Raw genomic sequence first — 72,089 nt, 5'->3', positions numbered from 1 at the left:
AAAAATGATATTTATATTCAAAGATACAGGCTTTTGCTATAATATGTCTGTTGGTATAACTCTCTTTCAGAACATACTTAAGCACACTGAAACTGTTATAGGCTGATATCATCCATGTTTCCCTGGTAGATCATTGGCTCCAGTGCTCCATGCTAACACTTTAAGTATACACTATGATAGTAAGCTCCATGCTAACACTTTAGCATACACTATGTTGATAGTAGGCTCCATGCTAACACTTTAGCATACACTATGTTGATAGTAAGCGCCATGCTAACACTTTAAACATACACTATGTTGATAGTAGGCTCTATGCTAACACTTTAGCATAGACTATGTTGATAGTAGGCTCCATGCTAACACTTTAGCATACACTATGTTGATAGTAGGCTCCATGCTAACACTTTAGCATACACTATGTTGATAGTAGGGTCCATGCTAACACTTTAGCATACACTATGGTGATAGTAAGCTCCATGCTAACACTTTAAACATACACTATGATAGTAGGCTCCATGCTAACACTTTAGCATACACTATGTTCAGTGATACTAGCTCCATGCTAACACTTTAGCATACATGTGGGGTAAATAGACTTCAGTGCAAATGCTTTTGTTGAGCCTTTCTCCACATGCACACATACACTACCACTTTCTCCATCACATAGAAATTAGCCAACATATCTCTCAGAGATGACAATTGCAATTGCAAAAGTGTCACTATGGAGAGGCTCACTGCACCACCTCTCATACTACAAACATTAACCCCTGGTCAGCACCACGGACAGCAGTCCTATGCTCTCTAAATCAAACAAACGTCGGTAACACTTTACAATAAGGTTAGTTAATGCTTATTAAGCATTAACTAACCCTTATTAAGCATTATCTAACCCTTAACTTAGTGTACCCTTATTGTAAAGTGTTACCCAAACGTCCCTCATATAGCCTACAGCTTTAACTGAATAATGGCCAACAAGTAATATTGGTTGACAATGACAACAAACACATTGTTATTGCTTGCAACTACAGGCATTATACATGTGGAGAATGGAGGATATTTATAGAGCCTGTAGATCTGTGTAGTTAGCGTGGGTGATTCTGAACAATCACTATAGCTGCTGATTTCACTACTTTAGGCAACCACCTCTATATGGCATTGCACCCACCATAGTCAGAGTCCTCTGCAACCCACTTCTGTGCAGGCCAGAAGTATGGGGTCTGGAAAGGTTGGGTTTAGAAAGACAATATTAGTGATATTATTTCACTGTATATAGATCTGTGAACAACAGTGTCCATAACACTGACAAGTTTCAGAAGAGTATAATCCAGTCCATAAAAAGGACTAAAAAGTATTTCCTGTTTTTTTTTTTTTTTCTTTAAAGGTGCTACATATTTTAAACATCAATATATCATTGTCAAATTAATTGTGATATGTTGGTAGAATTACTGTAAACAAATGGGACCATGGAGACAATGGGAGCGTATCTATGCTCCCAGAGTCCTATGTTCCCAATGTCCTATGTTCCCCAGTATTCTGTTAACACACATTAACCCTCCTTGTGTTCGGGTCAAATTTGACCCAAGTTAAAATATTTCATAAATATTATATATTTATATTATTATTATATATTATTATTATTTTTTTTTTTATTGGAACAAGGCTTCAAAACAGCTATATAAACACAACAAAACCAATGGTTATCATTTTATTTGATTTTGAAGGTCTCTAACCCTAACTCTGCATAGGACCCTGGGAACATAGGAATGACTCTGAGGCGATTGGTAGCCTCTATCACACCAGTGGCTACTGTTTCTCAAAATTAAGACCACACTTCCCATAAACCCTGTTGCTTCCTGACGCAAAGAGGATGTCCCTACCTGGCGTTGTTTGTTTTGAGGAACAAGAAGAAAGATAGCAAATAACAGCCCTTGATAACAGCGAATATGTATTCAGACCAGGTAGAGTTCAAGTTAGAACTCTGCAGAATAGTGGAACTGGAATAAAGCTGTGGATGACTTGCAAAGTAAAAACAGCTCCTGTTTTGTGCTGTAAAGCAATCCAGCAGATTTCCCGCCAAATGTGACCCAGTGGCACACAATGTAAAATGCAGTAGAGGCTGGTAGAGGCAGCCCATCTTCTCGGTGATGGTCTCATTTGTTTACAGTCAGGGGTGTCGTAGTGGGGGGAAAAGTGGGACTGACTGCCCAGGGCCCCAATGCGGGGAGGGCCCTTGAAAAGCCTGGAATGAAAAGTTTGTTTTTGTTTGCAATTTTTTATTTCTAAGTAATTAGCGTCATAACTAAATTAAAATTGGCTGAATAAATCGGTTGAGAGACTGAACTTTGTATAAAAAAAAAATTGTGGAGGCTCTCTGAGGCCCCTCTCACCCCTTACAAAAGGCGCAAAATGGTTTAGTCCGGCGCTAGGATTCGTCTCTAAATGCAGCTAATCTGTGATAGAGTCATTTCTTTCCCCAAGAAAGGGAAATCGTGGGGACCAAAAAAGAAAAGAAAGAAAGGAAAGAGAAAGAAAGCAAACTAAGGGAAAACAACTGCTAACTAATTTCTTTCAAAAGAAAGGTGAGCACTACAGATTCATGTGTGCAGTTGTTGGTTCAATTATTTGTAAAAAAAAAAATTCAAAAGATGCGTGAGAGACATGGATCAAGAGAGGAAGGGGGGGCCCACAGAGACTGCTTATGTATAGGGCCCAGAATGTTGTGCTACACCCCTGTTTACAGTAATTATACTAATGTGTCAAAATGAATGTCATGATTTATGGATGTTAAAATATTACACATAGCACCTTTAAACAGAGGGGCACAAGCATGAACTCCAGGAATCAGGCTAACTTAGGACACGTGTTATGACTTGGAGACTGTTAATTGCAATACCTCGTTTGTAGCAAAGAAAAGGGGGATTTTGTTTTACCTGGAAGCGGTAGAGAGTGGCATCGTTGCACATCACCAGCTTCTTGTGGTTCTGCAGAGGGTAGATGTAGCCATAGGCCACCAGCATGGTGGCAAAGGCCTGAGCCTCTGTAAAACAGAAGAGGAGGGAGGACACGAGTTAGGCGAAGGGAGAAAAAGTCATGAGGATGATCAGACAGATACGTATTCTCTTTTCAGTAACTGACGTGTATATGATCATTAATAATCTTATTTCATAGCTAACAAACACAACACTTTTTACCTTCTTGAGTGATCTTCAGCTTGTTGAGAATCCATGCGATGACGTCCTTACCTGCGTGGGAACAGGTGAATATTTGACATTCAGTCCATCACAGGGAGCTGGATACTGGATACTCTGGGGGTTAATGCTAATACGAATCCAAACCCCTTAATTTTATCCCAGAAATGTCCTTATTTTCTCAATCACATCAACATTAATTATCCATTAAAAATAACATAGCTTTAAAAAAAAAAAGTAAGGTTAGTATCATGGGTTTATAAGGGATTTATTCATGGGTTGATTCATGGAGACACTAGAAATTAAGGGATTTTCCATGGCTTTTGTGCAGGTTTACAGGTTATTAATTTGTTTATTTGTTTATTTGTTTATCTAAGGATCCCCATTAGCTGATGCCGTGGCAAACAGCTAATCTTCCTGGGGTCCACATCTGACATACTGTACATAACACATTACATGACATGAATATACACTAAATTACATCAATATACATTAATATAAAAAAAAAAATGCAAAAAATACATTCATATACAATTCAAAGCCAGTCAACACTGAAACATACATTTAGGTGGAATACTAATTAAAAATCAATATATAGATAATATAAAAATAAAAAAAAGAGAATAATACAGCCCATATGAAGCGGAACACAAATATTGAAAACTGGTACAGAGTTATACCTCCTACTATTCAGTCTGTCATCTGCATGCCAATAAATGCCTCTTCATAATCTTTTTGAAGGATGATTTATTTTTTTATTAGCCGGATATTAAAAAGTAAATTATTCCAGTTTGTTATGGCTCTGTAAATGAGTTAATTAATTAATGGGAAGTTCCTGTCTCCCTGAATTTTACATTCAATTAGAAGGTAAGGAGTCAAAACTTAAGGGGTATTTAAGGTGGTTTTGATGGGATCTCCTCCATTAATAACTCCCTTAATTAATTTTACGGGTATTCTGCATGAATTAAGGGGTGAAGGTTAAGGTTATTTTAAGGGATTGCTGGTTCATTTTGAAAATTTGTACCCGCATGTAGAACTGGAGGTGCTTATCTGAAGCCTTGACCACATGGACTCACATCACATGGTGGGTTTGGCCCAGGCGGCCCGCACTGATCTTTCTCTCGCTGCTTTGGACCGGATTAAAGAGCCACTTTGGCCCCTAAAGCACCACCCAGATCTCATCCAATTGTGGGATGCCTTATTTAGCCTGTGTTAGCAGCTTAGATGGCCGAGGCAGCCTGTCACAGTGTCTATACGCTCTGGGGTTTAACAAATGCAATTAAGAAAAGGTTTCACTGCTTTGGCTGCCATTATGTTTTCCTCTATCCACCGATTCCCATAAGTGATAATTGAGGGAATGCAGGCTATCTGCAGGTTCCAGAGAGCCAGAAGTAAGACTTTTAAAGGAATAGTTCACCCAAAAATGAAAATTCTCTCATCATCTACTCCCCCTCATGCCAGTTGAAACACAGGTGAAGTTTGTCCATATAGCACACAGGGAGGCTGCAGCACAACTCCATAGCAGCCTTCTCCAAAACAACTGAAGTCAGTGGGGACCAGTTCTTCAGAGTTCCAAAAAGACCTACAGTATATTTACACCATCATTTAGTGCAAATCTTAACTACAGCTGATTGATTTGCAACAAATAATGGTGTATAGGTCTTTCTATTCACAGTGTGATTGTTTGGCTGTTTTTGTATTGGAACTCTAAAGAACTGGTCCCCATTGACTTCAGTTGTTTTGGAGAAGGCTGCTACCAAGTTGTGCTGGCAACCTCCCTGTGTGTTATATGGACTAACAAATTTCACCTGTGTTTCATTTGGCATGAGGGTGAGTAGCTGATGACAGAATTTTCATTTTTGGGTGAACTATTCCTTTAAGATTTACCTGGACTGAATTGGATTTAATTTCCAAACCCGAATAAAGAAATAAAGCTGGACAACCAGCCTATTTCTGACTGAACATAGATAATGAAAATTGTGAAACTATAAATGGGCAGAATAAGAAAACAGACAGCGGCAAATGAATTGTTACGGGACATGAAGCAGATAGGATATACTTATTGTACCGCTAACCCTGTTCTGGATCCATCTAAGAGTGAAGAAGAAACCATTACATGAAGACATTTGAATACTTTTAAGGCCTTAAGACTTTTTCAGACTTGGTGTGTGTGTATTGTGTGTGTGTGTGTGTGTGTGTGTGTGTGTGTGCGTGTGTGTCTCACCAGCGATGACGTGGGGGATGGTGGTGACGCTGAGTTTCTGCTCCGAGCCTTTAACCCCGCCGCTCGGGTTCTGCATCTCCACCACAAAGGTCTCCAGCTGGAACCAAGAGAGGAGGAACCAGGATTCACTCGTATGATCAAACACACACTGAGGACCGACTGTTCAAATTGTGGAAAAAGTGGCTTGCGAATTTTAGAATGCAACACTCACTGCATTGTGGAAGCAAAAAAAAAGTTCATGTCCTGCACTGTATTAAAGCTGCACTAGGCATCTTTGCATGTTGTCGACTCAAACTAGCAGCAAGAGGTAACTGTCTGAAAAGTTTGAACTTCAATACCCAGAAACCAAAGATACCAAAGATACCAAAGAGACGAGAGAGGACAAGATCTAATGTTGGTGGGTCCAGCTTTCTCTGGACAGAGTGCTGCTCACTGCTGTTTAGAAGACAGTTTGGATTTCACTCTTAAATTTTGATTCATCGCTTCCTGTACGGAGCAGATTTCCCACCAGTGACCGACACCAGAATTTAATTTGGCCAAACAGGGGGAATCTCTGGCATCTCAATCAGTGGGAATGGGACGTTCTTCCCAGGCCCACTTTTTTTGTTTTTTTGTTATTAAAGTTTTAATTTATTTAAATATACACAGACAGACAGTATTATTACCTTTAGTTATAAAACATCCAAAGGCCCATGGTAAATGCACATATTTAGAACAGCAGATATAAACATTTAGCAATTATAGCAATACAACCAGATCATCACAGTGTCCCAGTAACATGAGTGAAAAAGCAGTCCCATGACCTCTTAAAGTTCTCACTTTCATCATTGACTCTAGCTAACATGTGTTCATATGATACTATTTCTAACATAGATTCTATCCATTTTTTAAGATCTGGAGAGGATGTACTTTTCCATAACCTGAGGATCATTCGGGCTGCCGTGACAACCCCTGCATTTATCACTGCAAAGTCATATTTTGACATATTGGACAATTCTGTTTGGTCCCCCAGTAGGCATAGTCTTGGCGATACAGGTCCCGTCGAACCCAACCACTTCCCTATGTATTCTAGTACTTTTTCCCAAAATGGGTTAACAAGTTTACACTCTCAAATTGCATGTAAAAATGTTCCTGTTTCTCCCAGGGCCAATTTTAAAATTTTGCTTAGTGAAGCTTTAGGTCCTCCATAGACGCCAACTCCTCAGTGCCCAGTCTGTGGGAAATTCTGTCATTTCCTCTATATTGCTGGTAACTGCACTGTACAGGCAACTTGCAAAATAAAGGAAAACACCAACATGATGTGTGTGTAGGGCTGTATGGGCCACCAGGAGGTGCCAGGACAGCTTCATATTCCACAGGACCTCTACTGGAGGGATGTGACATAATTTCTGACATCACCTGGTGTTTTGCTGAAGGTGAGGTGGGTTGACATCTGATGAATGAGACGGCCATGGAACATCGTTTACATTGTTTTCATCATTCATCATTGATTTCTCATGTGATCTGTAGATAGGTTTGCTGTCAGCCTCCAGGACACCACACTCACCAGAAAATCACTTACTCAGGTGTTTCCTTTATTTTTGCATGAATGAATGACTGAATGAATGAATTAGATTTTCTTTTTTGTCATGTCACACTGGTAGCCCACACAGTCCATTCAAGAGAGAAAGAAGCAGAGGTGAGTCAATTTTGCTCGAGTCCCAAGTCAGTCTCAAGTCTTGAAGCACAAGTCTCAAGTCAAGTCCCAAGTCTAAATGTAGATTACCAAATCAAGTCCAAGTCAAGTCCATGTCATTAATGTCAAGTCTCAAGTCAAGTCCCAGGTCAAAATGTAGAACAGTCAAGTCAGAACATATCTAGGACTTTTCAAGGCAATATCGTTCATAGGATAAAAACTCATGATAAGAGCATCATGAGTTTGATTTCTATAATCAGTTTCAACTTCAATAAATTCAATCATTCCATACAAATTCAGAAAACAGAATATAAATTCAGTCGTCTGCTGGAGCAAATCTCATCACTTTCAATCTAAGTCATTTACACAAACACAAGATCTCAAGTCAAGACTTTAGAAACCTTTTCAAGTCATCAGAGTACAAGTCAGAGTCAAGTCCCAAGTCACCAGAACCCAAGTCAAGTCAAGTCTCAAGTCTTCTCTTCATGCAGCAAGTCAAGTCTCAATCAATTAAAACTGAGACTCGAGTCCAAGTCATGTGACTTGTGTCCCCACCTCTGGAAAGAAGGAAAGCATGGGTGCAAAAACTTTAAGCATGTGCAAAACCAATGACACAACCCCTGATTGGTCAAGCAAATTGTCTTGCACCCATCACAAGTCTTAGTGCTGACTAAAGGCTTTAGTAAGTCTGGCATCATAGGCGTCTACATGTAGTCATACATGTATACAGTTAGATATAGATGAATACAAAAGAAAACACCAACTATTATTCCAATACTCCTTTCTTCATTTCCAAAGCGTTCTCCAAATAGTCTGCTAGCCCAAACTTCTCAGTTCAAACAACCAACTTTAAATTTCAAATTCCGTGCATGAGTTGGGCACACAGTGATATTTTCTTCAGGTTGTATAGAACATAGTTGTCAGTCATATGTTAAAGATTAATCTCACTAGCTCTAGGGATGGGACGATATATCGAAATTCAATATATCGCGATACAGAAATGTGACGATACGTATCGTGGGGCAGAAATATTAATCACGATATTAGCTCTGTTTTATTCTGCTGTAGTAATCACAAATGAGACGGCTTGGCCATCACAGTTTCACAAGCTCTCCATCCAAATTATATTATTGTCACAGTCAGACTTTGTTGTCATTGAACTTTTATTTATTACATTGTATCCTGGTTGTATGGAATCGTGAACCCCGTACACTGTAAACCAGTGGTTCTCAACGTGGGGTCCGAGGACCACCAGGGGTCCTTGAGGGGGTTCCAAGGGCTCCCCAGCAAATTGATGCATTTTTAAACTTCACCATTATTTGATTTACAATGAGTTAACACAATTAGAAAATGTAGAAGAATAACTATTTTGATCATAGTTTCACTGTTATCTCTCTACCTACAATACAGATAGTCATGGAATTCTGGACAAAATATTATCTAACAATAAAAATATTGTTGAGAGACAAAATCTCATCAAATGGGGGTCCGTGGCCCTAATGTGGACTAAATTAGGGGTCCTTGATATGAAAAAGGTTGAGAATCACTGCTGTAAACTGTGACTTTCTACTGCAGTGACTCCCAGCAGCAGAGAAGCAAAGCTAATTGGCTTTCAGGTGGAATTAGACGGAATCTTTGACAAGCCTCTGCTCTTCTGGCGATAAACAAATTACCTATAAAGCTCATGAAAATATCATGTGCTGAAGATAGACACAATGGAGAGGGAAAGAATAAAACAGAATTTAAAATGTATTAATATTGAGAGCAGGGACACTATGCTCTTGAACCTGGAAATAGTTCTTGTTGTTGTCACTGTTTTTGGTAGATAATAGAATATACTTTCATGCCCCGTGTTTTTTTTTCAATGCAATAAAAGCAAATGGCAGTTTAGCACAGATATGGTAAGTCACCCATAACTTTCACAATTAATGCATCTATAATGTTTAAAACGTGTCCACATTAGGCTGGTTAAATTAAGAATAATCACCATATATTACAAATAAAATAGCATCAGTTAATGTCACAGGTGCAGCAAAAAACAGTGACAATATTTAAAGCTGACAAATAATAACAATATTTATATCCACTCACCTTTTTGAGGCAGTGCATACGGGGCCGGTAATGCTGCCCCCGGTCTGGACGGACCGTTCTTATTGTCATATTTGCGGAGGAATGAAGACCAAATCAGACTTGAAGAGGAAAATCCTGGTGTAAAATATCCCAAATATGCTGTATAGTTGTTGACAGAGAAGTGTGTGTGTGTGTGTGTGTGTATGTATGTGTGTGTGCGGTGGATGGGAACACACTCCTCCTGTCTGGGGATTGTAAGACAGGATGGGAGGGATGGATTTATCCTCAATTAGCTGTAGGAAGCTTCTCCTCCGACCCCCAGCAGTTAAAGAGAAAAGCCTATGTGGGTGGCTCTTTAAGTCTATCTTTTGTTTAGACGTTGACAATCCTTGACAGTATATACTTTTTTTCTTCTCTCTCTGTGTAATGTATTTTTATTGCTTTTAAACTGTGTTTTACAATGGAATTCTATTATTTTCATTATTTATTTATTTTTTAGATTTATTTTTACATTTTATGTTTGGATGTTTTACATTGTAATTATAAACTGTATATATATTATATATAATATATACTGTATATATAATATTATTATAAAAATATATCTATATATTTACAGTCAGGGTGGAGGCCATGTCTCTTTAAAAAAAAAAAAAAAATATATATATATATATATATATATATAAATATAAATATAAATATAAATATAAATATAAATATAAATATATACATTACTGTGCAAAAGTCTTAGGCACCAAAGAGTTTTTATATAAATTGTGTCTTAGATGTTTATTCACTTTTTTCTGCATTAGTGTGTCAGTAGACTGCTCTTATACTACATTTTTTGATATTTAGAAACTTTTCTTTTACATGTGCCTAAGACTTTTGCACAATACTGTATATATATATATATATATATATATTTATTTTTGATCATTTGATCATTATTACACTGGTTGTCTATGGGAAGACCTTTACCTAGTATGCATGAATAGCCTATAATGATATTAATAGTACTACTAGGCCTACTACTGCTACAACTACTACAACTACTACTACTACTAATAATAATAATAATAATAATAATAATAATACTAGGCTAATAGTAATAATATGATATATAAAGATATGTTTTTGTTATGTATGGTTGACAATATAGGAGCAACAATTTATTTAAAATACCCAGATAAAACAGAAAGCATAGCTCCCCCACTGAATACTTATAGGCTACAAGAATATGTGTTGGCTGACAAAACTATAGAATTTAATAGACATAGGCTATGATTGTTTTTTTCCCAATAAATAAAAATACATTTAAAAAACACATGCCCTTTAAAACATTGTGATTATTTTTTCCAAAGTCATTCCAATAACCATCGGTAGGAACGAATGTAACAGTACTTCCACAGGAATACAGTGACTTGGTTGTTCACACTGGGACTGATGATGTTAGACAAAGACAGTCTGAGATCACCAAGAACAGCATTGTTGCAGTGTGCAGCCTGGCATGACCAGTCGCCTCCAGCAGAATCGTCCTCTCAGGGCCTCTACCAGTCAGACGGAAGCAAGAACATCGTCAGCAAACTCTTACTCATTACTTGGCTGACTGGAGCTCCACTGGTCCAGCTTCTGCTAAAGAGACATGGCCTCCACCCTGACTGGATGGGGTTTTCCCATATATCCGATAGCACATGAATGCACAAACTGACACCAAAGTCATCCATGTGTTGTCACTTTAGCATACACTATGTTGAGTGATAGTAGCTCCATTCTAACACTTTAGCATACACTATGTTGAGTGATAGTAGATGTTAACACTTTAGCATACACTATGTTGAGTGAGAGTAGCTCCATACTAACACTTTAGCATACACTATGTTGAGTGATATTAGGCTCAATGCTAACACTTTAGCATACACTATGTTGAGTGATAGTAGATGCTAACACTTTAGCATACACTATTTTGAGTGATAGTAGATGCTAACACTTTAGCATACACTATGTTGAGTGATATTAGGCTCAATGCTAACACTTTAGCATACACTATGTTGAGTGAGCTCCATTCTAACACTTCAGCATACACTATGTTGAGTGATATTAGGCTCAATGCTAACACTTTAGCATAAACGATGTTGAGTGATAGTAGATGTTAACACTTTAGCATTCACTATGTTGAGTGAGAGTAGCTCCATTCGAACACTTCAACACGTTGAATGATAGTAGGCTCCATGCTAACACTTTAGCATACACTATGTTGAGTGATATTAGGCTCAATGCTAACACCTTAGCATACACTACATTGAATGATAGTAGGCTCCATGCTAACACTTTAGCATACACTATGTTGAGTGACAGCTAGGCTCCATGCTAACACTTTAGCATACACTATGTTGAGTGACAGCTAGGCTCCATGCTAACACTTTAGCATACATTATGTTGTGACAGTAGGCTCAATGCTAACACTTTAGCATACATTATGTTGTGTGATAGTAGGCTCAATGCTAACACTTTAGCATAAACTTGGAATTTAAAAATAAATAAATCCACAAGTGACTTCAATTCCACGATTGCATTGCATTTTCTGCAAATAGACAATTATATCATTACAGCAAAAGACAATTGTCTGTATGAGAATTATCTGTGTAAGAGAAGAGCGGCAGTCATGCAGATCCATTACAGTCCTTATTTATTGTACATCATATCTTAACATTCCATGAACATTCTTAAATTGCTATTTCTTTGACAAAACTGGGTCATTCAATTCACTCACTATCACTTTGTTAAAAGGAAATAGTGCTCCTTACAACACACACACACACACACACACACACACACACACACACACACACACACACACACACACACATTTTTACTGACAGGAGTTTATGTAGATATGGTTTGGATTCATTCATATGAAATGAAGCCAGGTACAAACATTATATTTTTGTGGTGGAGGTCTATGATGTTTGATATAGAATCAGTCTAGAGGCAGGCTTTAAGCTCTATGGTGATATCAGTGAGCACAATACTCAGCGTTGTTCCCTCAGTGACATCTCAGGAATGAATGCTGCTCTGATCTCTAGTCAGCGGCAGAGTGTTTGTGTTGAGTGTGACTGTCAACCACTGCCAAAATGTGGCAAAGCTGTATGTTTCTGTGTTTTTGATTCCCTTCTAATCAATACAACTGAATGTAAGACTTGTAGAATGTCAACTGAGAACATTTTTCTCTTGTGTTATGTACTGTAAGCCTAAGTATGTCTATCAATAGAGGGTTGAACACACTGAAAATTCCTATTAGCCTACTTTTGTATTTTTGAATCAAGTCCTCAGCATACCAAAAATTCTTGCTTCTAACTTGGTCATTTGGTCTCACTGGGTGTAGTCTATTACGCAACTGTTTTTCCTGTAACAGGAACTTTTCTCTTTTAAATCTGGATGGCTTGATAAATTGAAATATAGAATCACATGCCTATTTCATTTCAACCCAACAGTATGCTACATTAATCAAAGGTGGATGGAATGAATCAGAATTAGCCTTTATACTTTGGTGGTATACTTTATACTCAAGTCAGTAATTTTACTTTTAGTTATGTTTTGACTTAAGCATCATAATTCGCTACATTTTTTTTAACAACTCTTTTTATTGGCTTTTTCAGAGACATACGGTGTGAAATAGGTAAAAGAATTTTCAATGCAGATATAGAGAAAACATGAAAAATAAAAAAAATAAAAATAAAGAAAAAACGCATATACATGAGAACAGAGATAAAATAAATCAATTTTTACAGGTAAGTTATGTACACATTATGAGGAAAAAAAGGAGTATTGCAAAATAGTTTGCAATTTGCACTTAAATTTTTTGATACTTTGCTATATTTTAAATCACATCCACACAGTCAAATTCTGTAGGCTTTACATTAAGAACTGTATGTTAAGATTTATCTATGCTAGTTTAGTTAGCATTAGCCAAAAAGCCAAAAAGCGTTAGCCATAAATCACACAACAAGTTGTTGTACTGGTTCATGCTTTACTTTGTTTAGACACTTTTTTATTTTTTTTATTTTTCAATAAAGAGAACCTAATTTGAACTGTCTGTCATCTTGTTCCTTTTACATTACATAGGAAAGATAATATATGTTGTTGCTTTGTTGTAACTGAGTAACTTTTAGTAGGCTACATTTTAGTTCATTTTCACTTAAGTAGATTTTTACACCAGTAATTTTACTTCTGCTGCAAAGAAACAGCACTTCTGCTTGAGTAGGTTATTTTTGTACTATTTCCACCCCTGAAATTAGGTTAGATATCTGAAATGGGAGTTTTCTCCTAGTAAGAATTCTATTGCAGATATTCTGGATATCAAAAATGCAATTGTGGATATCTGAAATTGAAAGCCCAATACACATGAATGGCAAACGTGACGTCATTTGTCCTAGGAAGCATGACGTTGTGGACATCTGAAATGACAATTGTGGATAGGAAGAATGTCATTGTGGATAACTGAAATGTTCTTTCTGACTAGGAAGAATTGAATTACAGATATCTGCAATACATATCCAGTAAATGTTAAAACGGCCACCTACTTTTTAAGGATTTTTAGATATCTTAAATTTAGTTTTGCCTAGTACAATCAAAGTTGTAGATATCTTGAAATACAATTTCTACTAGTAAGAATGTTATTGTGGATATCTTTGATTACCATTCTAACTAGTGAGAACACAATTTTGACTGGGAGAAATGCTATTATGGATATCTAATATGTAATTACAGATAGGAGTGTGGTTCGATTAAATGTTAAAACGGCTTGCCTAGCTTTGAAAGGAACAGACTACTAGAAATGTGTCTCTGACTGCTGAGACCCGCCCAAACATTTCTTCACATTGTTGAAGCCCGTGCGCGCTCGTGTACTCCATCGTGAGCACGCCTCGCCCGCGACTTGTGCTGCGTTCAGGCCCCATGGGAAAAGTCGTCGGAACTTCCTCACGGTTCAAAGCAACGACTTCGAAATGCTCACGCGTTCAAACTCGTTTGAAGCCGTCAAGATGCTATGACTGAAATTTTCTGTAGACCTTGGTTGCACCTAATATGCTTTTTTACATGTTCTTAGTGAGTGACACGACTGAGTTCATGTTGTATAGCCAACCAAACAGTGCAGTGTCAAACGTAAATGGAAAAGTCCAGCAAATAGCCCAGTTGTGTCCTGCTATGGTATTTTAAGAGTTCATTTTGTTGGTTATATTTTAAAGTAATATATCACCAGACATGACGACGGGCATTTCTGTGTCCTGATGTCAGAATTCAGTAAGTTGGAGAAATCAAGATCCATCGCCAAACCCCCAGTTCCCAAGTAGTGTTTGCCAGCTGGAAGCTAAGGTGAATAGTAGTTATAGCAGAATTTACCACCTGAAAACCGAGGTAAACTGTTTTTTTTTCTCGTATACAACCTAAAAGCCGAGGTAAACTTTACATCCAAGTAGGATGTTCTTATCCATCATCTTTCCCATAGGCCGTGAACGCAGCATCAGACTGGGGTGAGCTCAGCCCTCCCTGCTGTCTGTATCGATGAAGTTGTTTCAAAGATGGCGGATTTCCTGCCGTCCCGCTCCGTTTTATCTGTATGTTTTCCTAACTGTCTCCTCACAAGCGGCGAGGCAGAACAGTTGCGGAAATCTAAAGAGATAGATAAGTGTCTTAATCGGGATAAGACGTATGTAAAACGGCTAGTAAAGATCCTATTACTTGGAGCAGGCGAGAGCGGCAAGTCCACTTTCCTCAAGCAGATGCGCATCATCCATGGGCAGGACTTCGATCAGAGGGCCAAAGAAGAATTCAGAGCCACGATTTTTAGTAATGTTATAAAAGGTAAGGCTACACAGAACAGTCATTGTCTTTTATATGGTGGTGTTGGCTTGTTTTGACCACCTTTGGTCACTTATTTTGGTGTCTGGAGTAGTGAGTGGGAAGTTGGACACAGCTATGCATGCTAACTGTAACTGAACATATCCTAGCAGCGACTGGAGGGGCACTTTCTCTGCCTCACAAAGCTAGCTTGACTAGCTAGCGAAGCTACCAAGAAACGCCCATGTTATTTGTGTTTGTCTACGGTGGGACTGAGGGCAGTTGTGCGTACACACGAGGGTGATCTTTTGTGTTAATTCAAGGCTGTATTCCAGTTATCTTAGTTAGTGTTTATTATTAAAGTTTATCAGTGCAAAGTTTAACACAACATAAACCAAATAGATATTGTCCTGATGTTTTTCTCGTGGCCAGCGTTAGCCCCGGCGCGTGCCGTTCTACTATGGGGAGAACATCACGCCAAATCCATTCAAAAATGTGACAGTTGCCTCGCATATCAGGAAACCTATCATAGTGGTACCTGGCAGAACATGACTTAAGACCTTCTGATTCGTTATGAGTCGCTCTTCACTTCGGCATACATCAAATACACCTAGCAGCGCATATTCAATCTAACTTTTTGGATTTAGTCGCCTGTTACTCCAGCAGTCTTCTTCCACCAAATACACCAAGGTGAGCGGCAGTGTGACCCAATTCTAAAAGATGAGATTTTGTTGAAATAAAGTGGATCATCTCTATACCGGATTCACCAGAAGAGTCGAACATTTCGCACGTCGCCTTCAGTCGGTTTGTACAGTTTCAGTTTGTGCGTTTGCCATACCCAAGGCGGAGTGCTGAATTGTTTGAATGGAGTTTTGCGTGACTTTCTCCCAACAATAGAGCGTCACGTTACGGTGCTAAACAATGCAAGTTATCAATATCAGCTTATGAAAATGGCGGAGTGTGAAATTGTGTGTCAGTTCGAGCTACAGCACAGATGGGAGAGCTTGGTCAGTAGTTTCAGTAGTCAGCTTTGATTTGGTCCAGCTTTAAGCTTGCTGGATAGATGCAAGTGCTTTGTGAGAACTGAAAATGGATATGTGGAATTACTTGCTAAGCCAAAAGCCTTGGTAGGACCTTACACCAACATTTAGCAGTCTGCTGGTGCTGATTAGAAAAGTACTTTGGTATTTGACTACTAAAAGGCCAGCTAAGTATCTTCTGCGTTTTAATGTGTGGTTGTGAAATTGTAGGACACACTGCAGTTTTGTAATATGTAGTTGAGCTTAGTCCTTAATATTACTAATCGCATAAACATGCCTATTTGAAAACCTAAGAGGTCATTTGAGGCCTTAGGGGGTGGCCACACTGATCTGTTGTGTCTGTCTGTATATGTCATTTTCAATTAATTTTCAATGAGAGGTGTCCATTACCCGGACAGGACTGATGACCAGAAAATGGACGTAATTTTTTGACTGATAGACTTCTGTCCGACGGGTTGTTTCGGAGCGTCAGTGTGGTGGGTGTGGCAGGGGAACAGTAAGGAGAAAACCTGCCAAGAAGGCTTTGCTCACAGTGGCGCTACTTCATAGAAAAAAAGACTATACAGTATAAATGAACAAAGAAACTGGCCTGGAAAGCCTACAGCCATCCCGACACTATACCAGGCGTTCTCTGTTTTCTCTTTGTTTTTGTGATCCAGTGATGATGCAGTCACACAACAACGGGATGCATTGCCTCAGCGTTTTCGCCGCCACTTGTCCCAAAGTCAAACTTAGGGACGCCTCTGATCGGCTATACGGATAGCGACAAATCTGTCCGTCCAGAAAAAGAGGGAAGAAAGAAAGTTCTGGCCGCCGAAACGGAGGGAAATCTGGCAGGGACAACGGACAGCTCTCATCGAAAGCTAAATGAAATGAACGTACAGGATCAGACACAACAAATCGGTATGACTCATCATCAAAGGATTATCTTGAAGCTCGAATCTTAAACGCTTCAAAGTGATTCACAGTAGCTATCGTGGGCAACTAAGCCTATACCAGTCGCATGAGAGGGGTGCTTTCTCACACTTCTTTCGGTATCGTTTCAGCAGGATGTCCCTGACCGGCTGTGTTGTTTTGGCTGTGGGTGGGTACTACTGGGGAACCCCGGCGGAGACACTGACGCTGATATCCTCCATTACGCTGTCGCTGATACACGGGCAGGTGGGGACCGTAGCGTACGTCTGGTTTAGCGGTTACGTTACATCAGCCGTCTCCAACCATGGTCCACCAAGAGCCATGGTGCTGATTTCAGTCATTAGGACACTGTCAACCGGAGAGGAAGTAATCGGTGAAATTAGCTTCTGTAGTGTTTGGTTGGAATGAAAACCTGCCATACACGTGGCTCTGGATGGCACCAACCAACTGATCTACACAGTTCTGAGACACAACCGAGTCTGCCGCACTGGCAAAGGGCTTATTTTTAGATATTGTTGGCTCATCTTGGTGATGTTAATAGATGAATAGCTCTATTTTCAGCTCCTGGCCCTCTGATGTATTTCGTGCCGTGTCGTTTGAGTCAGCTACATGCCGGGAACTCTTTAGATGGGAACATATTGAAATATTAGAAGTTATTGCTCAGGTTTTGTGCCCATGTGGAATTAACGTCACCAGTCACATGGACGTCTTCATCATAGTGTGTTGTTGTGCAACGCAGCACATCACTGACCACCTACTGTGCACCAGTTGTCACTGACCATGCTCTTATATTACAAGTAGCCCAGATTTGAGTAGTTTAATTCAAGTCAGCGTCTGAAATGAACTCATTGGCTCACCTGCCAAGGGCTGGTAAACTAAAAACTGTTTGATTACAGGGCCATTGTCTTGCCTCGATTTGATTGGCTCATGGTCAGAGAGAGTGACCAAAAAAAGTTAAACGAATCAAAACTATCATATATTTTAGATTCTTTAAAGTAGCCGCCCTTTGCCTTGATGGAAAGGCAAAGGCTTTGGAAAGAAATTCATAAGCATCAACTTCACTATTTATATTTGCCTAACAAATTTCAAGCATTTAAGCAGAAGCGTTTAGACCAAACCGGCTTTAAGATAATGAGAAACATAGTGCATTCAATCAGTGGGTCAAAACATTTGACTGGTAGTGTATATGGTGCAGCGACATCTGACCCTGGCATTTGCTTAAGTTCTCAATTGACAGTTCCTCACGCTCTCGGCCTTCCCATCTAACCGTTTGGCGGCAGCCGCGGTATTCAAATGTCCTCCGGAAACTTCCCCTGTCGGCTATTTGCATTCTACAGGAACGGCCTGTTTTTCAGGCTCTGCTCTCTGTCGCCCTGCCATAGCCTTTTTTGGCATCTCGGGGCTTCAGAGTGTGACCATTTGGTCATATTTTGCAACTCCTTCACTGCATTTTTTTTCCCCTCCCGTGTTTGCACCAGCGCTAGAGGCAAAGCCAAGTCTCTGAAATTTGGACTGTGAGATTCCCTGTGAAAAAGAAATACTGAAGCAGCGTTTTCTAAAGATGTTAGTAAAGGCTAGTGCAGAGCTGGTAGACGCTGCCCTCCATAAAACCCATCGGTCTCTCTAGATTATCTAGTTTTTTATAAACTCTCTGATGAATGCAATTTGGCCAGATCACACATCGCTATCAAGTTAAAATTGCAGTGAGCCAATGTATTAGCCTACACCACCCAAAGCAAAAAAAAAAAATCATTGCGTCAGCTGTGTTTCAGTTTGGTGTGGTTCAAACGGTAGCCTGTATGCAGATGGCCCAAATGCATTAAACACAAAGTAGGAGGCTGTCGTGGGTTAATAATCATCTTTGACTTAGCTTGACCTAGCAGGTAGGTTAAGGTATCTATGACCAGTAGCATTTGATTTTGTTTTGCACTCAAATATTTCAGATCACGCGTGTATTGGCCTGCTGATTTATGAAATAAAAAGATTTATAAAACATAAAAAAGTGCTTTTCAACAATGTCAGTGTTGACAGACAGGACAGTAAGTTGATCACTGATGTAAAATGGCCAGTTACTCATTCAGGTTAGGGCTGCAACTAACGATTATTTTCATTGTCGATTAATCTGTCGATTATTTTCTCGATTAATCGATTCGTTGTTTGGTCTATAAAATGTCAGAAAATGGTGAAAAATGTGGATCAGTGTTTCCCAAAGCCCAAGACAACGTCCTCAAATGTCTTGTTTTGTCCACAACCCAAAGATATTCAGTTTACTGTCATAGAGGAGGAAAGAAACCAGAAAATATTCACATTTAAGAAGCTGGAATCAGAGAATTTTGACTTATTTTTCTTAAAAAATTACTCAAACCGATTAATCCATTATCAAAATAGTTGGCGATTAATTTAATAGTTGACAACTAATCGATTAATCAATTAATCGTTGCAGCTCTAATTCAGGTAGTGTTTGATGTTCATCTTCATCCCGTTGTATAGTTTGAACACATTTCCGATGGTCCAGCAACCATTTACTGAAGTCTTGACCTAGGCTGTGACCTAGGCTTAAAAACGTTGATGGTCCCACCGGTGACACCAGTGGAAAAGTTGGTCTGCTGGGAGGCCCCTGCGGCCCAGCAGGCCTGTGCTCATTCAAAGGGAGATGGCTATAAGTGTACAGTGTGAAGCGAATGACAATGACCCAGTGACTCACCAGACACAGGAGCCCCTATTTGTACTTCCATGATGTCACTGGGGGTTCCACGTAAACTCCCTCTGAATTAGCGCAAATGGAGAAGTGGAGAAACGACTGACGTGAGAGATGTGGGCAAACCGAAAAGGAAACGTGTCGGTGTGTGTCGTTTTCAGGATTAGTGTGAAATTCGAGGTGGGGGGGGGGGGATTTTGTTTTAATATGCAGGGGGAGCAGCCCATGGAAGCGTGTGTGTGTGTGTGTGTGCCTTCCTCTCGCTCTCTGTCCGGTGAGCGCACGAGGCTGCACATCCTTGTTTCTGCGTTGTGCACGGATGACGTGAAAATGCAATATGACGTCATTTTGAATGTAACCTCTTGACTTCTGATCAGCTGATGATCCCTATGTAATGTGTGATTCACTTCATAGCCAAACAAGCAGAAAAAGCATCATAATCAGGTGATGTTAATGCCTTGCTTTTGTGTTTATTTTTATTTATAAAATGCAAAGTAAAGCGGAATACAATGACAGAGCCCTACATCAGAAATCAGGACACTAGCCTACATTGATCACAGCCAGTTACTCAAATTTACAGTTGGCTCATTGCCTGCCTTGCTTCCCTATTAATCCTACTATGTCAGAGATCCAGTCAATCATTAGTTAAGTGTTTGTTTGGCCACATTTTGGTTTTCTGATAAACCTTTTTAAAAACAAAGGAGATTTAAACTCTTCAGCAGTGACTGATGGCCAACCAAAATGTGGTATAAAGAGGATGTGAACTGAGTTGCCTAATATAGCCAACTTCCTATTGGACCCATTATCCTATTGTAATGTAACCTACTTCATTACCTACTGTACATTCTCAACGTTAATAAGATTTACACAGCCATAGTCCGCCATTATGTACCTCTGATTCAAACATTGCCCTTGTGTTAATAAGGCGAGTTGTGTGTAGAGTGCAAGCTGTGATCGTAACAGCCATTCTTATTCACTAATTGTTTTAATTGTTTGTTTGTTTTTTATTGCTTGGACCCGCTAGTGGTTGTGTGAGCCGCTGTGTTGTGTCACAGTGTGGTATGCCGCTGGCCTGCTGGAGCCCCCTAAGCCCGGGCTTGATCCCCGTCAGTGAGCCGTGGACACTGCATGCGTTTGCTGCTATTGTTTACAGTGACTAGGACCTGTGTGTGTGTGTGTGTGTGTGTGTGGGGGGTAGGTCTCGTCTGATATATGTTTGATACGGGCCGACAAATTATTCTTAGATTCAGGCTTCCGATAGCCGATATTCATTATCATTCAATTTCAAAGTTTTCATGTGAAACGCCAATACCAATGTTTGTTTGTTTTTGCCGATATTAAGTGTCCTCAAAGTCCTCAAAAGACCAGTTTCGTGTCATTCCAAAAAAAATGACAAGTATTCAGTGTTTCTTTTCCCCCAGCATTGTCTTATCAATGTGGAAAAGCCTGTCAAACAGCATTTAGAGCATCATGCGACACTAAAACTCCATTGAAAGCCAGACTAGGGCTGGGTGATATGGTTGAAATCAATATCACGATAATCAGGATTTTTCTCGATATCAGTATATATCATGCTATGGTTCATGTATGCAAAATCACATTAAATAATCAAATTAATTCATCTCATTGAACCGAATGGTAATGTTAGGTGTGATGTCAAACAAAACAGAAATATTCAAATAATATTCCTACCATACCTCATTTTAGGAGAGTTTTTAAGTAAAATTTGCTTGTCATCATCAATTCAGACAGCAGAAATGTGTGTCACGATATTAAAATATCTTCATATCATCACGATATGATTCCACTGAAAGACGATAAACGATAATATTGAATTATGGCCCAGCCCTAAGCCAGACTGATGAAACTCTTCCAGGCGGGTCAGCAGCTCCTTAAGGCAGGGTGAGGCAGGTTCACTGCAGGTTTTACAGACTGTTGAGTAAAATCCTCCCACACCACACTGGAATGATTTCTCTGCTCAGACATCTGATATGAAAATAATAACAGTATATGCATGCATAGGCCTGCTTGTGTGGAATCTTGATCAGAATGCTGCATTTGAGTTAGGGGTGAGAGGAACCTCCATCATAGAGAGGAACCTCCATCATATCAGAGGTGGACAGCACTGACTGGCTGATATCCAATAGTCAATAAAAAGCCAATATCGGCCCAATATGTCAGCAAACCTGCCCTTCAGTTTTAGGTGAAGTCTAAATGTAATGGCGTCTTGAGAAGGCTCCTCTTTGCCAAACGCTCCTCAACTGTGCAAATGTAGATTTATGTGTGATTTAATGTAGGTTTTGGTGCGGTTTAGTTTGTAACCTTGACAAGGAAAAGAAACCCCCTTTGTTTTTAGTTAAGTATGGTTTGAGGTCAGAGGTCAGGAAGCATGGAGGATTGCGCCATCTGAAATGCCAGGAATTCCACTCACGTGAACACAGTTACCAGCACTAGAATATACACACACACACACACACACACACACACACACACACACACCACCTCACTCTTTATCCCAACAGGTATCTAATTTTAAGAGGCCCTGGCCTGCACCTGAACCCAGTGCTGTTGCTAGAAGGGTCTCCCACCAGCAGGGTGCTGCCTGGGTGGCTGTGACATCACAGGGGTAAATATTGACGTTCAGTACGCAAATGCCTCAACAAGGCAATAGTTAAACTGTTGAATAAACTTAATCTGCATCGTTTGGCTATTGTACATATTTTTCAAATTCAAATTTGCCAAAAGTAATTATATTATATAGGAAAACAACTGCTGCTCTGTGAATCCTATCTAGTTAAAGCTTTGTTTTTAATAGCCTATCTCTCAAACATTTGTAAAGATAGAATAATAACAAAAAAGCACATATAAAGAGTAGGGCTGCAACTAACGATTATTTTCATTGTCGATTAATCTGTCGATTCTTTTCTCGATTAATCGATTAGTTGTTTGGTCTATAAAATGTCAGAAAATGGTGAAAAATGTGGATCAGTGTTTCCCAAAGCCCAAGATGACGTCCTCAAATGTCTTGTTTTGTCCACAACCCAAAGATATTCAGTTTACTGTCATAGAGGAAGAAAGAAACCAGAACATATTCACATTTAAGAAGCTGGAATCAGAGAACTTTGACTTATTTTTCTTAAAAAATTACTCAAACCGATTCATCGATTATCAAAATAGTTGGTGATTAATTTAACCGTTGACAACTAATCGAGTAATCGAATAATCGTTGCAGCTCTAATAAAAAGTATACAAATTGAAAAACAACACTTGTCGAGCTAAAACAAAAACGCAAAGGAATAAATACAAAGATGTGAAAGTGTCAAAACTACACATGGGAGAATTTCTGCTCTGTGAGTCTTTGTTTCAAGTTTCTCACAAATGTCTGTAGACGTAGAATAACGAATGCAACAAGCTTTGCTAAAGAGATGAAACATGTCGAAGATGTGATGCCACTTCTTGGGACACTGCGCATATTTGGCTCTTGCGGTACAGGTCGAGCGGAAAGACGGACGAGTCTGTCCACCGCCTCGGGCTCTGTTAGCACAGGCAGGGCAGGCGGCTCACTCTGGGGAAAGGTGGCTTTGTGGATCTGCCACCAAGCCAGGGGGTGGGGACTCACTGTCTGCAGGCAGAGCTAGCAGGTAGTTGTTCAGCTCAGCTTCTGTAGCCTGCTCATCTCAGTGTTTCCCATGCACAGGCTCCTCTGTGGTACACCGCCACAATATCGCCACTGCTGCTGCAAAATCAGAAGTGGGTCAATGTATAAAATTGATCTAAATTGATCTCCACCGCCGCGCCTAATGTGCGCATCGCATCATGTCATGTCATTTGCCGATGCCTTTTAGACCAGCAAGCGTTGCACTCAATCCGACAGAGCTTTCCGTCCTGAAAATGAAAGAGAAACTTCAAATTCCACAATTTGCTCCAAACTTGTGTGTGTTAGTAGTCAGAGGTGGTAGAAGTACACAAATTCAAGCAAAAGTGCAGATACTCGTTTAAAAATATACTCCGGTAGAAGCTGAAGTACCGTTTCAAATCCTTTACTCAAGTCAAAGTATAAAAGTACGTGGACTTAAATTTACTTAAAGTATAAAAGTATAAAAGTAAAAGTCGTTCTCCAAAGAAGTCATTTCTAATGTTCTAAACTGGTTTTCTGTTGAGCGTTCCTCTGAATCCCAGATGAGAAAGAGTCTGCAGCTCAGATCAGGAACCTGAACCCTAGCAGCTGAATTCACTAACATTAATTCTCTCTCTTGTTGCTTCTCTCTTCCTTGTGTTGCTTCTCTCTCTCTCTCCCTTTCCATAATTTTTGGTGTCGCTTTGCTGATCAAGCAGCCAATCAGTTGATGATGATAGTAACTCTCAGGATCACTCGTTACTCTCAGTGATCCTGAGAGTAACGAGTCTGTTTTGAAAATGCAGTGAGTAGAAAGTACAGATTTTTCTTTTGAAATGTAGTGAGTAAAAGTAAAAAGTCTTCGGTGAAAGAAAAACTTGAGTAAAGTACAGATACTTGAAAATCTTACTTAAGTACAGTAGTGAAGTATTTTTACTTTGTTACATTCCACCTCTGGGAACGGGATTCGTAAACAGTAACTTGACCTGCTCAACACTCAGATAGACTCATCAGTGGTGATGTCAGCTTATTCTCATTCAAGTAATCCTGGACAGTTGTCTTGATGGTTTGGGTTGGCTCTGTGTCATCCGCCTCAGGCTTTAAACACCTGCTCTTTTCCCAGGGCACACAGAAAGCACTGACCGCTCTCTGCGCACCCCGATTGCCGCCGTAATGTCCGCACCACACTGCTGTGATGTGGTGTGTGACATCTCTGAACTCGCTCCTCCAACTTTCCCCTGGAGTCTAAAGTGTAAAACTGAGACGACGCCGTTTATGAAAAATATTTCATTCGGCAGCTACTTTCATCAGCCTCTTAAACCCCACTGTGCTTATTGGCATTGTGTCTTTTGCAGTGAAATATAGAATTGCGCTCGTTATGTCCTTGCTTCTCTTGGACTTCTTATCATAAGGGGCGATAGCTGAAAAGGCAGACGCAGTTGTTTGTTGCTGAGGTTGAACAGGAGAACCACTAGAGCAGTGATTCTCAACCTTTTTCATATCAAGGACCCCTAATTTAGTACAAATTAAGGCCACGGACCCCCTTTTGTTGAGATTTTATCTCTCAGACCCAAATCTGAGAATATTGTTATTGTTAGATATGATTTTGTCCAGAATTCCATGACTATCTGTACTGTAGGTAGAGAGATAACAGAGAAACTATGATCAAAACAGTCATTCTTCTACATTCTCTAATTGTGTTAACTTCTTGTAAATGAAATAATGCTGAAGTTTAACAATTCATCAATTTGCTGGGGACCCCCTGGAACCCCCTCAAGGACCACTGGTAGTCCCCGGACCCCACGTTGAGAACCACTGCACTAGAGGAGGCTTGACCAAGGCAATATTTTCATTTTGAGTGCACTTTGCATGGCACTTTTATTTTTGAGTGTTTTGAGTGGCAGTTTTACATATCTCTGATAACTAAACTAAGTGTCAATATACTCTTCACAAATGGCGTTACAAACACTTGTGAGTTGGGAGTAAGTTGTAGAATTTTACACTGATATCAGTGTTGTCATATGACAGCACTAAAACCAAGAGTGGACAGAAGTCTGACTGATGATTAAAAACAACAATAAAACAGATCCTATGTAATAGGGCTGGGCCATAATTCAATATTATCGTTTATCGTCTTTCAGTGGAATCATATCGTGATGATATGAAGATATTTTAATATCATTACACACATTTCTGCTGTCTGAATTGATGATGACAAGCAAATTTTACTTAAAAACTCTCATAAAATGAGGCATGGTAGGAATATTATTTGAATATTTCTGTTTTGTTTGACATCACACCTAACATTACCATTCGGTTCAATGAGATGAACATTAATTTGATTATTTAATGTGATTTTGCATACATGAACCATATCGTGATATATATTGATATCGAGAAAAATCCTTATGATTATCGTGATATTGATTTCAACCATATCGCCCAGCCCTACTATGTAATAAACTGAAAGAAAGAATTGAAAGTTGAAACCGAAGCTTCTTTTTAGCTGTCCACACCTAAGAAACAATGCTGAGTGCAAACTGGAGTGACGTTTCTGTTGCCACTCAGGGCTGAATAGAGCACACTGACTAATTTCAGAGGGATATTTTAGGTTTAAGGGGGTCATTGGCGCCATGATGTGACCTAGATTGAATTAGATCATTACCTGTGTGTGTGTGTGTGTGTGTGTGCATGTGTGCAAGCTGCCTTCCTGCATGTATGTGTGCATTCAAGTGTTTCTGCAAGTCCAGACTTATTGCTTCTTGTAGAGGAGAGAGTACTGCTGAGCCGAGTCGGGGATTTCTCCCGGCGTTCACGGCACTTTGTCAGCTGCAGTGTTGCAATAGGCGCTCTAACTAGTCGTGGGATTTAACGTCGGGGCCGCGGTGGGGGACCCGGCGAAAGGCCCACTCCAGTCGCACCATTTGAATTTCTAAGCTTTCGAAACTCGCGTCGGTAGCCTGATCCAAGACCTGCCTCACAGGCCGACGGCACTGCCGGGTGTGGATACAAACCGCACCGCAGCAGATTGTCTGTGTTTAAGGAAGTCCTGTAAATAACATTAATAATATAGCTGCTAGTTGTGAGGAATGAAAGGCTTTCCTGACACCTGGCACTTGGCGATGGAGGAGTGACAGCGTGTCATTTTACTTGAGACCTGTTTTGTCAAGAGATTCAAAATTTCAAATGTCAAAAAAGTTGGTCCTAATCTACTTATTCCAGCAAGCAGGAATCACCTGTTGCTGCTATTTTAAACCCTAAGATAATGATATTCTTGTGACTTTATTTATTGGAAATTTTGGAGTTTGAAGTATTTATCATTTCATCTACTCTCTAAACCAGTGATTCTCAACCTTTTTCATATCAAGGACCCCAAAAGTAGTCTACATTAGAGCCACGGACCCCCAGTTGATGAGATTTTGTCTCTCTGATCCAAATCTGAGAATATTCTTATTGTTAAATATGATTTTATCCAGAATTCCACGACTACCTGTATTGTAGGTAGAGAGATAACAGTGAAACTATGATCAAAACAGTCATTCTTCTACATTCTCTAATTGTGTTCACTTCTTGTAAATGAAATGATGCTGAAGTTTAACAATTCATCATTTTGCTGGGGACCCCCTTGAACCCCCTCAAGGACCCCTGGTGGTCCCCGGGCCCCACGTTGAGAACCACCGCTTTAAACTATGGAATGGATAAAATGGAAATGGAAAAACAGATTTTAGCAGGTTTTGCTGTACATGAGAGGTGTGTGTGTGTGTGGTGGATGAGCCGTTTTCCAGTAAAAAAGCGCCGAAGGGGAAGGGGACGAAGGCCGCGCCTCTCAGCACAGGAACCGAAGACAAGGAGACAGACAAAACACACCCATCCCTAAGCTGTCACAACACACACACACACACACACACACACACACCCGCAGACAGCTGGATTAACCTGTGTGTTTGGGGACAGACGAGGAGCACGGTGCGTCGTCAGAGCAGGGGGGTGAAGCAGAGTTCATACAGGAATAAGAAAAGTCATCACTTCTGCTGTGCCAGATGGAAGAAATAACAGCTGAAATGAGGTTTCGGATGCTAATACGAATGTTTTTTTTTTTTTTTTTTGCAGATATTAAAGTGTACGCAGATTTGACCAGTTTCATGTCATTCCAAAAAAATTACAAGTATTCAGTGTTTCCGCCAGAGTGTTTCTTCTTGGAAAAGCCTCTGAAACAGCATTTTAGACCATCATAGGACACTAAAACTCTCCACTGAAGCCCAGGATAATGATAATAATAATTTTCTTAATGCTGTTTAGTGTAGTTTAACCATCCAGTCAGTAGAGCAGCGTAATAGTCAGCAAGGACGAATCCACCCCCACCCCCCCCACCCCCCCGCTTATTGATGGTGCAGGCCATGGCTCATAGCCTTCACACCGCTGCGCTGTGTGTCTCATATAAACACATCCTAGCTCTGGATTTCCTGCTTCGCTCTGTGTGTGTGTGTGTGTGTGTGTTGCTTTGGGATATGAGATATGAGTGGTAGATAGCAGTGTCTTTCTGTGTTTTATCCAGGTTTGTCTTCGCTACAAGGCCTGAATAAATCTCTAGTCTCTGAAAAAGTCTTGATTTCAATTTTATGGCCTGAGATGAGCTACATGTAAAGCACTTGTACAAGGAGTTGGCAAGCAGTGCTGCTACGTATGGGGCACTTTGAATATTGTTAGAGATTAACACCGGGAAATTATGCAAGCAGTCAAAATTCAAATGGGTTATAAATGTTTTTGAATTCCTGATTTGCTCAGTAGTAGCAGCCCTTCCAACCTGAAATGCATTTTACGTAGCAGCGCCACATTTTCACATCAAAATGTTGTTACTGTAAAATAATTCAAAATGATGATTGACATAATTTTCCCAGGAAATCAGCGCTCTTAGTTTAGAAATATCCTCCTCCCGCCTCACATTCAGTCCTCTCTCTGTTGCTGGCTGGCTGGTAAACACAGGGATGGGCAGCGTCAAGATTATGAATTCACTAAGAAGTTAGCATTTGAAATATAACATGTTTTTGATGCGTGTAGATCTTCATCAATGACATGTCGCAGCAATTGTAAAAAAAAAAAAAAAATAGACTTGAAGTACACACCTACATGAGCTGGTAGTGGTACTGCAAAACTTTCTTCAAGGTTGGGGAAATAGTTGCACTCCTCCAGTAGGGCTGCATAATTAATTGTTTGTAATCATATCACAAATTTAGTTTTCACAATTAGGTACAATTAGACGGTATGGAGACATTTCATTACATCCGCCACGGAGGTCATGTTTTCAGCCGCATCTGTTTGTCCGTCCGTCCGTTAGCAGGATATCTCTAAAAGTTGGGCACGGGTTTGCACAAAACTTGGTATGACGGTTGGTTATTGGCTAAGGAAGAACTCGAGTCGATTGGCCAAAAGGGGTAGTGGTGGTGAGCGTGGCATATCACCAAAACGTGCATAACTGCCTTGCGGGGTGTTATCAGACACGGAGGAGGTCTGTGCTCGACTGAGCACATTTTCTAGTTTGGCTTAGAATGCCTGCTGTAATAGCAAAGCAAGCGTTTCCATCAACATCCCTCTGTTCACAGCGAGCACTGTGACCAATCACAGCCGTCTAGTTGCCGCCTACACATCCGTCTCTTTTTACTTATCCAATTTCACCTGACTCCAACTTGCACGCCTATTTCCCAACTTTCCCTCAGGGATCGGTACAATCTCATTTAAGCATAGCAAACAATGGAAATGAGTAACCTACCATTTGAACTTCATGTTGTGACTAGCCAAAACTGAATGGTTTCACTGGCATTTTGGCAGTTCAAACATTGAGTATGAATGGGTAAACCCGCACTAAATACCTTAGTAACCAAACGCGGATCATCATGTGCCATTTGGAAATCTTTTGGTCACAAACCAGATGAAACAAGCAAGAGATACTCTGTAAACTAAACCAGGGGTGTAAATCCATGTGCCGTGGAGGGCTAAGAGAATGCAGATACTACACTAGGTGATTTTATTGAGTTTGAGGGTTTTTTTTTTCTCATTTTTACATTTTCCAACCCTGTGACTGTTTTACATGCATGCGCCACAGTCAAAGAGATTTTAACCCTCTCCCTGTCGCTCCCTTTCACTTCCAAGCGGCCCAGCAAACAAACTCCTCCGGCCTGTAAATCAGTCGGTAAAGGTAATCCATTACAGTGAACAGGAAGCCAGTATAGCTGCTCTGTCTCTTTCGCATCCTTCCACACCGCAATAATGCTGACCCGGCGCCATGTCTGCCAGAGTAGAGTGACACGTCAATCTAAAACTAAATGCGCTGTGATAGGCTGTATGCAAATTAGCCTCCTCGCTGACATAGAGCAGCATCTTTTCCCCAAAGTTGTCCAAAAGTAGGTGGCACACTTTTAATAAGATAAGAAAATGCCCATCTCTGTCATTCCAAACGCATAACATAAATTGTACATATTTGACTGTGCAGTTGACGGTGCCTGTTTTGCCAGAAAAAGTAGTACAAAATATAAGTATTGCAAAATAATATGCTCCTTATTCATCACAATGTCCCTTTTGGCCAGCAGACGTTGCGGTAAGATGCTGGACTTTGGTCTCAATGAAAATAAACTGGTATATAATGGAGTTTTGGGGGGGAAAAAAGTAGGGTTTTGCAGTCAAGGTGGGGTGTTCTTTTGTTAAGCAAGCTATCTATGCTTGTCAGGCTCTGCAGGAAACCCTGAATGTCTTGCACTAGGCGCCATATTTTAATGTCAAGGTGGTTTACATCTGCAAAACAACAGCAAGGGAATTTCCACCGGCGATGGGTTCAGCATATTGCCGATCCCCAATGCATTCGCCCAATCATCCCAACCCTAGTTACAGGGTTACAATAATATTTGTGGTTCAAAATGCTCTATACTGCTGCCTATTTCTAATATGACTAATGACCTATAATGAGAATGACCTAATGGAAGTGATGACTTGCAGCATTGTCAGTTTGGATCTAGTAGTAGTATTGGCTAAATCCTGTAACCACTCTGCAATTCACAACTCTAGTAAACAGTGTATTTTTTGGGCATGTTGATTATCAGTTATTGACTGCTTCAGTTTAAATATTAGTATTTGTATCTGCCTTCAAAGACCCATATCAGTCACACCCTAGCCTTTATCTCTCACCGCCCTCTCTCTCTTGTCACTCTCTCTTTATCTCTCACCACCCTCTCTCTTGTCACTCTCTCTTTGGCCGATGTCTATCTCACCTCTCCTCCACCGTCTCCTCCCCCAGGTATTCGGGTATTGGTGGATGCCCGGGAGAAGCTGCACATCCCGTGGGGCAACCAGGCCAACCAGCGGCACGGAGACACCATGATGGCGTTTGACACCCGGTCGGCCATGTCCCACGGCCACGGCATGGTGGAGACCAAGGTCTTCCTGCACTACCTGCCCTCCATCCGGGCCCTGTGGGCCGACCAGGGCATCCAGAATGCCTACGACCGCCGCCGAGAGTTCCAGCTGGTGAGTGTGTGTGTGTGTGAGAGCGAGCTTTACCCTGCGTTCACACTGTGAGCGACTTGGCTGATGTGTCGATCTATTCTGACTAGGGCTGAACGATTTTGAAAAAATATCTAATTGCGATTATTTTGACTATATTGCAATTGCGATATGATTTGCGATATTAGAGGGAATGATAATTTTTACATCATTATTGTCATTTTCATTGACAAACGTATTAAAATGATTATGGTGTGATTTTTGCAGGGATCTGTACCAAACAAAGATGTTTTCTTAAGTCTGTAGAATATGATGTGTAGGCCAGGACATCTCTGCAGCACCACAATATTTAATTTAAAATGGTATTTTGACACATTTCACCTTTAACAAATATTGCGCCTCCTGCGATTTGAAAATTGCAGTAGGCCATATTGCGATTTCGATAAAATTTGGATTAATTGTTCAGCCCTAATTCTGACCACTTGTGGGCAGGGCCAGAGGATTTTTTGCTGCTTTGGTTTTGCCTTAAGTTTAACATAGCTAGCAAGCACTAATTAGCATAGCGCTAATAAAAAACAGTGTGAACAAATAAAATAACACTCCTACACTCCCACACTCTGCTCCTAAGTACGGCGTAGGAAGCCTTCACAGTACGTCATCGTGGAAGTATTCATGGTTACAGGAACGCGGGGGATAGAAAAGTATGTGAATTATTTTCATGTAAATGTGTTTGTGGCTGACATAAGCTTCGATTTAGCTTTGCTGTGAACAAGAGGACAGCATTCTCCCTGCCTTATGCACACAGCTGACGTTTTGCCATGCAACACTGCTTTTTTCTACCGAGATCATGGTAACTAACATTGTATCATGCAGTTTTGGAAGCTCAGGATGATATGTTTTTTAATGAAATCACAGGTAACAGCCTGCAGCTTTTTGTTTTGTCGTTTCACATTTTGTTCTCTCAGTGGTAAATTAGCGGTTTAATTTTTGGAACTCCAGACCTCTGAGAGAGTGGGTTTTGTCTACCCACTGTGGTTTGTTTACTCTCTACTCCTCTAGGCTACCTAATACCTGTTGTCATCACTTTTTGCATGCCACTGCTCAGTGTCACTGCTCAACACTCATAATTGAACTAGAAAATAAACCACACAGGTTTTTTTTTAGGGAAGCATGTTAAAATACTCTGAATCAAGGTGTCAGAATGCATGAAAAGACACCAAAATAAAGCTTGTTCCTATTTTTATACTACAGTCAACATCACTTTCGGAGGCTATGAGTGATAAGAAGGTTGCTTTCTTTTATAAGAAAGTTAAAAACTTCTCAAAACCGCTAGAAAGTTACTTACGTTTGATTTTTTTTGTCTGGCTTAAGCAATTATCCTATGAACTAGCCCTCATATTAACTATCCCCCCACATGAGCATCTAAGTTGCATTATGTTCTGTACAAGCAGACTGTAAGCGGACTTTAACTCGGCCCGACAAAATGTTTCAGTCATGCAATATCTTTGGCTGTAGCCCTGGAACTGGCATTTAGGCAATCAGCTTTTTTTGTTTAGGTGCTTGGTAGCTCCTATAGAAGAGCCTTTATGTGTTCATTGGTTCGTTCTGCATGTGTAACACCTTTTGCAATGTGCAGTTTACACTACAGAGCCCCAAGAGCCCTGCATAAGGGAAATGCAGTGTGTGTGTGTGTACACCAGGCAGTATGGTAGAAGTCAGGGGGGCTCGTTGCAGCCTGCGGACATTCACATGCCAGGAAGTAGCTTGGTGGTTTCTTAGCTGTAGTGGCTAAGTCAATGCATGCATTAAATATTTTGCTCAGCCATTCTCTTAGTTCCGGCCATACTGTGCTACCACAGCACTTTGGTGTGAACAGGTGGAGCTTTTAGAGTCATTGTATTTTCACCCAATACTTGCACACCCCCCCCCCCCAGTCATGGGAGCATTGCATAGCATTTCAGGTTGAAATTATGGGGGAAATTCTCCATGTTCTCCATGGCACTGCCCATGTGTCTGCACACTAAGTTATGTCAGCCATACCAGGGAGATTCAACCCATGTCCTGTAAGAAAGTCACAAGTACGTTGCTTAAAAGCACCAGGTTTGTAAGATGAAAGTCGGCGGCGGTTTATCAAAAGTTGACGGGTAAATGAATGCCTTCGGTTACCGGTGTTGTCAAGTGAATTGAAAACGCGGTCTAAACCAGCATTGGCTGCAGCCGTAATGGTGTGAATCATAAACGTTACTATGGTTACAGTACAGATGATATTTACAGCTATGAGGGGAGTGGAGCGACTCCCGTTTCAAAATGGACATTTATATGAAAATATAGCGGATTGTTACTTTGAAATCAATTTCCTTACTGCTCACAATCTGGTTGAGGCGACTTTGATTGCACACACAAGCAGGCATACAAAAACGCTGCCCACACACACACACACACACACACACACACACACAGATAAAGGCGCTTACACCCATTTGCAGACAACAGCGCTGCAGCTGCCGAGTGCACAGAGAAGGACATAGACCAGCTAATGAAGGGCTGCTTCTTTCTCTCTCTCTCGCTCTCTCTCGCTCTCTCTCTGACTTCCCCCTCCCTTCCTTCCTCCATCCCTCCCTCACTACACAAGTTTAGATTGTGGTCTAACAGTGTCTTGCTCACAGGAAAATGATCTATTACTGTCCTGAAGGGAAATAGCCTCGCTAAGCATCTGCTTCGAGCAGAGATATAGGAGCGTGCGTGTGCCTAAGCCTACTCTAGAGCAAATAGCAGACCCTAGCACTAAGCCTGCTTCCATTACTCGCCTCTGTCTTTCTTCTCGCACTGTATCAGAACACACACACACACACACACACACATACACGCACATACAGCTGTAAACATAGTTTTATTTATGTGCCAGATGATTTGAGCCAGAGGAGTATAACTACAAGTCGGCTATAAACAGGAAAGTGACCGTGGCTGTTCTTAAAAGTGTGCTTCCCCACTAAACCGAAAGCCATCAATACTAGAAAGGCCGGTGGATTTTGGGTGTCAAAGAGAAGGCCAACAGATTTATACTTTTAACTATAACTGCTATTTTTTACAATCCGACAACGTCTAGAAAGTGGGCCTAGGAAAAGCCATGGTGGGTCATTTTGAAAGCTTGAGATATTCCAGTTCTGAAATTCAAAACACATGCTTATATATCATAAAGGCATTCCAGGAGTTGCGCTATTTTGTGACGAAGTGTTGTCGACCTGCCTCGCCTACTTCTACTTCATAATCATTAAAGCTTTAAGACACACGTTTTAGCTTTGGCTCGGTGTTTGACGTGCGGCCACACGACGAACCTGGAACTGGGAAGTGGCAGTGTTTTTGCCACATTACGACATTTTAATGATTATCAGCTAATCATTAAAATGTCAACAGATTGAAGCTCGTTTCAAGTGTTTCGCATTTGGTCACATGACGTGTCGAAGTCAAACTACATTCCCACTTCTGCTTCAACCGTCTGTCTCACTTCCACCCCCGCTCCACTCGTCAAGCGTTGCATTCCCACACACGAGGAAGCCGACTTAAAAGGAATTGATTTCCCGCACGTGTTAAAGAGATTGGCGGCGGCCACGGATAAAGGGATATATTTTGGTGATAGGAGAGGGGGGATGCTGTGACACCCAAATTCCTCAGCATGACTGGATCAACACTTCCATCCTGACCGAAAAACCCTGGGATGGAGATCTGCTGGTTTAAGATGAAGGATTTCACCATGAAACTCTATGACAGTGATTCTCAACCTTTTCCATATCAATTAATTCCATTCCTAATTTACTCCACATTGGGGCCAAGGACCCCCATTTGATGAGATTTTGTCTCCCAGACCCAAATCAGAGAATATTTTTTATTGTTAGATATGATTTTGTCCAGAATTCCATGACTATCTGTATTGTAGGTACAGAGATAACAGTGAAATGATCGAAATAGTCATTCCTCTACTTCTTGTAAATGAAATAATGGTGAAGTTTAACAATTTATCAATTTGCTGGGGACCCCCTGGAACCCTCTCAGGGACCCCTGGTGGTCCCCGGACCCCACGTTGAGAACCACTGCTCTATGATGTCTAATTTTGACCAATGACATATCTTATCCCAAAACATGCCAATTTTGAGTCCTTGAATTTCACGAAGTCCCTCTGTCCACAATCTGGTTGAGGTTTACAATCGAAAGTAAATTCGCGCATCGTGTCGCGGCAACAGGCGGGACAGAGGAGAAAGAGATGGAGAGAAAACGCTAACACACACACACACACACACACACACACACACACACACACTCCTTCTCAGTCTCCTCCCTAACCTACAGTATCAGCCCTCCAAGACTCAGTAAAAACAAACCCAGGCCTGTTGTGCTTGTGTGCGAGAGGAAACCGCTCACTCACACGAATCAAATGTACCATAGAATAGCATAGAAACTGGAAACAATGGCCTTCCTTACTCTCTCTCCCCCTCTCTCCCTTCCTTTTAGCTCTTCAGGGCTAGAGAGAGAGAGAGAGGGGTTTAAAGGGAAAGAGGCTAAGAAAGAGAGCGTGCGCTTTGTCATTCAGGATGGTTTTGTCAGATGATTCAGTGTCTTCCGTCCTGATACGAAATGACCCTCCTCCCTCCCACACACACCACATCTCACCACCCCACTATTGACATCCTTCAAAAACCCTTATCAGTCAAACCCTAGACAGAGAACATGTACTTAACAGAGGTAGCAGATAAAACTGACTGCTTTCACTCTTGGGGTACTTGAGTATTTCCATTTGATGCTACTTTATACTTCCACTCCACTACATTTCAGAGGGAAATATTGTACTTTCTACTCCACTACATTTATTTGACAGCTTTAGTTACTTTTCAGATGGAGATTTGACACAATGGATAATATAACAAGCTTTTAAAATACAACACATTGTTAAAGATGAAACCAGTGGTTTCCAACCTTTTTGGCTTTTGACGTCTTACAGAAAGCAGTGTGTAGTCGGGTCACATTTCAGATGTCTATGAGTTGTTAACAGCTCCACCAAATAGTGATTTTTCCCTCTAAACCTCACATGGTTTCATTTCAATAAATGTTCAAATGATCCAATATTTCAGCAAAAATCAAAGATCAGAGAAAAAGTCCAAAAACTGAAAACAGATTTGTGTATCAGAACTTTGTTTTTTCTTCTTTCCTCTCCCATTAATCATCTCACGACCCCTCAGATTTATCCGGTGACCCTTTGGAGGGGCCCGACCCCTAGGTTGGGAACCACTGGACTAAACTAGCTAACTGTATATAAAGTAGTTCAAACTAGCTCCACCTCCAGCAGCTACAACAGTAACATGCTGCTTACACACTGATGCTTCAGTATTAATAATCTAATGATGTCATATATAATAAAATATCAGTCAGAGGGACCAAACCACTACTTTTACTTTAATACTTTAACTACATTTTGCTGCTAATACTTATGTACTTTTACTTAAGTAGGATTTTTCATGCAGGACTTTAACTTGTAATGGAGTATTTTTACATTGCTCTATTGGTAGTTTTACTTAAGTAAAGGATCAGAGTATTTCTTCCACCACTGGTCACCGCTCCCACTAAAAGGCACATTTCTGTGATCCCACATCTCCGCCATGTTGACGCTACTCGTCTCACACGAGCAACAAATCCACTGCAGTCTATACAGGCAGATGCTCCTAAAGATGCACTAGTTCTAATCATCATAAAATTCAATGATATTGTGTAAAGAAATTGAGAACACTGCTATTTTCACACTTGGCTGATTGTCATATATCATAAAATAGTCAAAAGATGGCAAAAAGATAAATGTCTGCCACTTCTGAAATTGTTTAGGGCATCCAACTGTATACCAGCTTTTGTGATTTCACACAAATGTACATTTTTTTCCTGGACTAAAGACCTGATGGAGGCACCATGAGGGGTGAGAGACATCACTTTGCCTGCTGGTGGCCAAATAGAGGATAGCCGTTGATTTCAACATAAAATGTTTGGGACTTTTTTTTTTTTTTTTTTTGGGCGAGATTTAGAGGCGGTTCCACACTTCATCTGCATTGCGGCACAAATGAATCACAACCCCATCTGCAACTCAGTGAAACGTTAGTCAAGTATCAGGGCTGATTCACTTCGAGCTTACAGTTCTGTGTGCGTGTGTGTGTGTGTGTGTGCTTGCATGTGGTTTGGTAGCAGATTGCGAAAGCAGGAAAGCCTGGTGCGTTTGGCAGATGACCCACATGGTCTCTGGATTACTGCGCACAACACTGTTTTTGTTTGGCTCCTTCCTCGCTATTCTCCTCCTCGGTCTGTACAGGGACAAAGAAAGACCAGAACAAACCACCGGCAGAATGTGGCGGTCTGTGTTTCTGCCGTTTCGTGATCCGAGACCCCGAGCCACTTCCAACACACCAGGCATCTTCAAACACACACACTCTAATGCCCCTGTTTAAGGTCAGAAGTTAAAGGAATAGTTCACCCAAAAATGAAAATTCTGTCATCATCTCCTCACCCTCATGCCAAATGAAACACAGGTGAAGTTTGTTAGTCCATATACCACACAGGGAGGTTGCCAGCACAACTTGGTAGCAGCCTTCTCCAAAACAACTGAAGTCAATGGGGACCTGTTCTTTAGAGCTCCAAAACAAAAACAGCCAAACAATCACACTGTGAATAGAAAGACCTATACACCATTATTTGTTGCAAATCAATCAGCTGTAGTTCAGATTTGCACTAAATGATGGTGTAAATATACTGTAGGTCTTTTTGGAACTCTGAAGAACTGGTCCCCACTGACTTCAGTTGTTTTGGAGAAGGCTGCTATGGAGTTGTGCTGCAGCCTCCCTGTGTGTTATATGGACAAACTTCACCTGTGTTTCAACTGGCATGAGGGGGAGGAGATGATGACAGAATTTTCATTTTTGGGTGAACTATTCCTTTAAAACTACTTGATAATCGATACCGCGGAAAATATCGCGATATTCGATAATATCGAATATCGGCCCAAGCCTACTGGTGGCAGCTCCACAGGTGCAGTCGGGGGTTCCGGTGCCTCGCTCAATGGCAGCTGAACACTTTTCCCCCCAGCCGGTCCAGGGACTCAAACCGGCAACCTTCTGGGTCACAAGCCTGCTTTTCTAACCTTGAAATACACCCGCAAAAAAAAATAAAAGGAAACGCCGGAGTAAATGAGGGATGCAAAGTACACTGAAAGCAGAAAACATTTACACAGCACACACACACACACACACACACAGAACGAGGCTCTCCTCTGTCGGTTCGTTCCGTCTTCTGCTTGGGTTTTTTTTTTTTTTTTTTCCGTTTTCCTGGGCAGCTTGTTCCCATTAGAGCCTCGGTGTGGTCGGGTTCTCACCGAGGGCGCCCCGACGGTTTTGCCTGCGTGTGGTTTTTGTTGTTTTCGCAATCCGGGCCCCGCTCATTTGCACTCCTCGTCATTCCGTGTGTGTGTGTGTGTGTGTGTGTACGTCTTCGGCCGACATGAACTTCGTCTGTCAGCTGTGATCGCGCCTCTGGTCAGGAAGTGGTCTGGGCCATGACTGCTCGGCCGTTAGCGATCGTAGTCGGCTTCGGCTGCTTTCGTGTGTGTGTGTGTGTGTACAAGAGAAGAAGAAAAGATAAAGGGGGTGTTAAAGCCTGAATGTTGGGGAAAACAAGATGACACAATTTTTTGATTTTTAAAATGATTTTGTATGTAACCCCCCCCCTCTCTCTCTCTCTCTCTCTCTCTCTCAGGGGGAGTCGGTCAAGTATTTCCTGGACAATTTGGAAAAGCTCGGACAGTCGGTAAGTCCCGCCCCGTGCCCGCCGAGGCTCCCGCCAATCGCGCACACACACACACACACCCCCCCCCCCGGAAAAAAAAAAAAAAAAGCCGAGGACGAGGCTCATTCAGCAGATCGGTCTTGACTGATAGGCACCAGAATGAGTTTCTTGGAAAGAGAAGTGAAACTGTTGTCTTCCTGTCCGCCCCGTCCGCCCCCCCCCCCCCCCCCCGCCTTGTCTGAACCTCCTCCCGCTATCTCCGCGCCGCCTTGTTCCCATGCACAATCGCTATTCTTCCATTTAGCTTCCATGTAGCCGCCTCACCCTCCAGGATTTTACACAGTCAAATTAGGCTGTATGCGTTTTTGAGCACATTTACTAGTATAACTAAGACAATAAAAGCACCCACAGGAGTATGGTTGAAAACTTTTTTTTTTTTTGGCTCAGTCAATCCTACCACATAACTTTATCATGTAGATCAGGGCAGCTCAGTGACTAGAAGCCTAGCTGGAATCCCCAGAGCACCAGGGAAATTCTAGGTGAGGGAAGTGAATGAGTAATGGTTTCACCTGTATAACCTACATCACAGTTCCGTGAGCAACGAAACTGGAACCTGGCTGTACTGGGTGTGATGAAGTTATCAAAAGGTTACTATTATTACTCATATTTAAGGAAATATAAATATAAAAACATGAAATGATTTTCCTGCGTTGGTGCTTTTAATTTAAATATGTTCAAATTAGGGCTGAACGATTTTGAAAAAAAAAATCTAATTACGATTATTTTGACTGATATTGCAATTGCGATATGATTTGAGGGAATGAAAATTTTTACATCATTATTCTCATTTTCATTGAAAAACGGATTCAAATGATTATGGTGTGATTTTTGCGGGGATCTGTACCAAACAAAGATGTTTTCTTAAGTCTGTAGAATATGATGTGTAGGCCAGGACATCTGATAGATGATATCAAATAACCAACTAAGCAGTGCAGCTCGTCGAACGTTTGTGATGGGATCCATATTTATGATCACACAGAAGGTATCACGATAGCAAAGGGTTCCACCATATAAGCCCGGCCGTCTTTCCCGTTCTCTTGTGTCTTCATGAACACAGAAACAGAACTAGGGCGACTAGGCCTGTGCGTGTTATGTAACAGGCTCCTACAGGAAGAGGAAGTGGAACAGGATTGTGTGGGGGCGAGGAGGGAAACCGACACTTCAATATTCACTTCTCGCTCCTCCCTCTGGAAATCAGAAGGGTTTTTTTTTTTGTTTTTTTTTTCATCTTTTTCAATTTACACAGAAAGATACAGCCCAGCGTGTCCACTACAACTTTTGTTTATTTGTTTGTACATTGACAAATCTAACAAATCTGTTGGTAGCAGCAACAAAAATATCTCAAATATTATATCTGTCTCCAAACACTTAGTCGTTCAAATTTCTGACTTAAAAGTTCTGCCAGGTCAAATTTCCAGACGAGGTAATCAAACTGTACTCTAGACAACTCAATAGTTAGAAGCTCTTCAAAACCAATTTTGATTTTACTGGCTGTTAAGAGAGTAGTGCCATCTAAAAGATTAATGTTCTATCCAATTTTAAGAAGAAGAAAGCCCTTTAAGTGTTAATCCATGATGCCGTTTTTTCTGTTTCATTTTGTCTCATCTTTGGTGCTCGGTGCTCTTTGTTGTGGTGTTTTCTGCACTGCACTTCCCAGAGGTCACCTGTCAATCAAACCGTGTGGGCGGGGCTTGGATTTTCTGTTGGTGAAGTTTGAGTTTGTGTAGGTGGCGCTCTTTTCTTTGTCTGTTCAGCCACGGTGGCTATCGCTGCTCATGGTAACTACCCAGCTCTTCTTCTGTTTGTTCCACACAAACCGGAAATGTGAAACGCATCACTTCCTGTGCAGCAGAGGATTCTTCCTGAGAAAGAGCTACCAGACACCAGCTGTTCAGAACAGCAAATTTAAAAGTTTCGAGAACTGGATATAGCCTAGGTTGACTCATTATTGTGGTACATCAAACACAAACATTTTAAGGCAGTGGTTCTCAAACTTTTTCACATCATGGACCCCTAATGTAGTCCACATTAGGCCCACGGACCCCCATTTGACCCAAATCTGAGAATATTTGTATTGTTAGATATGATTTTGTTTTCCATGACTATCTGTATTATAAGTAGAGAGATATCAGAGAAACTATAATCAAAACAGTAATTCTTCTGCATTCTCTAATTGTGTTCACTTCTTGTAAATTAAATAATGGTGAAGTTTAACAATTCATCATTTTGCTGGGGACCCTCTGGAATCCCCTCAAGGACCCCTGGTAGTCCCCGGACCCCACGTTGAGAACCATTGTTTTAAGGGATTAGAAAAACAACATTAGAAAAGACCCTTGAATTAACTAGCTGGTAACTTTATACCCCTGAGGTATAAAGTGTGTGTTTGTAGGGAATTTGGGGGAAAATCTCCCTTATTTCTGTGTGTACGTGCTCCAGCTTGTTCAGCATCAGTGATGACTTTTCCGGTGAAGTCACCACGTCTGGAATGTTAGGAATTTGGTTCTAGTGTAGGCAGAGCACACTGACACACACACACACACACGCACACTGACACACACATCAGTCAAAACATCACTGGAACTACCAGAAATGTCGTCACATCTTTTTCCAGATAATTTCTGGCCGAGAATTGTCTGATTGTTTGACTCTTTTTTTTTTTTTTTTTTTACATATTTGGCCTGATGCCCCCAAGCCTCGGTAACATTAAGGAGAACTGCTCAGCGTCACACACACACACACACACACATTCGTCCCCTTAAGCCCCACGCTGTTTATGTGCTCTGGTATTTCAATAATGCAAAGTGTTAGAAGGGGCCGGTTCCCACTGCAGCCAGTCATGGGAAGTGTGTGGAATTTTTTTTTTTTTTTTTTTTTTTTTTGTATCTGGAACTGAAAACCCTGCATTTGTTCCCCAAATCCACCCAGGGCCAATAAAAATTTTTTGGACAGTGTAAAGCCCAAAATCGCACAGAACTATTTCCCAGGGACATCCGGCGATTTGTAATGATTTGTAGAAATCATCTGTGATTTTAATTCTGCGAGAAACGTCTGTGAATTTAAGTAAAAATTCTGGTCCAAATTACCCACCATATTTTGAAGACAGAGGTCGCCTGATAATATTAATCCTGTGCCAATTGAACTTGTTTTTGGCACGTGCGTTCTTCTTCTCCTCCTCCTAGACGTGCGATTTCCTTCTGCATCCTGTCATGAAAAATGGAGGCAGTAGTGGAATCTATAGAGGAAGGTTTCCATTGCGTTTTCAGTGTAAACCTTTTGCTTCACTGAATCGGAAATTGGAGATATTTTCCAGGCCCAGAAATGTTATGGAAAAATCAGTTTTTGGGGGGAAATGTCTGTAATTTGTTCATTTTGTAAGATCTGTCTAATGTGTATTGGATGCTGGTAGACCTTTATGGGAATAATAATCCAAATAACAAAATTTGGGTCCCAAGTTCAGAAAATTCAAGGCCTTAAAAATTGTAAAAATGCCTTAAATCCGGTTATTAGAGGTCTAATTTTTTCACCTTTCAATCACATGTTTCTTTGTGCTGCATGTCCACTCTTAAATTAATACAGACCAGGGATAATAGAACAATATGCATCCTATCTGCTTTACTAAATACAGTTGGACATCATAATTTAACCATCATCATCATAACATTAACAATTCATTTCCTGGTAGTTTATCATTGTTTTGGCTTTTAAATTGGTCTTAAATTCGCTTCCATGTAGCATTAAAAAAAAAAAAGCCTTAAATTTGGCCTTTTGAAACCTGCAGATACTTGAGCCTAAACACTTTCTTATATTGATCACGGAAAGTTTGATCTATATCCTGGATTAGTATTGAAATATGGAATTTGTTGAGCGAAAAGATGTGTAGACACCCTGTATCCATGAATCTCACAATCTCCTCTCTCCTAGGGATGGGAATTATTTTCTTGTATCTTTTAAGACGTTCAGTTCCCATTCATTTTGAATTAGCGTCGTACTAACCGTTATGTTCCTGATGGCCTCCTCGTCTCCTCCTCCTCCTCCTCCTCCTCCTCCAGGACTATCTACCCAGCCAGCAGGACATCCTCCTGGCCAGAAAGCCCACCAAGGGCATCCACGAGTACGACTTCGAGATCAAGAACGTGCCCTTCAAGATGGTGGACGTGGGCGGCCAGCGCTCGGAGAGGCGGCGCTGGTTCGAATGCTTCGACTCGGTCACCTCCATCCTCTTCCTCGTCTCCTCCTCCGAATACGACCAGGTAAGCCAAGGTGGAAGCCGTGCAGTGCAGTGAGTTTCCACCGGTCACGGAATCCCTGGGATATCATGATATATACAAGGGAAAGTCAGGGAATTGGATCAATTCTCTGGGGAAGTCAGGGAATACGAGGGGATTTTCCAAATGGATCACAATGCAGGAATATAGCAGAATGTGTTTTCCAACTTGTTTCACACATTCATTGCATTAGATGGTTTTCAGCCCAAATGGAGGGGAAACCAGACTGAGAAACAACCAGGAAGGAATCACATTCTCAGGTCATGGACGTACGGTTTGATTCATAACTGACAAAGTAATTTTACTAGAAGATTGTGTTTTTAGATTGTCTTTTTAATCAAGTTGATAGTACTTTTGAAGAACCAAAGCAGAACTACAAGATGCATTTCCATGCACCAGCATGTTGCCAACAACACCAAAGTCATCAGAATGAAGCATGTGTCAATGGTTATGTGGGAAAATGTATACCATACTTCTGTGTGGAAATAAATAGGATTTACATTTAAATAAGACATCAAACATCAAGAAAGTGCCATCGGTTCTCACAAATTTTACCTTGTCTACATTTAATTTTGGCTTGGCTTCTAAACAAATGGGTAACACTTTACAATAAAGGTCACTAAGTTAATGCTTAATCAGCATTAACTAACCCTTAATTAACAGTTAACTGTGTATTTACTAATGGTGTTCATGTTAACTAAGGTATTAATTTATACATTATTTAATAGTTTATAAAGATGACTATTAAATAATGTATAAATTAATACCTTAGTTAACATGAACACCATTAGTAAATGATTACCAGACACATTAGTTAACTGTTAATTAAGGGTTAGTTAATGCTTATTAAGCATTAACTAACCCTTAACTTAGTGACCCTTATTGTAAAGTGTTACCAACAAATGAATAGTTTGTCCCCTAAACCATATAGTCTTAAAAAAGACTACACCGATACTAAAGTGTCTTAAATTTGGTATTCTGAAACCTGCACATACCCCGATAGACATACCAGTGACTTAATTATCATACCAGACACACACTCACACCCTCACCTTTTAACACAAACACACACCTATCCATCCTAACAGCCCCTCCTCCTCCCCCTCCCCCCCTCCCCCTCCAGGTGCTGATGGAGGACCGGCAGACCAACCGGCTGAGCGAGTCGCTCAACATCTTCGAGACCATCGTCAACAACCGCGTGTTCGGCAACGTCTCCATCATCCTCTTCCTGAACAAGACGGACCTGCTGGAGGAGAAGGTGCGGCAGGTGTCGGTCAGGGACTACTTCCCCGAGTTCTCGGGCGAGCCGGCGAGCCTGGCCGACGTGCAGCGCTTCCTGGTCGAGTGCTTCCGCGACAAGCGGCGCGAGCAGCAGCAGAAGCCCCTCTACCACCACTTCACCACCGCCATCAACACCGAGAACATCCGGCTGGTGTTCCGCGACGTCAAGGACACCATCCTGCACGACAACCTCAAGCAGCTGATGCTGCAGTGAGAGGGAGACGCGGGGGGACGAGGGGGGGGAGGAGGGGGAGGAGGAGGAGGAGGAGGAGGAAGGGAAAGGAGGGTGGGAGATGGGAAAAAAAGGGGGGGGGTAGAATGGTTTTGTTTTGCCCCCCCCCCCCCCTGCCCGCGAGCGCCCTGCCCATTCCTCTCCGGAAAGGCGAGGAGAGTGGGGGCGGACCACCACCCCTCACCCCCCCCACCCCTTCCTCGACTTCGGCCCGCTCTCCACTTTTGAACTTTTGACTGTAAAAGTGTATTAAAGCCACCACTACTACCGCCATTACACCCCAACCCCACCCCCGCCCCCCCCCCCACACACCTCCTCTCTGCCTTATCGAGCTTGTTCACTGTGACTTACAACAGCCGCCTTTGGCTCGGAGCCTTTCCCACTGATCCTTTAAAAAAAAAAAACCACTGTAAATTTACTTCTAACCCCCCCCCACCCCTCTCCCCTCCCACCCCCACCCTAGTGGACTTCCAGTTGGGATCTGTCATGGTATTTCCTCCCTATCTATCGCTCTAATTCACATTCACACACTGTCTTTGTTTTTTGGGGGGTTTTTTCTATGCTGCTCTGATCACTGTTGTAGGGGAGGGAGCGGGGGGGTCGGTTTCTTTTAAAAAAAACGACACCAGAGCTGAAAGACTCGGCGTTGCCTTTGCATTTCAGAACGGTTGTTTTGTTGTTGTTGTTGTTGTTGTTGTTGTTGTCTTTTACATCTGCTGGTAAGAACACGGCTAAACACACACACACACACACTGATAGGAATCCCGTTCCGAAGACGACGTCCCCTCTCCCTCTCGCTGATTCCTGCCAGGCGTAATTCTAGTTTTCTAATCATTTTGTTTCTTTTTTTTTTTTTTTTGTCCTATTAATAGATATATGAATATATGTACCTATGCATTTTTCTTTTAACTTATATTTCATAGGGGTTTACACTTTGTGGATTTGTGACTGCTGATGGACACTGTTACAGTCAAATGAAAGGGGGGGGGGGGGGGGGGCTGGTGAGAGAACACACACACGCAAACACACGACACACACGTAGACCACTCGTTAAAAAAAAAAAAAAAAACGCAAACCATGCTGTAAGGGTAGTTAGCGCAGGGTGAAGAGTGACACAATGTATTTCGCTAATTCTCAGGGCACATTGTGAAGCGCTTCTTTGTGATTCGACGCCAACGATAACTGTCGCGCCGACGCCCTTCCACGCCAACCGGAGGTCTACGGAACTTCCTGCCCTCCAGACTTCTTCCTTCCTTCCTTCCACGTCGTCTTCCCTCCCTCTCTTTCCTCTGTATATATCAAACAGAGAAGACGCCTTATCCTTCTAAAGAGGCACTCCGGACATTCTCGTCCCGGACTCTTTATCGTTTCCCGTCATACCGATCGGTTCTGACCAAAATCTCGTCTGTTTCTTATAGAGCGACTCGTGTCTTGCTTGCTCTCCAGTGGAAATGGAATGATCTAAAGTCACGCCTTTCTCCTAGTGTTGACGCTCCCTTGGGTGTTCCTTTAGCACTTTGTTTGCTCTTTACCGGCTGGCTGCAGGTGCTTTGCTATGGAAGCGTAATGCGTTCACTTGAGAAAAAACATTTGCCCTGTTTTTCTGAATTAACGAGATAATTGTCTCGGAATTCTGAGAAAAGTTTTCATGGAAAAAAAATAATTCTGCTCTGTTTTTCTGAGATAATTATCTCATTAATTCAGAAAAACAGCATTTTTTTTAAAGGAAAAAAATAATTCTGTTTTTCTGAGATAATTATCTCGTTAATTCAGAAAAACAGCATTTTAAAAAAAAAATTATTCAGAAAAACTTATTTTTTTTCATGAAAACTTCTCAGAATTCTGAGATAATTATCTCGTTAATTCAGAAAAACAGCAGAATTATTTTTTTCATGAAAACTTTTCTCAGAATTCTGAGATAATTATCTCGTTAATTCAGAAAAACGGCAAATTTTTTTGCTCAAGTGAATGCATTACGCTTCCGTACTTTGCTGTGTGAAGTAGTGCAAAATAAATAGTGAAAGTTGTCAGGTCATGGATAAACAGAAAATGAAATATGTACATGTATCCATTGGCCTATTAGGACTGTACTGGAGAGCTGCACCGAGGCAAGTAAGACGCAAGTAGGTCTATAGTGAAGCAGTTGAGATTTTGGTATGATGGATAACAGGGTCTAGGCTGAAAATGTTTTACTTCAAGAATCCCTGTGGAATCCCACATCCCAGCCTCTAGATATCATCTCTCCACCAGGGACAAGGAAGAGGGGAAAACGGTTGTCTCTGTCCTTATTTATTAACGTTTTCTTCCCCTCTCTGTGAAGCCGTTGATATGGCTCACCCCCCCCTCCGGTGTTCCATATTAGGTGAACTACAAGTGACTCGTGTTAAGAAAGAAGCATTCTCTTGCCGTCTCGGATCATGCGTTTCTGAAAGGTACCTGTTAATCCCGCCGTCTAGCCGTCTCTCTCCCCTCCGCGCGTCCTCGGGTTGAAAATAAATCAAAAGGGATAGAGCCAGCTTGCGTAGTGCTAGTGAAGCTGACCGGCGAGCGTCAGTCTGTTGGTCGGTGTCGGTTGTTTATAGGTTTTGTACAGTCCCACGTTGCTCTCTTGACGCCATTTCTAATGTAATATGTATAGTTATGTATCTCTCACACCAACCTCACTCTCTTGTCTAACAGCTAATGTAACCTTCCACACACGTATTTGTATGTATGACTCTGGGTGTTTTGTTCATTTTTTTTAAATCTACTTTTTGATGGTGTTTATCTCCAATGAAAGCAGGCATCTGATGCCCTCTCTGTAAGAAATAAGCCGAGTTCTTGGTAGATTGTCTCGTTGGTATAGTAAGGTCCATGATAACACTTTAGCATACACTGTGTTGAGTGACAATAGGCTCCATGCTAACGCTTTAGCATACACTGTGTTGAATGACAATAGGCTCCATGCTAACGCTTTAGCATACACTGTTGAGTGACAGTAGGCTCCATGCTAACACTTTAGCATACACTGTGTTGAGTGACAGTAAGCCCCATGCTAACACTTTAGCATACACTGTGTTGAGTGACAGTAAGCCCCATGCTAACACTTTAGCATACACTATGTTGAGTGACAGTAAGCCCCATGCTAACACTTTAGCATACACTGTGTTGAGTGACAGTAGGCTCCATGCTAACACTTTAGCATACACTGTGTTGAGTGACAGTAGGCTCCATGCTAACACTTTAGCATACACTGTGTTGAGTGACAGTTGGCAGTTTTGTATAGGAGATTTGTAAAATTTACACAAAATATGATACGAAAATAAATTATTTTGAACTAGCAGGGATGATTATGCCTATTTGCATTGGAAGGAATGTAGTTGGTCACCTGAAGTAAACCTGGCTACATCAGTTATATTTAGTTAATGATATTTCATATTTCATTTTAAAATGTATGAATCCACAGGCCATACAGTAAGAACCACTAACAAGTTATTATTACTAAAATGTCACTCTTCTTACTTTGGATAATGCTAGTGGCCTACTATCAGTCAACATAGTGTATGCTAAAGTGTTAGCATGCAGCACCGGAGCCAACGGTCTACTGGGGACACATGGATCGTTTTGGCGTCTACGTTCTCATCGCTTAACGGCTAACTCGACCAATGGAGACAATCTACCGAAAACTCAGTGTATTCCTTTAACTCTCCGAATGCGGTCGGCATTCTTCCTCTCCCTCCATTAGTCCGTCTCTCCCTCCATCCGACCGCTTGGCGTCTTCCCGTTCGGATGAAATCGCCTCTTGTGTGCGAGCGTCACGCAAAAAAAACCAAAAAAACACACTGTCCCTTGTTTGCTGTTTGGATAGCGTCGAGCTAATCCCCAGCAGAGGCCCTCTTTGTCTGGATTTGGGGACCGTGTTGCGTCATGTAACCGCTTTGGGCCCCAGAAGAAAGGCTGCCATTGCATGTACACACACACACACACACACACACACACATACTGCTAAGTCATACCAGAGCAGGCCTTTGTCAATGCCGGACAGACACGTTTTTGAGACTTACACACATACACGGTATATAACAGGAGCGTAACCAGACTTCTGAGTGATGTCTTAACATGTCAGGCAGTCTCCGCTAGCCTTCTGGTGCACTGTCATAGCTTTTTAATGGAGCCTCTATGATGTGAGATTAAGCCATAATTAAAAACAGGCTTCCTATGAGAGTCCCAGCCACATCCCTGCAAGGAGGCCAGGCTCGAGCACTTCCTTTTTAAAGTGTCTTCCCTTCATCTGGAGAACCAAATGACTTATCTACCACCGAGGCCTGTTTTGATTTTGATTTCATGATTTTTTCTTTTTTTTTTTTTTTTCTTCGTCAAAGTGTCTACAACTCCCGCCTTAAGTCCTTCGGTAGACCAGCAGCTTTTTCAGTCACCAGCTCCACATTTCAAAATAACGGCCCACATCGAAGTCGAGAGATACTAAAAGCACATTCCCGAGAGGACGGGTTGTTTTTGAACGATCGCCTTTTTTTTTTGTATTCGCCGCCCACGGAAGTCGATTTCCATTGAAGCCTTGTTCGTTTTCTCCTCCGCCCGGACCGGACCGACCAGAAGCCAAGACTTTTGTGACGGGAAGGCGGCGGCGGCGGCGGCAGAGACCGTCACTTAACTCCGTGTCCGGTTCCACGTTAACGACGTTTGAAAAAGCAAAAGAGTCTCACAAGACTCCGCCTTAGGAAAATGTTTTCTACCGTTGTTTTTGTTTTTGTTTTTTTTAACACCAAATCCCTGTGAGAGAAACCAGTGTCGGGGTTCTATGCATTAACACTGCTCCACAGCCAAGAAAAATGAATAAATGTGTATGTTAAAAAAAAAAAAAATTGTGATCACACTGATTACCGTGATTCTTTTCCAACGCCAATGTCTTATTCGAATCTGTTTGGGCCTCCCCCTGTGTAATCAAGTTAAAAAAAATATGCAAATGATCTGCCAAATATGCCGATGTCTGCCTCCTGTTCCATGCTCTGCCTCTTACTGTCCAATCATGTTTTGGAAAAGTTTTTATACTGTACATTAGGTTTTTCAAATTTTTTGCCACAGTTTTGTTATCAGTCCTCACATCACGGTAATTCAGACGAACCTTTCTTCTTCTCTTCCAGTTTGATATTTTTGGATAGACAAGCTTTCATTGTACAGTCTAACTTATGCTGTCTTACCCTTTTACTCCTCTCAATAAAACAAACCGTTTTTCTTTTTTTTTTTTAAATATGCGTTTGTCTGTGTTTTAACCTGGAAATCTTGGGGGGGGGAAATAAAGAGCTTGATCGTTTAGGCCGCTAACACTGGATCCCTTGTGTTTACACCACAGTTCATTAATGCTCTGCAAAGGGGTTTTAAAGTGGGTGCCTCTGGCCTCAGCTAATTTAACTAGAAGGTATGTAAATAGGATAGAGCAGAACAACAATGCTGAATGGAGTTCCTGGAATATCATGGAATTTAGAGAGGTGTTGTATTCCAGACAGAGGAAAGTCTGGGAATTTGATTAATTCTCGGGAATATCGGGGAGTTTTACAATTGGGTCACAGGAATATAGCAGGATGTGTTTCATACATTCAGGGGCGGACTTAGTGATTTGGGGGCCCTAGGCAAAGGCAAGCAAGGGGCCCCCCCCGAATCCCAACTCTCTCCCATTTTAATCCAACCTTCAAGCTGGGGCTGGGGGGGGGTTACCATGGCTCAAGATTGAAATCATTTATTATAACAAAAGAGAGGGGTGTACATTTCTTTTATACTGATTAAAAATAAGTTTAACATTAGTCCTATTCTTGTCTTCTGTGGGGGCCCCTCTGGCTGCCGGGGGGCCCGAGGCAGTCGACTACCTTGCTGTAATGGTAAGACCAGCCCCTGCGTACGTTTATTGCGTTAGATGCTGAGGAGACTTGGCTTGCAAGCTCAGCAGGACTCGGGTGCATTTTTGCCAAAGTGCCTCTAGGTGGTGCTGTAATACCAGCCTTCTCCCACTGGAGCCACAGCGTCCCTTTACTCTGTCTCGTCTCCATTTCCTCCCCATTCTGTCTCCTAGAACAGGGTTAGTAGTAAAATATGCATCCTATCTGCTTTACTAGATGTCCGTTATGTTGTCCTTTTTCTTATTCTATCCCATTTATATGGTATAGTTTTACATCTTTCATTTAAGACAATGCCTTCAGTAAGTTTTCAACCCCCTTGACTCTATCTGCATTTTGTGGTGTTACACCCTCCATTCAAAATGCATTCAATTACATTGTTTTTGTCACTGATCTACACAATAACCGGCAGATTTATTTTATTAACTAATATTTACCAATCAATTAAAAGTTAAATGCTTTTGAGTTGATAAGTATTCGACCCCAAATTGCGTTAAGGTGCATCCAAATTCATTTTAATGTCCTTGAGATTGAGTTTCAAAAACTTTGTTAGGACTATCAAGCAAGTTAAAGCTGTGGGTTAGGGTTAGGGTTTGGTCTGCTACCTCCACTGATGTGGCCCTTGACAGTATGGAAGATGCCTACATCAAAGGTAGAGAAGTTAGAGGCTAATTGGGGTTTCTAGGTGGTTGGGACTTTCTAGTGGCCCTATGGTTTCTGGTTTGAACAACCAGGAACAGGTGCAAAACACAACCACAAAATCCTTTTTTTCATTTTTTTTTTTCAAATCATTTTTAATCTTTTTTTTTTTCTCCTCTCCAGCCTCATGAACCGAATCATCTCTACTTTTGCCTGCCTTCACCTCCCATCCGGCGAGGGTTCTTCTTCCTCGTACACTTCCTCTTCCTCTTCATCTTTCTTCCTCTTGCTTGTGGTTCGAGCCCGAGGCTGACAGAGCCACCACATGGGAGAGTGTGGTATTGCAGCTGCTGAAGTCGACGGGAAAGCTTGAGTTCCATCAACACTAGACACACATGTATTGCTGATAAATGATGAAAATGACTGTTGAAATCAAACCATCTTTGGATTTCATGCATTGTTTTCAATTGACAAATATTTTCATCACATCTACGCTTTTCATCTAATGTTTGTTACTTCCACCCCTTATAGAAACTGAGTAGATGAGCAAACAAGGACAGTAGTTCAGTAAATATACAGGTAGGCATGTACATATCTATAGAGGTAAGTATATATGTAACCAGGTAAGCTATAGACAGGTGAGAGTGAGAATGAAGATGAGTAAAACCTTGCATAAATTAGTAGTAACTTTGTACACAGATGACTAAGCAAATAAGGTGAAAGTTAAATAATGAAGTAAGTCAAAACTAAAGGAAAGCTTTCCTTTTACGGTCTGCTGAAGCACAAGGTATTGACCAGGTAAATACTAGGTTATACATGGTAAAATATTAAAAATTACCAAGTAATTACAGCTGTAACTAAGTAGGTACATACTTACAATTCAGTGGCATAATTCGATCGCAATAGTACTTTCTAGGAATAAAGGCAATACTTTTCTTACATAGTAACTGTACAGCCATGAGCTAAAATCTCTGAAATCTCATTAACCAAAACAGTAGTGTAAGTTATGCTGGAAGTTCTCCCTCGCTCTCTCTCTCTCTCTCACACACACACACACACACACCTCACTAATCTTGCTGTTCGCCAAATCCTTGTCTCTTGAAGGCTTCTCATAAATAACTACACCAAAGCCAAAAAGCGTGTCAGTTCTGAGGAAGTTTTTAATTAAAAAAAATACATACAGTACAATGAGAGCAGTACAGCACTTAACAGGCAGGGCCCTGCCTTGCACTCCATTAAATACAATTGAAAAATTGCTTTAAAAAAAAATGTGTGATGCACAAAATGTGAACACCAAATCGTCATTAAAAAACACTTGTAATAAATGCGATACAGTGATTAAGAAAAGGTTTGTAAAGTAAAATTCAAGTCATGGCGTGGTGTGGTGGGTGGTTTCTTCCTTCCTTTTCTGCTTTGCATACTTATGGATTTGGGAATTTGTAGTTCTACTTGTACAAAGGGACGACTTCAATACGATTCAGCTGATTGTACACAATTGTTCACAGAATTGGAAAACAAAAAAAAATAACATTGAAGTAAACTCTTTTCATTTTGTATGCTTTTCACTTTTCAGTTTGTATGCTGTTATTTGTAACTGGGTCACTCTACGGTACATCAGCAAGATCAGGACAATGTGACAAAGGACCAAGGACCAAGTTATTATGATCAGTGAATAATACCACTGATAGAAGATTGCCAGGAATTGAAGTATAAAGGAGAGTGAATGAGGGTAAGATCAACACATAACTGACATTTCTATAGGTTTCTTGCACAGCGATAGCAGTCGTGAATATCACACTGCATAATGCACAATGCATATAGTGTAGAAGTAGACTGTCTGCCTTTCATTTTTGCACTAAGGATTACATTTCTGAGCCGTAAGATGCTTTCACTCTAGAGACTTTGCCTACAATCAACACTGCAGCCACATGCTTTGGAGTGAGACAAGAGCTTCAAGAAATGATACATGGCGGTCTGAGTGTTCATGTGTATCCTTGTGGGTATGCCTCTATGCGGGCATATCTGTGCAAATGTTTGTGTGGTTATGCGTGTGTGTGTGCATACATTCTCAAATGCTTCTATTTTGCTGTGAAGTGTGCAGAGACCCCTTCCCTTGGGGTGGTGTTACACTATAAATAAATTTAAAAAAAAATGAAACTGAAGTGTCAAGGCAAAACTCAAGGTTAGATCAGAAAGAAGGCTTCAGAAAAACACAACAACAGGAATCATGTTTCTATTCATCATGATGATAACGTGGAAACTCATTCAGCTCCCCAGACGTCAGCAAGCTCTTTCCTGAGATTAAAAGGTACTCGCACTCGAACGTGAACGATAATACGAGACGGAATGTCCCGGTAAGAAAAGGAGCTCATTTGGGCACCGGCTAAAATGGCGGAAGTCTTGTGTCTTTGGCCTCAGAGGAGAGACTGGCTGCACTTCAGGCTTGTGTGGATGTCCGGGCGTGAACAGGTGGCACCTGAGAGTGACAAAAGCAAAGACTTGTCGGCGTGTTTCAGAAGTGAGCTCTCTCGTCGGGTGTGTAAACAGGGCTTTTAGGTGGGGGGGGGGGGGGGGTTTCATATCACCGCGGCGTTCCGTCTGACCGGACTGGACTCCGGGGCCGAGTCCGCCTCCGGGAACTCCGGCTGGCCGCTGTCCTGGGATATCTTCTCCTCTTCCTCGCCGCTCCGCCCATCCTCCCGGCCCCCCCGCTCCCGTCGGCGCGCGGCGGACTTGGCCGGGCCGACCAGGGCCAGGCAGACGGCGCCGAGCCCCATGCCCGCCGCGCACGAGTAGAAGGCGGCGCCGTAGTTCTGCGTGACGTCCACCAGCAGGCCTGATGGGGAAAACGTTAGGGCAGCCGTTAGTCCCGTTCACCAGAAGCAATAACCATTCAATTGTATTATGCATAGTTATTACTTCAAGTACTTTAAGTAAAAATATAACCTTATCAACCTAAATCACTAAGGGGCATGCAGTCATCAAAATTCAAGCAGTTACCTCTCACTGCCTACTGCAGCTTTAAAGAATAATGTTTTTTTTTTAGTTTCTCCTATCTCCATTAATAACCATGAAAAGTCTAAACCCACTATTACTGTCTGTTCTACTGCAGGTTTACCAGAAGGAAGTCATAAGCTGCCATTGTTTTCAAAAATACAAAAATGACATAAGATGGTATATTTATGTATTTGTTGATTGATTTTTCTTTATTCATTTCTGTGCTTTCTTTTCTGAGTTTTCTTAACATTCTAAATCTTTTAATTTATTTACTTTAATTATAATTTGTTCTCTTTTTTTTTTTTTCCCTTTTTTCCTTTTTTCTCTCCAGGTGTTTAGTTGTTGCATCACTGTCGATTGTAATGGATTGAGCGTTTCCTTATACTTATACATACATAGATGCTATGACATTTTTCACAACAAATTTATATGATTTTTGTGCAATCATTTCTTCGAGTATATTACGTGCTGTATGTGTCATGTATCAGGGGTCTAAGTCAGATGTTTAGTTCTTGTGGCCACTGTCTATTGTTGAATTTGTCTGTTTGTGTTTAAAAGCATAATAAAAATATTGAAGAAAAAATAAATAAATACAATGACACACTCCTGCGTTGACGAATGTAATCCATCATTTTAAACAACATATGTATTGTACTTTTTTCTAACATGACTTCATAATGCCACAATCACTGCAGTTGCTTCACTCTGCCTTAAGCTTTGCTTTGCCTCTTCACTGCCACCAGAAGTAAGTAACAGTGCGCACTTATAGAAGAAGTGAAAATAGTCCCCAATAAACTTGATAATAGCTGCTTGATAAAGGCATGTTAGGAAAAACTGCAATACATGTGATGTTCAACATGAAGTATTATGTTAGTCAAGGCAGCAGTATGTCTCTGAGCTGCTTTAATGTATTTTTGAAAACAATGGCAGCCTACAACTTCCAGGAGGAAAACCTGCAGTACAACAGACAGCAGTAGCTTCTACTGTGGCAAATATTTTGCTGAGTTTAGACTTTTCTCAGGCAATAATGCCAATAGGAAAAATGTCAAATTACACCGGCGTTATCCTTTAATCAGAGTTTCTCAACCATGCGCCATATAAGGTTTCATTCCAACCAAACACTACAGCAGCTGATTTCACTGATCAGCACAATTTGAACCAGAGAGGGGAAACTAAACAGCGAAATGAGCTGCTGTAGCGTTCGTCTGAAATGAAAACCTGCTGACTTTTGGGCCTCTGTGGCACATCATTGAGAACCACTGGCTTTAATGACTCTCAGTCCACTGAGAGAATACCTACACACAGAAACAAAGTCAAAGTAAAAAAAAAAATAAAAATGAAAACGACAGAGCTCCCGTACCTCCTAGCGGCGGTCCGGCCAGCCCGGCGAAGCTCTGGATGAAGACGTAAACCCCGACGGACGACGCCATCTTCTGGACGCCCACCACGTCCTCCTCGGCCAGCATGGGGATGTGCGTGGAGCCCACCGTGCCCATGAAGAAGCCGTATAGGGCGCAGCAGACCGCCAGGCCCCAGAAGTCCCGCGCCAGAGCGAAGGCCGCCAGCACCGGGCACAGGAGGACGACGCACCCCAGCAGCACCCGCGTCTTCCGGCAGCGGGCTCTGCTCAGCACCGCGCCGATGGACAGGCGGCCGAAGATCTCCGCCACCGCCATGACGGACAGCATGTAGGAGGCCGTGCCGGGCTCCACGCCGCGGCTCTTGCTCAGCTCGATGATGTAGAGCTGCGGGGCGAAGAAGCCCAGCGTGGCGAACAGGCCGAAGAGGGAGTAGAAAATGAAGGCGCCGTCCCTCAGCACGGAGAAGTCCAGGAGTTTGGGTCTGGAGGGCCGGAGAGGACCCGCCTCTGCCTGTCCCTCTCCCCCCTCGTCCTGCGCCTTCGCCGGGGTGGGAGGCGTGGACGGCGACGGTTCCTCCATCAGGCCTTTGCTTTCCGCCCGGAGGTCCGCGTTCGAGGCGGCGAGCGACGTGACGCCCGAGTCGCCGGAGCCCCGCGAGCCTCCCGAGCTGATGGAGGTTCTGGTTTGCTCGTTCTCCAGCTCGTACGCGGCCTGCAGCTGTTTGATAGCGGGCGACGCCTTCTTTTCGGATTCGTCGCCGTCGTCCGCCCTCGCCGCCTCGGGCTGGATTACGATCGGACGCAGGAGAGCCCCGCAGCCGATCACAGAAGCCTGGAGGACGCCGATAACGACCAGACAGTAGCGCCAGCCTATCCGCCCCTTCAGCGCGGTGAACGCTGAGGAGAGATGAGAAGAAGCGTGTAGGTTTGGCGTGTGATGATATAAATTATACAACAGGTAGTTCCGACCAAGCGATCTGATTGGTCAACTAGACATTTAGAACGTGCTCAAATCAGCATGACAGCACACCTAGCCGTGCTCATCACTAAATATTACTCCGCCATATTATCATACAATATATTTAAATATAACGCTAACTCTGTTCAGCCTTGATGTTTCCAGACGCTCTGCATCCTCCATCAGCTGTGCCGGTGAGTCGGTGACACGGCGCTACTAGCTTAAAAATACATGTGAAGTTCGCGGACATAGTAGCTAAATCTGTCCATGGAAAAAATATTTTTTTCAGCAGATATCTTAGTTACAACAAGATTGAGCTAGCAAGGCAGTTTTGTGTTTATATGTGTGGTATTCATTCAGTTTGGGAAATCCCGCGATCTCTAGAAAGCATTAGCTCAAGTTGGCTGGCTGACTCAACCGGCTCAACAGGGACTAGAAATCGTCTCTGTTGCTAGGTCGTTACTAAGACTCCGCCTACTTGCTGGAGTAGTAAACTAGGTTCCATTACATAGGAGTCTACTGACGTGACTGATTGTTTTCCAGTTATTAGTCAGACCCCATGTATTTCCAGGGAAACGGAGATAACACTAGCAAAAAGTTTTTTTATTTTGAGAGCGAATTGCCCCACAATATGAATACATTTTGTTTATATCTTTTATTTTGTTGGTAACTGTTGTATAATCGCAATATTACACTCGAGGGTGTGCTTTACCGTCATTACGTAAGCATCACGCACACCCTCTCGTGTAATATTGCTTAAATAGATAGTGCCTCTTTACGTCAACGCGCGGACTCACCGGGAGCGAACGCACACATGGCGAAGGATTCTCCGGAGGAAGCCGCGGAGGTGACGAGCGCTCGCCGCCTGGAGAAGTACTGGGCGAGGATGGTGACGGTGGGGAGGAAGGAGAGGCAGTAGCCGAGGCCTGCGAATAAACAGGATAAAAAAAAACTAGATAAACAACCTCGCCTCGCCTCGCGGTATGCCTCCGCCAACAAGTCAAGCTGCAGCTTACATCCATGTCTGTCCAGTCTGTCCACACACGTGTCAATTTGGCCGCTGATCACTGAGACACATTTACAAGTTGAGATCAAGCAGCTGAGAACCATGCAAAAAATAACCAAAAAACGGAGGGAGGGGTGAACTATAGAAGGACAGACTGTTTGTGCTCAATAAATATGTTACAATTTTTTCTATCAATATAGCCTATATTTTTAAAAATCACATCAAATTTTCCAAAGAAACGAAATAAAAGCTGTCAACACAGCAATCCCAACACAACTCAATTTTTCTAAACAATTAGGCTACAGCATAAATAGTTGTCCGGTAAAATTTATTGAACATATATAATTATGTGATTAATGAATAATGTGATTATTAGGTCAACTTAAAGGATTTTGGTATCTGCAAAAGTAAGTGACAACACTTGCACCGTTTTTGTAGAATGACCCAAGATCGTTTTCTCAGCTACAGTGGTAAGCAAAACATTATGATGTCACAGTGAAGTTGACCTTTGAACTTTTGGATAGAAAATGTCATCACTTCATTTTATCCTATTAGACATTTGTGTGAAATTTTGTCATAATTAGCGTGTGAATTCTGGAGTTATGGCCAAACACTTTCTTTCTTTTTGTGAGGTCACAGTGACCTTGGCCTTTGACCTTGGACCACCAAATTCGAATCGGTTCATCCTTGGAGTCCGAGTGGACGTTTTGGACGGACGGACAACCTGAAAACATAACGCCTCCGGCCACGGCTGAGGCATAAAAAGGGGACGTGACGTGACAGCCACTCGCCTGCATGGTACCAACACAGGCAGGGTCAAAGCTCAAGATGTCAGGTCGCTCCGGTGGCAAAGGTGGCGGGTCGGGTTTGCTACAGTGCCCGCTGAAAGATGAAAAGCGTGTAAAGATGAGAAAAAAAAAAAAAAAAAAAAAGAGAGACAAGACAAGGGGGAGAGAAAAGAAAGGGTCGTCAAGTTAGGTCTCGTCCGATTCAGAGGGGAGAGAGACATGGTTATCATGGCGGGAGAAAGCTACCGGTGAGGAAAAAAACACAAGTTAATTTGTCCTCCACGGCCATTTTCTGTGCTCAGAATTGTTCTCTCAATCCTTATCTGAAATGGAATTGTTTTTGTTTTTTTTGGGAATTTATATTTTGCGGCTCCATTTTCTGTTCTGTCAGTCCTTCCTAGAGACTGAAACGGGGGATGATGTTTAGATGAGGTTGTTCATTGGCCGGTTCTGGAAGAAACAGATGTCAATCATGGTAGTCCCTTTTAGTTCATTCATTAACAAGCTGTTTAACATGAAAGCATCTGCAAGAGCAAAACAGCGATTCTTTTAATTGCACATTACACTGGCATGACAGTTAGTGCGGGGACAGTAGATAGATAGATAGATAGATAGATAGATAGATAGATAGATAGATAGATAGATAGATAGACAGACAGACAGTTGGATATGGTTGTGTGTGTACCTGAGACAATGCCGATGGTGATGTACATCTCGTTGATGGAGTTGGTGAAGGCGGAGGAGATGGTCCCCAGGCTGATGAGGAAGCCCCCCGTCATCACCACCGGACGGTAGCCAAACTGGTTGCTCAGCACTGTAGACAGCGGGGCTGAGGAGGCCAAAAGGCAGAACGGTCATTTCATCAACGTTTCATTTCAATCACATTTCAGTTGCGTAATAAACCTTCTCTTTTTTGTAATTAAATGTTTTTTATTTTAAAATTTTAAAATGTACCTTTTAGGAGGTGAATGAGATACATAAGAGCATACAGAATAGTACAGATTACATTACATTTCACCCCCTATCCCCCGCCCACCTACTGTCCCTCCCTCCAAGGGGCACACAAAACGGAGTGATCAGGTCCTAAAAATAAAAATAAAATAGAAATAAAAGTAGCAATATCCAGCTAAATGTAAAATAATCAGGCTTAGTATATTGAGTACATACAAAGTAAAACTGCAATTATACAAAGAAGAAAAAGAAAAAGGGGGTGAAAAATAAACAAAAAGAAAACACAAGGACACTTTAAATTCATGTCAATAACAGACTTTTAACATCCTCTGCAGCATTCCTCCACACGTAATAAACCTTCTATGGTCCAAAGCGATCTGTCGAATGCTAAAAGTAGTTCAGCCAATTCAAATAAAGGGTTTCAGAAAGCCAAATTTAAGACTTCAGACCTTTTCAATGCTACCTGGAACTGGGTTTAAGACCAATTTAATAACCAAAATCAAGAAACAAAGCTGTCCAAACCAGCCCATTTCTGATTGAACATAGTTACCTCCGCCAAGGAGGTTATGTTTTCGGTTGGTTCGGTGGGTCGGTTCGTTTGTTTGTTTGTTAGTCTGTTTGTTTGTCTGTCAGCACGATTACGGAAAAACTACTGGCCTGATTTTCATGAAACTTGGTGGAAGGGTGTAGCATGGGCTAAGGAAGAACCCATTAAATTTTGGAGCGGATCCGGATCCGACTCACGAACAAGCAATAATAGCATGAACTTTGGCAGAGGTCTGCACTCTCCGAGTGCCCTTGTAGTTCAAAAATGTTTTGAAGCTATAAATAGCAGCATAAGAAAAAGGACCCTAGGAAATTAATAATTAAGGGACATGATGTTCAATTCAAAAGTCAGATGCAACCAAAACAAAACACTTTTTGCATATTGTATTAACCTTGTTATGAGCTAGTTTTGTAGTTTCATCAAAAGAAACTAGTAATATATATATATACATATATATATATATATAATCATTGCATTGGTGAAGAAAATAATACCTCTAATAACTGTTTTTAAGGCATTTGAATATTTAAAGCTTTTTCAGGCTTTTTAAGGATACGCTGTAATAGTATAAGAGCTTTCTCCCCCCACTGCTTTGTCTGTGTTTCGACGCAGTCAGAGGGAAAACCTTATCAGTTCATCCAAACAGACACACTGGTTCCTCTCCACCAACCCAGTCAGCTGTTTGAAACTGGTTGGATCCGGACTGACAACAGGACAATACTGTACTGCTGATGGCAAGCATCCTTTTTGCAGTTAGACTGATATATCAGGCAGATATTGGCCTTTTAATGAAGAGAGAGTTTTAGTGTCCCATGGTGACAGTAACAGAACCAGAAACAGTGAATACTTGTAATTTTTTGGCATGAAAATGGTCAAATTGAAAGATATTGGATATCAGCACAAATCAGGTATCATAAGTTTCAGTTAAAAAGTATTTGTATCATACTGATGCTCTAAACCCCATATCAGACAAGCCCTGATCCTTCTGTCTGCATTGTGAAAATGTGTGTGTGTGTGTGTGTGTGTGTGTCCAGGTCAATGGCCTGACTGAGTGAGCAGATTCAGTTGCCCTCAGAGAAAGGGAACTCCAACCTTAACTGCTGTGTAATGCATGAGCACATGATGGCACCATGTGATGTGGGCTGGACCGACCGCTAAACTGAAACCCATCTGATCCAGTGTGATTATTCTGTGTGGTTTGTGTGAATTTTCTATTCATCATTTACTTCTCAGCTACACAGAGATCATGTATAAGTTCCACAGCGTCCTCGATTATTAAGAGTGACTCTTTAAAGGTGCAATGAGCAGTGGTGGAAAGTAACTAAGTACATTTACTCAAGTACTGTACATAAGTACAATTTTGAGATACTTGTACTTTACTTGAGTATTTCCATTTGATGCTACTTTATACTTCCACTCCACTACATTTCAGAGGGAAATATTGTACTTTCTACTCCACTACATTTATTTGACAGCTTTAGTTACTTTTCAGATGGAGATTTGACACAATGGATAATATAACAAGCTTTTAAAATACAACACATTGTTAAAGATGAAACCAGTGGTTTCCAACCTTTTTGGCTTTTGACGTCTTACAAAAAGCAGTGTGTAGTCGGGTCACATTTCAGATGTCTATGAGTTGTTAACAGCTCCACCAAATAGTGATTTTTCCCTCTAAACCTCACATGGTTTCATTTCAATAAATGTTCAAATGATCCAATATTTCAGCAAAAATCAAAGATTAGAGAAAAAGTCCAAAAACTGAAAACAGATTTGTGTATCAGAACTTTGTTTTTTCTTCTTTCCTCTCCCATTAATCATCTCACGACCCCTCAGATGTATCTGGTGACCCTTTGGAGGGGCCCGACCCCTAGGTTGGGAACCACTGGACTAAACTAGCTAACTGTATATAAAGTAGTTCAAACTAGCTCCACCTCCAGCAGCTACAACAGTAACATGCTGCTTACACACTGATGCTTCAGTATTGATAATCTAATGATGTCATATATAAGAAAATATCAGTCAGAGGGACCAAACCACTACTTTTACTTTAATACTTTAACTACATTTTGCTGCTAATACTTATGTACTTTTACTTAAGTAGGATTTTTCATGCAGGACTTTTACTTGTAATGGAGTATTTTTACATTGCTGTATTGGTACTTTTACTGAAGTAAAGGATCAGAGTACTTCTTCCACCACTGGCAATGAGTAAGATTAAATCAAATTCCAGGTAGCATTAAGCATTAAGTCTTACATTTCTGAAACCTGCCTATACCCTGCGAGGGGAAAAAAACACACACAGAACAACAGTAAACCCCAGAGTAACTGACCGGTGAAAGTGAGGACGAAGACGCAGATGGAGATGACCCAGGAGACTCGGCTGTTGCTCTCACCGAACTCTTCCATCAGGTCCTGCAGGAAGACGCCCAGGCTCTTGATGGTCCCGTAGGTGCAGACCTCCACCACGAAGAAGGCCGCGGCCACGGCCCAGCCCCAGCCGCCGTCGGGCACCTCCGGGTACACGCACGGCCCCAAGCGAAGCCGGGACTCGGACCCCCTCATGGCTGGACCGGGCCACCTGGAGCGGGGGGAGAGGAGCTGATGTTAGCAGTGGCGGTGGTTATTTTTTGAAGTCGTATTTTAAGTCTTATTTAACCAGGTAAAACAGGCGAAGAACACATTTCATGTTAGTGTTTTGTGGTGCGTGCCCCATAAATAAATGAAACTAGAATTTATAACCTCCTCTCCTCTCCTCTCTCCTCTCTTTGTCTCCTCTCCTCTCCTCTCCTCTCCTCTCACTTCTCCTTGTCTCCTCTCCTCCTCTCCTCTCTTTGACTCCTCTCCTCTCCTCTCCTTGTCTCCTCTCTCCTCTCTTTGTCTCCTCTCCTCTCCTCTCTCCTCTCCTTGTCTCTACTCTCTCCTCCTCTCCTCTCTTTGACTCCTCTCCTCTCCTCTCTCCTCTCCTTGTCTCCTCTCTCCTCTCTTTGTCTCCTCTCCTCTCCTCTCCTTGTCTCTACTCTCTCCTCCTCTCCTCTCTTTGACTCCTCTCCTCTCTTCTCCTCTCTCCTCTCCTTGTCTCTACTCTCTCCTCCTCTCCTCTCTTTGTCTCCTCTCCTCTCTCCTCTCCTTGTCTCTACTCTCTCCTCCTCTCTTTGTCTCCTCTCCTTGTCTCCTCTCCTCTCCTCTCCTTATCTCCTCTCCCCTCTCCTCTCCTGTCCTTGTCTCCTGCTCTCCCCTCCCCTCTCCTCTTCTCCTTGTCTCCTCTCCTCTCTCCTCCTCTCCTCTCCTCTCCTCTCCTCTCCTTGTCTCCTCTCCTCTTCTCCTCTCCTCTCCCCTCTCCTCTCCTCTCCTCCATGGTGGGACACACAAACCGCTCTCCAATTATAGTAGTGGGATGTGAGTATTGTATCCAGTCATTATTTCTACCTCTCTCTTTTTGAGTAGTGATATTGGATTTGTTTTTTAGGCTCAGCACTATTTTTTTTTTGAGGCACACTTCTCTGCCTCATACAATATTCTTGGACTATCAGCCATGACAGATGGGAAGCTGAGAAATAACTATGACTGAAGCTCTGTTCCTGTTTCTCGCTACCAACCCACCTAAACCCTCTCCATTAGCGTGTCAGTTCACACCATCTGATATATGATGATAGATATAAGACAAAATAGCCTAAATGAATCTTTCGCGAAACACTACTTCTCCAAATTTTATTATGGGAACTAACATTGCTGACGTGGTCGTGAGAAGCAAAACTGAAATAACATCAGCAGAGTGTCAGCCAGAAGTAATGTTTCATGAAAAATAAGGGTGTGCCTGTTGTGTGCAGAGATACACCACAGCTCTGGTGGATGAAAGACACCCGGCGCCCAGTGGAGTCCTTGGCTCAGGGAAGAAATGTCAAACAAAATTTAATCTGCCTCCCTGCCTAGCCTGGCAGTCGATTTGATAAATATGTAATCAATTAAACTGCATCATATCCATCATATCAGAGGTGGAGCACACTGACTATATCAGCCCCATATGCACAAACTGATATTTCGGTCTAACCACACTGTTAACCACATATCTGTGCATTTCCTACCAAAGAGCATTAAGATAGCGTGTGTCCAAAACAAGAGTTAAGCTTCTGCCTCAAGTCTCTCTGCCTCGCCCTTTAAAAAAAAAAAAACACATAGGGAAACCTTCACCTTGGGAACCTAGACTCGTGGTAAGTCGCCAGCTGGGATCGTGAGAGAAAACAATGTGTGCTCACCACACACACACACACACACAAACACACACGGACAGATAATATCTCTTTTCACACACCTGCCACCAGCCAAGCAAACACCATTCCTTGGCTATCTGCGTCATGTTGACAAGCCCTGCCTCACTTGGAGCAACGTCTACCCTCCCTCCTCCCTGCATTCATATCATATGGGGAATCTGAATGTGAAATTTGATAGGACACAATCTCCACAAAGCACCCATACGGCAAAACAGAGGGATTCTGAACAAGGAACCGGAATCAAAAGCTGTGTCCAAGATATCTGACCTCGTTATTGGAGAAGAACTGGCAACCTTTGAAGACATAAAAGACAAGTTTCATACACAAAACAAATACGTCCTCATTTATCTACAGCTAATATCTCTAATTATTAAACACCTGCGTGGAAAACAACTTCAACAGCAATAGACTCTAAAGTCAGTAAAATCATTAAATCTAACCAACATATTGCAAGCCAAATATATAATATACTGATTAATATAACATCTAGTCACCACGCATTAGAAATGAGTTGGGAGAAAGACAGTGGAGAAACAGAAGAAGATTTGGAAGACTTTCACATTCTGTTCGCAACAAGCTAATACGTTTCAAATTTAGAATTAGAGCTTACTTCACACCAAGAAAACTTAAACTAGTGCCAACACATATATATGTTGGCATTGCAAAAAAGAGATTATCCACATGACAATATAGCAAAATAGCCCTGTATTACATGTCTTTTAATTGGTAGAATATTTGGATTAATTGGATTTTTGGTTTGTGGTTGACATTTCAATGCTTATTTTGCTGTAAAACATGAACTCAGACGTATCACCGCTAAGTCCATGTGTGTTGAGTGTGAAAAAAATGCTGATCAGCGTCAACCAATGTCTACAGAAAACTTCAATCACGGCTTCAGAGTTTGAACACGTGAAGACTCCCAAGTTGTTGCTTTGAACTATCAACTTGCTCCAGGGGTTATTCCTACAGGACATGAATGCAGCACTCGTACTGCTCTCTCTCTCTCTCTCCCAGATATTGGGTTGCCAGGAGAGATGATGATGTAATAGTCACACACCTGAGCCAAAGTTGGAGAGTGGCCATGGAGGTGAAAAATTCATATTTACTGTGATGCTGCCAGCTGAGCAATGAAAGCAACTGAAAACAATGGATATATGGATCCTAACAACCGCATCACTACTGCTACTGCCACTACTACAGGCTTTAATACTTGAGGCCTTAATTAGTACCTCCAAATGTGCACTTCATGTTACATCACAGCTGTCAGAAAGAAGCCTGGTAAAATATTTATGCGAACATTGCATAGATGTAGATTGTAGATGAGCCAAAGTCTAGTTTTAATACTAGGCGACCAGGCTTTTTCTTGACTTGATGTCTATGATGTCAGTAATGCAATTGTTTTTAGGTTACCAGAGTCAGCGGTGCCTTTAGTTTGCGGAAAGCTAAAGGATCAGTTAAAGCAGTGGTTCTCAACGTGGGGTCCGGGGACCACCAGGGGTCCTTGAGGGGGTTCCAGGGGGTCCCCAGCATATTGATGAATTGTTAAACTTCACCATTATTTAATTTACAAGAAGAACACAATGAGATAATGTAGAATAATGACTGTTTTGATCATAGTTTCACTGTTATCTACAGATAGTCATGGAATTCTGGACAAAATCATTATCTAACAAAAACATATTTTCAGATTTGAGTCTGAGAGACAAAATCTAATCAAATGGGGGTCCGTGGCCCTAATGTGGACTAAATTAAGGGTCCGTGATATGAAAAAGGTTGAGAATCACTGAGTTAAAGAACAGCAAAGATATTAATCACTTTTTTTTTTAAATGTGTCCAAAAGTTTCAACTAACTGTAGAATCATCACAAAGTAATCAATCCACTTGAAATTCAACAGGTTGGTCAGTAACATCGTTTTAAAGCTATCTACTCAGTCGCATGTTGATATGTTGAGATATGAAGAAAGTACAGCTATTTGAACTGGGAAAATTACAAAGACTCCAATACCCACAATGCCTTGCCACCAGGGAACTCGGTGCATTCTACTGCTAGCAGCTTTGTTTTACTATTATATTTACCCTCTATTCTAATCCTGTTATCTTGTGGTGACTTCTTGTTTAAATGCATTATACCAGTATGATGTTTGCTATAGTTTATTGCTAAAACACTTTGTGGACTCTTTTTAAAGTGCTATAAAATAACGTTTATTATTATTACTGCTATTGTTAATATTCTTTCCCAGCCTGTGGAAAAGTTAACGTGTCATGTCAGCCGTGTAGTCGCTTTATCCGCAGTGCAGTGGAGGAGGGATGATGTCAACCTGCCGCATGCCTGGGGTTTCTTCCCCAGCAATGCAGACAGCAACCCGGCAACTAGGCAACTAGAGTTTACTGCTGTGGTTAGAACAATACCCGGCTATCACGACATGTAGCTATTATGAACTAACCTTGCTTTTTAGGCTGGGAGGCTTAAAACTATTCTTTCAACTGCCGACATGCACGCTAGCTTAAAAAACGAGACTATAACTGAATTTCTGTTACATGAACAAATGAATACACCGATTTATCCAGCGTTAAAAGTCGAATTTGCTTGTCTAATGTATTATGATAGGCGGGGAGACTGTCGTTTCTAATAAAGCTCTGTAGCTTTAACACTGCTACAGTATTACACAGTCAGCTGTACGTAGCATCCTGCAGCTGGAGTTACCAAGTTGTCATCTTACTCACCAACAGTGACTGCAGCCAAGCCAGCGGAGGGAAAAAGTAGTCCTCTGGTTTAATAAGGAAGGTTTTTATACCTCACTGACATTTCGTTGTGACTGTATAGCTAGTTGCCAAGCTTTAGAGCAATTCTTTAGCCTATAAAATCCGTTTTTTATTCGAAGATGTACGCTACTTGCTGCTCCAATTTAGAAAAAAAACACGTTGTAAATCCAATGTTATCTGGACTATTTTCGGTTCCTCGTAGTCTTTTACATCATTGTCTTCTGTGAATTATTTCCTGCCGGCAGTTGCGGCTCTTTATACCGGCTCAAGCCGGTATTCAAACGCGGGCGCGCAAATCCCCAAGCCTCGAGAACGCGCAGTCTTGCTCTCGTGAGTACTCTCTCTCTCCTCACAGAAACTCATCCAGCGCGTGCTGCAGCAGCGGTCCGCAGTGCTGCTCTGATGCTGCATTTCTGTCCCATGGGGAAAATGGTCAGAACGATTTTTTACGTTTAAAGGCAACGACTTGGGAGGTGTTTGTGACAAGTTTGAGCTTTTGACGAGATTGAAGCCGAAATGATTCAGGTTGTCACCATAATTTGGATGCTTCTGATGAGCTTTTTCCTACTTAACACACGCAGTTACTGAGTGGTGCATATTAGGCCCATGCCACCTGCTGTGGCATAATATATTTATGAGATGTGATCACAAAATGACTCATTATTTGAAATGAATATATCCCTACACATGATTACTGTTAAGCCTATTTTTACCACCTGATTGATGGCGTGAACCCTATTTTCTAGTATTTGTTGTATCTCCTGAAAGTTGAAGGTGAACTCTGTCTTTCCCATTGGACGTGAATGTAGCATAAAACGCCGGCGTCTGGGCGCGCGCTTTAGAGATAACATGCTATACCAGGCGCGCCGCTGGGATGGAACAGGTTTATTCCAGTTGAGAGGCAGCGTCCCATCCCACCCTGTGTGTGTGTGTGTGTGTGTGTGTGTGTGTGTGTGTGTGTCTGGCTTGGCTCCCTGCATCTCTTGTTTTACTTGTATATTCCTCAGTAATGACCTGTCATTCTAATGCTGTAAGATTTTGTCTCTCGAACCCAAATCTGAGAATATTTTTATTGTTAGATATGATTTTGTCCAGAATTCCGTGACTATCTGTATTGTAGGTAGAGAGATAACAGAGAAACTATGATCAAAACAGTCATTCTTCTACATTCTCTAATTGTGCTAACATCTTGTAAATGAAATAATGCTGAAGTTTAACAATTCATAAATTTGCTGGGGACCCCCTGGAACCCCCTCAAGGACCCCTGGTGGTCCCCGGACCCCACGTTGAGAACCACTGCCATAAGTAATAATTACATCTTGGATATTACTTAGTTATTTCCGGTCATTACAGCAGAGTTATTGGCCTGTAATTTAAAGGGTTACATTAAATTAAATTGTCTGCTGGAACAAATCTCATCACTTTCAATCTAAGTCATTTACACAAACACAAGATCTCAAGTCAAGACTTTAGAAACCTTTTCAAGTCATCAGAGTACAAGTCAGAGTCAAGTCCCAAGTCACCAGAACCCAAGTCAAGTCAAGTCTCAAGTCTTCTCTTCATGCATTAAGTCAAGTCTCAAGCAACTAAAACTGTGGCTCGAGTCCAAGTCATGTGACTCAAGTCCCCACCTCTGGTAGCTAAATACTGGAGAGTAAATGACTCACCTGTCTCTCAGTTGCGACTGATCCTTTGATGTGCGTTATTTGCTCACAATGCCCTATAGACCTGGACTGCTTCAGTTTGTTGCACATCCATTGATAATATTATCATAATGCAACCAAAGTCCAACATAAGTGTTAAAAGCTTGATAAACCTGTCACAATTGTTTTTTCACTGACTGTTAATTCCAATGTAATGCATGCCAGTTGAAAGTAGAGTGATTCAAGTATGAGGAATGACTATTGACTGGCTGCAAGTCATAGTGGTTTTCCTGTTTATGCTGCATCAAGGGCAGAGTTGTGTTCCTGCTGTTATTGTGGTAGCATAAACCTGAATTCCAGAACTCTTAGTGTATGCGTACTTTATTATTTCCAGGTTACTGTTGTGTAGATGGGAGTTAATAGTCACTCAAACTAGTAATATTTCTAAACCAACCACTAAGGCAAAACTGACCTGATGCGCTGACCATGAAAATGTGATCAAAATTTTATTAAAAACTGATTAAACATCGTGTTTTGTGTAATGTTAAGGCTGTTTTGACAAGGAATACAGGATGACTAAATATTATCTTTGTGAAGACTAGCTGGCAGAGGTGTGCCTGAGTCAGTTTTGCTCGAGTCAGTCTCAAGAGGCACAAGTCTCAAGTCAAGTCTCAAGTCTAAATGTAGAACAGCAAGTCAAGTCAGAACAAATCAAGAGTCCAGTATCAATTTAATATCTTAAAGAAAAGTAAATATCTAGGATTTTTCAATGCAATATGGTTTTAATAGGATAAAAACTTGGTAAGAGCATCATGAGTTTTCTAGAATCAGTCAGACTTTAAACTCAGAATTCTGACTTCTGAGTTTAAAGTCAGAATTCTGACTTTATTCTCAGAATTCTGACATTTCATTTATACAAACACAAGATCTCAGGTCAAGACTTTAGAAACCTTTTCAAGTCATCAAAGTACAAGTCAGAGTCAAGTCCCAAGTCACCAGAACCCAAGTCAGGTCAAGTCTCAAGTCTTCTCTTCATGCATCAAATCAAGTCTCAAGTAATTAAAACTGCCACTCGAGTCCAAGTCATGTGACTCGAGCCCCCACCTCTGCTAACTGGTTATTGGGAAAACCAGTTGCCATTTGTACCTGCAGTCATTTTCATACACTACGGTCATTTGAGCGTTAATTGCGCAAACATTTCAGGCTGTTCTGCTCTGTGACATAATGTGACAGTGTGCACTAGAGAGCAAAATGCAGGAATTGGAACATAAAACTCATAAAAGTGTTGGTGGACTTTGAGGTTGGTCAGTATTTCATCAACACTTCAAAGTACAGCGGCACAAACCCAGGCTCATTTTACATGTAACATATTAAACATTATTGTCAGATTAATTGTGGTACCTTGGTATAATTACTGTGAACAAATGAGACCATGGTGGAGACGAATTTCTGTAACTCATTACAACATAGTCAGTATATTGATAGGCCCTTATAAACCACTATGTGCTGATTGTTAACCGCACACTTATGCAACATTTGAACTCCCCTGAATGTTATCTTTTTTCATAATTGTTGTAAATATGTCTCTCCCTGAGTTCCTGTTTTATGAGGCCATGTTGGGAAATGTTTGACCTGAGACTGACCTTGGGACAGTCTGACTGAAGAACACAGAGAGCAAAACCTTGGTCTAAACACATGATTTTCATTGTCCTAGCACAGTATGTGAGAATGTAGTTCTTTAATACACTATTTACAGCAATCCATGCCTTTAAAGTGCCTTTAAGATGGTGTTTCTGCACTGCTCTTCCCACAGATCACCTGTCAATCAAACAGTGTGTCCTGTGTGTACTGTGTCATCGCTTTCCTTGGATTTTCTGTTGATGCAGTTTGAGTTTCTCTTTTCTTTGTCTGTTCAGCCATGGTGGCTATCACTGCTCATGCCAACTACCTAGTTCTTCTTCTATTTATTCCAAATAAAAATGTCTGGAAATGTAAAACGCATCACTTCCTGCGTCTAGGAATGAGCTACCAGACACCAGTGCCGCGTTCGGAATGGTTCACTCGTTCACTCACTCACTATTCCCTATGGAATGTTTGTCATCTAGTGCAGTGATTCTCAACCTTTTTCATATCAAGGACCCATAATTTAGTCCACTTTAGGGCCACGGACCCCCATTTGATGAGAATTTGTCTCCCCGACCCAAATCTGAGAATATTTTTATTGGTAGATATGATTTTGTCCAGAATTCCATGACTATTTGTATTGCAGGTAGAGAGATAACAGAGAAACTATGATCAAAATAGTCATTCTTCTACATTCTCGAATTGTGTTCACTTCTTGTAAATGAAACAATAGCGAAGTTTAACAAGTCATCAATTTGCTGGGGACCCCCTGGAACCCCCTGAAGGACCCCTGGTGGTCCCCGGATCCCACGTTGAGAACCACTGATCTAGTGAACTATATGGGCAACAACCGAACAAAGTTTCGGACACTGCATTAATTAAACATCATTGCTTCAAAAAAATGTGCTGGATATTGCTGTGATGCACCTGGGCACGACTTAGCATCTCATAAATAAACCAAGAATCATGACAGTGGGTTGAAATGTACACAGGTAGCAATTTTGCGAAGTTTTGAACACGAAATTACAAATAAATTGTTGAAATTCCAATCATGTACAAGTGTGGTTTAGTCAACTAAGGTGCTGTCTGGTGCTGTTTTGGTTTGGCAAACAATAAGCTGGTGAGCTAACGTTAGCTAGCTTACAAGCTAGCGACTAGCACAACTGTTCTTTGGTGAGACACAATCACATTGCTTTGTGGTATATAGGAGAAACCCTTGTCTGTTCACTACAATTTGCAGTGCATTGTGGGTATTTTATAGTGTACTATATCAGTGGTTCTCAACCTTTTTGGCTCGTGACCCCTTAAAACCACTTGATGCCTACTGGCAACCCCCATTACAGGAGTGCATAGAGAAAGAACGATATAAAGGATGTTTTATCTGTTTTCAGCTTGTTTTAGCTTTCATTAGAAAGCTGTTTAGTATGTCTGCTTAGTTTAGTATTGCTAAAAGAGCAAAAATGTTTAGAAAAAACTGAAAAAATAGACATGATAATAATATAGAAATAGATTTTTTCCCCCCCTATCCCATAAATTATCTCGCGACCCCTGAAAATTATCTCCCGACCCCCAGATTGAGAACCACTGTACTATATAGTGAATCAAATTAACTGTTGAGAATTCGGACACTAGTACAAAATGACAGACACACTATATTGTGCACTATTTCATGAACTGGATATAGGTTGGATCACTGTTGTGTCATATCAATCAGTGATAGAAAGTGGCAAAACAGATTTATTTGTTTGAGAATGTCACAGATTATCACTTTAATTTCACTTTAACTTTAACCCCAAACAACACAACCCTTAAACTTGGTTATGTGAGCCGACTTTAAGCTCTTGACATCCTACCATCTTTTTTTACGAGGAAGCTAGCCTGTCTGGAGCTGAGAGGAAATGGCTCGGATTCATTTGCATGGGGCCATTTGCTTATATTTTGATGAACACTTATCTCACATACTGCAATATTGCTTGGGCTTACTTTACAGCAGAGATGTTTCAGCCTGCAGGACTGATCGTTCAGCACTACACTTTCAAGTATTCTGTCTTCCACGTAAATAGGTTGTACTGTAAATCCAACTTGTATTTTTATGAACACATACTAACATCAGCCAGAATCTCCTCTTCTGGCCTTGAAAACCTGCTTTGAATCGAATGGATTGAAGTTTATTCTTGTAATGAAGAGACAAATCACTGTGGAATAGTTCTGTTTACATTACTAATTAGTGTGTTTCGACAGCCAAGTGGTCTCCTC

General features: G+C 41.5%; 2 protein-coding genes across 3 annotated transcripts; one reads left to right on the top strand and one right to left on the bottom strand.

Moving 5' to 3' along the window:
- Positions 1 to 14,733: 14,733 nt before the first annotated feature.
- LOC139656649 (guanine nucleotide-binding protein subunit alpha-13) lies at positions 14,734 to 44,381 on the top strand. 2 transcript variants are annotated; one of them, XM_071534249.1, is made up of 5 exons: positions 14,734 to 15,016; positions 30,547 to 30,776; positions 38,532 to 38,582; positions 42,671 to 42,871; positions 44,010 to 44,381. In XM_071534249.1, exons 1-5 carry the CDS (start codon positions 14,734 to 14,736, stop codon positions 44,379 to 44,381), a joined length of 1,137 nt encoding a protein of 378 aa, XP_071390350.1. The 2 variants fall into 2 exon arrangements, with proteins under 2 accessions (XP_071390350.1, XP_071390351.1); XM_071534250.1 differs by lacking the exon at positions 38,532 to 38,582.
- A 7,576-nt stretch (positions 44,382 to 51,957) lies between these two features.
- On the bottom strand, positions 51,958 to 66,818 carry slc16a6b (solute carrier family 16 member 6b). The gene is made up of 6 exons (XM_071534252.1): positions 66,529 to 66,818; positions 61,867 to 62,114; positions 58,721 to 58,864; positions 57,039 to 57,167; positions 55,284 to 56,180; positions 51,958 to 53,762 (listed from the first exon to the last, which is right to left on the bottom strand). The coding sequence occupies exons 2-6, from the start codon at positions 62,096 to 62,098 to the stop codon at positions 53,503 to 53,505; spliced, it is 1,662 nt and encodes a 553-aa protein (XP_071390353.1). The 5' UTR covers positions 62,099 to 62,114; positions 66,529 to 66,818; the 3' UTR covers positions 51,958 to 53,502.
- Between the last annotated feature and the right edge of the window lie 5,271 nt (positions 66,819 to 72,089).

The sequence above is a fragment of the Centroberyx affinis genome, unplaced genomic scaffold (assembly GCF_046629955.1).
Source record: "Centroberyx affinis isolate AG114_WGS23_722 - 3 ecotype Tasmania unplaced genomic scaffold, CSIRO-AGI_Caff_v1 ptg002506l_1, whole genome shotgun sequence".
NCBI classification, from domain to species: domain Eukaryota; kingdom Metazoa; phylum Chordata; class Actinopteri; order Beryciformes; family Berycidae; genus Centroberyx; species Centroberyx affinis.
The sequence above is the reverse complement of the archived record's forward strand: the minus strand, read 5'-3'. Positions and strand labels throughout refer to the sequence as shown.

Coding starts and splice junctions, on each gene's coding strand:
- LOC139656649 (XM_071534249.1), top strand. CDS start 14,734: ATGGCGGATTTCCTGCCGTCCCGCTCCGTTTTATCTGTATGTTTTCCT. Junction 38,583..42,670: donor TGGAAAAGCTCGGACAGTCG/GTAAGTCCCGCC, acceptor CTCCTCCTCCAG/GACTATCTACCCAGCCAGCA. Junction 42,872..44,009: donor CCTCCTCCGAATACGACCAG/GTAAGCCAAGGT, acceptor CTCCCCCTCCAG/GTGCTGATGGAGGACCGGCA.
- slc16a6b (XM_071534252.1), bottom strand. CDS start 62,098: ATGAGGGGGTCCGAGTCCCGGCTTCGCTTGGGGCCGTGCGTGTACCCG. Junction 57,168..58,720: donor CACCATCGGCATTGTCTCAG/GTACACACACAA, acceptor GTTTATTCGCAG/GCCTCGGCTACTGCCTCTCC. Junction 53,763..55,283: donor GGCCGGACCGCCGCTAGGAG/GTACGGGAGCTC, acceptor TTTCCCCATCAG/GCCTGCTGGTGGACGTCACG.